The sequence below is a fragment of the Triticum urartu genome, chromosome 6, assembly GCF_003073215.2.
Source record: "Triticum urartu cultivar G1812 chromosome 6, Tu2.1, whole genome shotgun sequence".
Lineage (NCBI taxonomy): Eukaryota > Viridiplantae > Streptophyta > Magnoliopsida > Poales > Poaceae > Triticum > Triticum urartu.
In genome coordinates, this window is record NC_053027.1 from 230,054,614 (window position 1) to 230,126,702 (window position 72,089).

General features: G+C 45.9%; 1 protein-coding gene across 2 annotated transcripts; it reads left to right on the top strand.

Annotated features, from left to right (window-relative positions):
- Nucleotides 1-26,726: 26,726 nt before the first annotated feature.
- Nucleotides 26,727-31,892, top strand: LOC125512683. 2 transcript variants are annotated; one of them, XM_048677773.1, is made up of 3 exons: nucleotides 26,727-27,112; nucleotides 28,334-28,341; nucleotides 31,211-31,892. In XM_048677773.1, exons 1-3 carry the CDS (start codon nucleotides 26,926-26,928, stop codon nucleotides 31,421-31,423), a joined length of 408 nt encoding a protein of 135 aa, XP_048533730.1. In that variant the 5' UTR covers nucleotides 26,727-26,925; the 3' UTR covers nucleotides 31,424-31,892. The 2 variants fall into 2 exon arrangements, 1 of the variants encoding a protein (XP_048533730.1); XR_007285488.1 differs by lacking the exon at nucleotides 28,334-28,341.
- The last annotated feature ends 40,197 nt before the right edge of the window (nucleotides 31,893-72,089 follow it).

Genomic DNA, 72,089 nt, shown 5'->3' on the forward strand with positions numbered 1-72,089 from the left:
TTTTAAAATTGAAGGATCCAACCGAAACTCCAATGGCACAACAGGTATGTTCACGCATGTTTCTTTAAAAGGTTCGCTCTTATCAATAGCTCTGTTGATTTCAATTTCAATTGTCTATACAGTTGACTTCTCATATCACACACATTAGTAGCATCACAATAGAGCCAATAGTGTTGTTGTACATGTAGACCCATCGTACCCATCTGAAATCTTGTTGTGCCATGTAGTTTCCCACGCTTTGTATTCTTTCACCGCTGCTTTGTCTTGAACTGATATGACTTGAACCGTGTCTCTATTTTGATTTGGCAAGACAATGTAGTGACCATAGGACATAGATATATGTTTGTTTGATGCTTTTATTATGTACTAGTACTTGGCAATAGAAGACTTGGTAGTTTAATCCTGTCCACCTTACTAATGAACTGGTTCACCGAAATGAGTTTCATATACTAGTACATGCTAAACCTGTTATGTGTCTACTTGTTTCTTATTTTAGAATGCTGACAGAATATTGGGGAAGAGTGCCTTATTAAGCAATGGTAAAGGAAGTAATGCAGATAAGGTTTAGGATAGTGAGATATCCTTGTTGGTCTCCAACAAAGCTGATAAAATAGCGAAGGAAGACTTTCTTGAAGACAGTGAGACAACCCCAAAGTACTGTCTTGGTTTAGTGTTCGAGTTACTGGCCACTACCGCTTGCACAAGCTATTCAAACTCACTACCTGAATCAGTTCGATTTCTTGAGTCTCAACTACAAGCTGAAAGACATCAATCAGCTATGCGGCGACAAGAAGCGAAAGGACTGTGGAAGTCCCTCGAGCATTCAGATGCATACTTTCTGGTGCAACAACAAGCGTTGGAGGATTTTAGCACCAAACAGGACAAAGCTAATAAGCTTGCTAAACTTATAGCCAGCATGGTGGATACCCAGGATAATGTTTCTTGAGCTCTTCTGAAGTTGTTTCAGTTATGCTCTTGTTTTGCTGCCGCGTTTATTTGCACTGGTGGTTAATTTTGACGGCCAGTGTATGTAATATGCTGCTTTGTTCCCTATATTTGCACTGGTGGCGAACTTTGATGCCGAGTGGATGTAATATGTGTAATAGCTGTAATAGGCTCGTGTTAGTTGCTTGCTTATTTATTTCCTTATTGTCTTGTTTAGTTGTTTGGTTGTAGTCACTCCAGTTCTTTTTCCGTGTTTTTCTAGTGGCCACAATAACCTATTTTTGGTAACTAGGCCACAATAATCATGGCAACACACAGACAGTTGTAACCATGGGCCTCTTGTGGGCCGTAGGATCCATGGGCCCTCTACGGGCCGTATGATCCATGGACTGTCTACGGGCCTTATGATCCATGGGCCTTCTACAAGCCGTAGGGTCCATTGGTCTTCTATAGGCCGTAGGATCCATGGGCCTTCTATGGGGCGTATAATCATTTCGCCAAACATGGGCCATACTATTCATGGACCATAACGGGCTGTTAATAGGCCGTATTTGATAACGCTATGAAAACAGCCCAACGGGTTAACGGGCCATAAGTGGGCCCAATGTAACCACAGGCTGAATTTGGCCCACAAACGGAACAGGCCAGTAACGGACCGTAACTAACCGAATTCTAGAAATGAGCCCAAGAATAAATGTGCCCTTAGAAGGCGGAAAGTTAACACGGGCTGGAAACGGCCGACGGAATAATGGGGCGTTAATGGGTATAAAGTGATACATTGTTCATTATGGGCCAGTTTCATCTCATGCCTTTATTGGGCCCAGAGTTACGAAGGGCCTCATATGGGCCGAAAGACATCATGGGCCATACATGGGCCGGAAGTAACAACGGGCTCGAATCATGTGGGACGGCCTAGATGAAGCTACTAGGCTTAATTCCTACAGGCCGTAACGGGCCGGGAGTTAGCGGGCCGTAAATGGGCGATATACGAACAGGCTGTTAACAGGCTTTCCCTGGGCCGGCCCGTTACCTTTTGACCAAGTTAAATAGGCCAACCTTTTCACCGGAATGGGCCTCTGTTGGGCTGTGCCATGTGTCGACGTATCATAGGCGCCTCCTATCCAATGAGTGGATGACATCTGTCCCAGCGGTGTAACATCCCAAATTTTCAATTTGGAATGTTATACATAGATCATCCATGCATATCATGATTTATTGCATTTCCGTTCCGCAATCCTTGAAATCCTAAGCAACTCAAGGACCCACGGAGAGAGTTGGGGATTTTCCTGTTTTCATATTTGATTTTTATCAAATAATGAAACGAGGATTTTGATTTTAATAATTTTTCTCTCTGAAATATTTCATATTAATCAAATGAGTGGAGATAATATGACTTCTCCGAAATAATTGAAATATTGGAGGAAAAATATTAAAATCATTCATTGGATTTTATTTGGTTTTATTCGGATTTTATTTGCATTAGAAAAATTGCACGTTTTCAAAATTGCATTTTAGGGCCAAGAAAATGTTCAACTCGTCCTAAATATTTTATTTAGACGGCGAAAATTTGTTTTGGCATTTTCAGATTTTTATTTATTTTTCTAGGATTTTTCTTCTGTCGGCGAAATTATTAAAAAAAATCTCACGCCCGACTGGGCCGAAGGCCTAGCCGAGCCAGGCCGGCCCGAGCCGACACCGCCTCCCCCGTGCGCGCGCCGCCGCCGACCCGGACTCCAAGTCCGAGCCGAATTCCCCGTCGCCGCCGCTGCCTTGCCCCTTCCCCAAGCAGCCGCCGCCCCCTCCCCTTTAAATACCGCCGCCGCCCCCCCTTGGAGCCCAAGTCGCTTCCGCCCGCAGCCCCTCGCCCCGCCGCCTGCAGCCGCCGGGCCGCCGCCAGGAGCCGCCGCCGCCTCCCGCCGCCGCCGCAGCCCCGCCACCCCACGCCGCCCCACTGGAGCCCCGCCGGAGCCAAGCCAAGGTAGCCGCCGCACCGCCCGGTTTTCTAAACAAAAACCGTTCAGTTTTTTTAGAAACCCTAGTTTTTGTTTTTTTCTAAATAGATCGGTTTTTCTCCGGTTTATTTATTTAGCGAGCGTTCGCTCGTTCGTTCATTTTAACGAACGCGTTCTTCGTTTAGATCCAGATAACGAACGTTCGTTCGTAAATCTGTTCGTCGTTTTTCTTTTTCTCGGTTTTATTCCGCGATTTTTGTGATCGCGATTTCGGATCCGATTTTAATTTCTATTTTTCTTCTCGCTCGTTTATCGGAATCAGGTGATTCAAGCGCCTGGAGTTTCGTCTCGAAACCCTCTTTCCGTTTAATCAACTCGAACAAGTTTTTGTTACTGTAAAATTTGGCCTAGTTTCAGATTAGTAAACGAAGTTTCTTTCTTTCGACGTTTGACTTTCGTTGCTCTGTTTGATTTGATTCTTTTTGCGTACCAGAGTTCTTAAATTGAACTTTCTGGTCAACCTCTCTTATTTGAGTTTTGTTTGTGCATCGTTGCTTGTTACTTAGGTATGTTATTGCTTGCTTGCGATAGAATTCCCTGAGTGCGAAGCGTGTTACTATGAGTCTCTAGGATTCACGATTCGTCAGCAAGGCAAGTAACACTTTGATCATATCCCATTATTACCCAGTTTTTATGCATTAGTTCCAATCCTCAAACATTGCATGATTAGGATGTCATTAACTTGTGGGTTGGGAAGTAGTTGTTGAGGTAGAACCTATTGCCCTATTACATTCAAACCCTTGGGAGTTACTTCTACGTATTGCTTATATTGCTATGCTATGCTCGTAGACGTGGTTTGGGTTTGAGTGAAATTCATGACAGATGTGAGATTGTTAATTAATGGTTCAACTTAAGGTGGCAACTTAATCAAACAACTGGGTGGATTGAGGCACCTGGGGAACCCAGTGTTGTCTGTATTTTTTTTGGAAATCCCGGGGTACCCGTGTGATCTTCCTATGGACCGCCACCCAGGCTAAAAGGGAACTGAGATCATTCATGCTAGAAACTTCCGTGTGCATCCACAAGCTATTATGGGATCTAGCATAGTTGAGTAAGTTACGTGAAGCTCTTGAAGAGGTAGATCAGCAGGTAGTGGGTTTTTGGTAGGTTTGGTATGGTCTACCCGGAGTAGAGAGTTAACGTTTCTGAAAGACTGTGTCTCGGCCATCCATTTCTCAAACACCATGTAGTGCGAGAAATCCAATGGAGGCGATCGAGTCTTGTGGGGAAAAGTGCACAAACCTCTGCAGAGTGTACAATCTAATCATGGTTAGTCGTCTCCCCGGTTATGGACAATTCTTGAGTATCTAGTACTTGGGTTATCACATGTATCTCACCATGTTTAATTAATACTGTTGGGTTGTTAATCACTTTAATTGGGATTGAGTTGGGGTTACCTTCTCAATGATGTTTCAACCACCATGATAGTTAAATTAAAATCTATTCCTTTGTTGTAGGAAAAAATTGGCTTTTCGCAAAAAAACTATAACCATACAGCTTTCCACCAGCCATATATGCATGTAGTGATAGCATTATTCTGTTTCTACTCTACTGTGTTATATTGCCAGCATATTCCATGTGCTGACCCATTTTCGGGCTGCAACGTATTATGTTGCAGACTTTTCAGACGAGGAGTAAAGTTCGTTAGGTCGTTGCCGTGCAGCTCAGCTATGTCGTTGGAGTTGATGGACTCACTTTATCTTCCAAGCGTTCTGCTGTTATCGCATTAGATGACCTTAAGCCATATTCGTGTAATAAGTTCTCTTCGGAGACATTCGATGTAATAAGTGTGTGATTGCTACTCTGTTATAAATCCTTCGAGTACTGTGTGTGTCAGCATTACCGATCCAGGGATGACACTGAAGCATAGAGACTTGACCATCTGACGTCGGGTCGCTACAAGATGGTATCAGAGCACACGCCGAGTGTAGGACACGACCACTAAGATAAACCCTAGGTCACACTTCTCTTCTCATTTCTGACTCCTCTCCATTTTCTACTCTTTAGGATGGCAAAGATGAAGAACAAGTTTGCACAACCGGATGAAGACACACCTTTTGGACGCCACTTGAAGGAAGTCACTAGGTACCTGAACATTGGAATACCAAGCTTCACCGGGACGTACAACGCCACTTTACCACAAGAAGAGCGCTGGATGATTCAAGTACAAGTTCCAGGAAGGACGTTCTCGCCAACCTCTAAACCCATAGAATTTTCCTTTGATGCACCAACCTAGAGTTTAGGAAAGAGTATGGCAGCCCACATCACCATGGGACGCATTGGAGAAGTTTACAACAGGGATCTCCAGGACACTATCTACCAAATATGTGGGTGCCGAGACGAGCAATGGGAAGTAATCAGCACTAAGAAGGATAGATCCATTGCAACTTTCATCCAGGAGTTAAACCAGCACATCGGACGTCAGGAGAACCAGATGTGTGCGGACATGATGGATTTGAAGGAGGCGAAGACTAGGATCATCGAGCTGGAGGAAGAACTAGAGTTTACCCACGATGGATATGAGGAGGAAATCAAGATCCTACTGGAGAAGAATGACGACCTAGTCAAGAAGATCGGAGTATTCATGGGAGGACCAGCACCAATAGAAGAAGAAGAACCCAAGGAAATACGCCCCGAGGACTACATCATCATCGACGACACCGATTCCGATCCTAGTGATGAAGACTTTGAAGACAAAGATGGAGCAGACATCATGGAGTCTTCCACCGATCAAAATTTTTAGATGACCACCAACTATTAGTCGTACTTCCCCCATGTATATAGTAGTAGTGAGCACTTTTGTGATAGTTCTAGACCATTTGTATGCCCTTGCTTGATTGATTGAGTGAAATGATTGTGTTTGTCTCATGTGCATGGGTAGTGCCTTCTCATTAGACCCCTTTTCTATTCTAAATCTCTTCCATCTAAACTCATCAGATGCCTCCGAGACGTGACACCGGTTTTGCCTTCCCGCCGGAGCTCACCCAGTTGATCCAGCAGCAGAATGCCTTGATGCAATTGCTAGTTCAGAACCAGGGCAACAACAACAACAACCCACCGCCAGTGGACAACCTAGCCTGTTTCCTAAGGTTACAGCTGCCGGTATTTTCCAGTAGCACCGAGCCTATAGTTGCTGATGATTGGCTATGCCGTATTGGAAGGGAGTTGACCACCGCAGGTTGCACATATGCTGAGAGGGTGCGCTTTACCGCACATCAAATGGATGGACCAGCAGCCTCATTGTGGGAGAATTACACAGCCACTTTTCATGTAGCCAATCTCACTTGGGACCAGTTTCAGCAAGCTTTCTGCACCGCCCATGTCTCAACTGGAGCTATGCAGATGAAGAAGCGGGAGTTTCGCAACCTACGCCAGGGGAACCGTACTGTGGCTCAGTACATGGATGAGTTTAGCAAGTTATCATGCTATGCCCCTGATGATGTGGCCACAGATGCCGCGAAGCAGGAGAAGTTTATGGAAGGGCTGAATGATGAGATGAGCATGCAGTTGATGGTAGCAAGCTTCAATAACTACCAGGAGTTGATAGATAAGGCTCTTATGATTGAAGGGAAACAACAGCAGATTGAGAGCCGCAAGAGAAAGTATGGACAAGGGAAGTATAACTCAGGAGCTCAGCAGAAGCCTCGCCTAACCCCGAACTCGGGAGGACCTGTTCATAACCATGGAGGTCACAACAACACTGGAGGAGGATCACATAACCACAGTGGTGCTAAGAATGGGAATGGGAACGGAGCTAACAACAATAAGAACCGCTCCAACCCGTCCACTCCCGCCAAAAGAGACTTAAGTTAGGTTACCTGTTTTAAGTGCGGGAAGACAGGGCACTATGCCAATGATTGCTCCGAAGGAAGTAATGGAAACAGAAATGGAAGCGCTGGGAAGAATCCCAATCCATTCAACAAAGGACAAGTGAACCACGTTAAGGTGGAGGAGGTTGAAGAGCAGCCGGACGCGGTAATAGGTAAGTTTTTGGTTAAGTCATTTACCGCTCTTGTTCTTTTCGATACTGGTGCATCGCATTCATACATATCAAGGGGATTCGTTGATAAGTTCAAACTACCAACCCAAACCCTTAGGACCCCTCTTTTAGTGAGTTCACCCAGAGTAGAATATATGGCTAGCCAATGGTGTGACCAGATACCCTTAACCATTGGTACACATGTGTTTCCGTCCGACCTAATTATCTTGGAGTCGCAAGGATTGGATGTGATATTGGGTATGGACTGGATGTCAAAGTATGGAGGAAGCATTGACTGTGCAAGTAAGTCAATTTATCTCACCACCCCAGAGGGAAAAAGGATTAAGTATGTGTCTAGGCATGTGCCAAAAAGGAGCCAAGTGAATGCCCTTACGGGAGTTGTTCGGGAGGAAGTGTTGGTAGTAAAGGATTACCCGGATGTTTTCCCAGAGGAGTTACCAGGCATGCCGCCGGACAGAGACATTGAGATTTTGATAGAGCTGTTGCCAGGTACAGGACCAATATCCAAGAGACCCTATCGGATGCCCGCAAATGATCTGGAAGAAATTAAGAAACAGATCAAGGAGTTATTGGAGAAAGGATACATCCGAAGAAGTTCATCACCTTGGGGAGCCCCAGTACTTTTGGTTCAGAAGAAAGATAAATCCCTAAGGATGGTTGTTGATTATCGAGCCTTGAATGAAGTGACGATAAAGAACAAGTACCCACTGCCGATGATCAACGATATGTTTGATCAGTTGCAAGAAGCTAAAGTGTTCTCAAAGATCGATTTACGATCAGGGTATCATCAGTTGAAGATACGAGAGAAGGACATACCAAAGACGGCGTTCACAACGCGATATGGATTATACGAGTACACGGTCATGTCGTTTGGACTGATTAACGCCCCTGCCTATTTCATGAGCATGATGAACAAGGTGTTCATGGAGTATTTGGACAACTTTGTTGTGGTGTTTATTGATGATATCATGGTATACTCGAAGAACGAGGAGGAGCACAAAGAGCATTTGCGTTTAGTTCTCGAGAAGCTCAGGGAACACCAGTTGTATGCTAAGTTTAGCAAATGCGAGTTTTGGCTGAAGGAAGTCGGATTCCTTGGACATGTTATATCAGGAGAAGGTATAGCAGTAGACCCTAGCAAGGTTCAGTCAGTCACTGAATGGTTGGCACCCACCTCAGTTAGCGAGATCCGCAGTTTTCTTGGACTCGCAGGATACTACCGGAGATTCATTGAGAATTTTTCCAAGATTGCAAAACCAATGACTGAACTGCTGAAGAAGGATACCAAGTTTAAATGGACAGAAGATTGTGAAGCAAGTTTCCAGGAGTTGAAGAAATGTTTGACTACAGCCCCAGTGCTAGTACTGCCAGATATACATAAGGAGTTCCAAGTGTATTGCGACACCTCTCGCTTAGGACTTGGATGTGTGCTTATGCAGGACGGAAGATTTGTTTCGTATGCCTCACGACAACTAAAACCTCATGAGTTGAATTATGCCACGCATGATTTGGAGCTAGCAGCTGTAGTGCATGCGTTGAAGACTTGGAGACATTACCTTATTGGAAACCGTTGTGATGTGTACACGGATCACAAGAGTTTGAATTACATCTTCACCCAAAAGGAGTTGAACCTTAGGTAGAGGAGATGGTTGGAGCTTATAAAGGATTATGGCATGAAGCTACACTATCATCCAGGAAAGGCCAATGTCGTAGCAGACGCATTGAGTCGGAAGAGTTATGCTAATATCCTTGAAAGTAAAGGACTGCCGAAGGAATTAGCAAAGGACATCATGGAACTTCGATTAGAGATTGTACCTAGAAGGTTCATTGCCACAATGGAGGTTCAGTCGACATTGCTGGACAAGATTCGGGAAGCTCAGAAAGATGATAAAGAGATTGCCGAGATAAAGGAGAAGATGGGCAAAGGAAAGGCCAAAGGTTTTCGTGAGGACGAGCACGATACCCTATGGTTTGAGGATCGGATTTATGTGCCCAACAACCAGGAGATTAGGAAGTTAATACTTCAAGAGGCCCATGACTCACCATACTCGATACACCCCGGAAACACCAAGATGTATTTGGATCTGAAGGAACGTTTCTGGTGGACTGGTACGAAGAAGGATATTGCCGAGTATGTAGCCATATGTGATGTGTGTCAGAGAGTTAAGGCAGAACATCAGAAGCCAGCAGGACTGTTACAGCCTATGCCGATACCCGAATGGAAGTGGGATAAACTTGGCATGGACTTTATTACCGATTACCCAGGACTAAAGCAGGATATGATTCCGTATGGGTAGTAGTTGATCATTTGACCAAAGTAGCTCACTTCATCCCAGTGAAAACCGCCTATACAAGTGCAAAGTTGGCCAAGATCTATATGTCCAGGATCGTATGTCTGCATGGAGTTCCAAGGACCATCGTATCGGATCGAGGAACACAGTTTACTTCAAAGTTTTGGCATCAGTTACACCAGACTCTGGGAACGAGATTGGAGTTTAGTACTGCGTTTCACCCGCAGACAGACGGACAAACTGATAGAGTCAATCAAATTTTGGAGGACATGTTGAGAGCCCGTGCGCTAGATTATGGATCTAGTTGGGATGACAATTTGTCGTATGCAGAGTTCTCATACAACAATAGCTACCAAGCCAGTTTGAAGATGGCACCGTTTGAAGCCCTGCATGGACGTAGGTGCAGAACACCGTTGATGTGGGATGAGGTAGGAGACCGACAGTTGTTTGGACCAGACTTGATTAAAGAATCTGAGGAGAAGGTAAAACTGATCCGAGACCGACTGAAGATTGCTCAGTCCAGGAAGAAGAGTTATGCAGAATCAAAACGCAAGGAGGTAACCTACGAAATTGGAGATAGAGCATATCTGCTAGTATCGCCCTTGCGAGGAGTGAAACGTTTTGGAGTTAAAGGAAAGTTAGCCCCGAGATTTGTAGGACCGTATCGCATTTTGGAATGGATGGGAGAAGTTGCCTACAAGTTGGAGTTACCCGAGGGATTGTCAGGAGTCCATGATGTGTTCCACGTTTCACAGCTGAAGAAGTGTCATGCTGAGATGGTTGATATACCATTAAGAGATACAGTACCCCTGGAGGCGATTCAGTTGGACAGTGATTTGACTTACGAGGAGAAGCCAGTTAAGATTCTTGAGTTTGCCAGCAGAGTCACCCGCAGTAAGGTTATCAAGTTTTGCAAGGTTCAGTGGAGCCACCTGGGAACGAGAGGATGATCTCCACAAGGACCACCCATACCTATTTTCTACCCAACCTGAATCTCGAGGGCGAGATTCATCTTAAGGGGGGTAGGTTTGTAACATCCCAAATTTTCAATTTGGAATGTTATACATAGATCATCCATGCATATCATGATTTATTGCATTTCCGTTCCGCAATCCTCGAAATCCTAAGCAACTCAAGGACCCACGGAGAGAGTTGGGGATTTTCCTGTTTCCATATTTGATTTTTATCAAATAATGAAACGAGGATTTTGATTTTAATAATTTTTCTCTCTGAAATATTTCATATTAATCAAATGAGTGGAGATAATATGACTTCTCCGAAATAATTGAAATATTGGAGGAAAAATATTAAAATCATTTATTGGATTTTATTTGGTTTTATTCAGATTTTATTTGCATTAGAAAAATTGCACGTTTTCAAAATTGCTTTTTAGGGCCAAGAAAATGTTCAACTCGTCCTAAATATTTTATTTAGACGGTGAAAATTTGTTTTGGCATTTTTAGGTTTTTATTTATTTTTCTAGGATTTTTCTTCTGTCGATGGAATTATTAATATATATATATATATAATAGCCGAGCCAGGCCGGCCCGAGCCGACACCGCCTCCCGCGCGCACGCGCCGCCGCCAACCCGGACTCCAAGTCCGAGCCGGACTCCCCGCCGCCGCCGCTGCCTTGCCCCTTCCCCAAGCAGCCGCCGCCCCCCTCCCCTTTAAATACCCGCCCCCCCTGGAGCCCAAGTCGCCGCCGCCCGCAGCCCTCGCCCCGCCGCCTGCAGCCGCCGCGGCCGCCGCCGCCCCCGCCGCCGCCCCACCGCAGCCCCCGCCGCCTCCCGCCACCGCCGCCGCAGCCCCGCCACCCCACGCCGCCCTGCCGGAGCCCCGCCGGAGCCGAGCGAAGGTAGCCGCCGCACCGCCCCAGTTTTCTAAAGAAAAACCGTTCGGGTTTTTTTAGAAACCCTAGTTTTCATTTTTTTCTAAATAGATCGGTTTTTCTCCGGTTTATTTATTTAGCGAGCGTTCGCTCGTTCGTTCGTTCGTTTTAACGAATGCGTTCTTCGTTTAGATCCAATTAACGAACGTTCATTCGTTAATCTGTTCGTCATTTTTCTTTTTTCTCAGTTTTATTCCGTGCTTTTTCTGATCGTGATTTCAGATCCGATCTTAATTTCTGTTTTTCTTCTCGCTCATTTATCGGAATCAGGCGATTCAAGCGCCTGGAGTTTCATCTCGAAACCCTCTTTCCGTTTAATCAACTCAAACAAGTTTTTGTTACTGTAAAATTTGGCCTAGTTTCAGATTAGTAAACGAAGCTTCTTTCTTTCGCCGTTTGACTTTCGTTGCTCCGTTTGATTTGATTCTTTTTGCGTACCGGAGTTCTTAAATTGAACTTTCTGGTCAACCTCTCTTATTTGAGTTTTCTTTGTGCATTGTTGCTTGTTACTTATGTATGTTATTGTTTGCTTGCGATAGAATTCCCAGAGTGCGAAGCGTGTTACTACGAGTCTCTAGGATTCGCGATTCGTCAGCAAGGCAAGTAACACTTTGATCATATCCCATTATTACCCAGTTTTTATGCATTAGTTCCAATCCTCAAACATTGCATGATTAGGATGTCATTAACTTGTGGGTTGGGAAGTAGTTGTTGAGGTAGAACCTATTGCCTTGTTACATTCAAACTCTTGGGAGTTACTTCTACGTATTGCTTATATTGCTATGCTATGCTATGCTTGTAGACGTGGTTTGGGTTTGAGTGAAATTCATGACAGATGTGAGATTGTTAATTAATGGTTCAACTTAAGGTGGCAACTTAATCAAACAACTGGGTGGATTGAGGCACCTGGGGAACCCAGTGTTGTCTGTATTTTTTTGGAAATCCCAGGGTACCTGTGTGATCTTCCTATGGACCGCCACCCAGGCTAAAAGGGAACTGAGATCATTCATGCTAGAAACTTCCGTGTGCAGCCACAAGCTATTATGGGATCTAGCATAGTTGAGTAAGTTACGTGAAGCTCTTGAAGAGGTAGTTCGGCAGGTAGTGGGTTTTTGGTAGGTTTGGTATGGTCTACCCGGAGTAGAGAGTTAACGTTTATGAAAGACTGTGTCTCGGTCATCCGTTTCTCAAACACCATGTAGTGCGAGAAATCCAAAGGAGGTGATCGAGTCTTGTGGGGAAAAGTGCACAAACCTCTGCGGAGTGTACAATCTAATCATGGTTAGCCGTGTCCCCGGTTATGGACAATTCTTGAGTATCTAGTACTTGGGTTATCACATGTATCTCACCATGTTTAATTAATACTGTTGGGTTGTTAATCACTTTAATTGGGATTGAGTTGGGGTTACCTTCTCAATGATGTTTCAACCACCATGATAGTTAAATTAAAATCTATTCCTTTGTTGTAGGGAAAAATTGGCTTTTCGCAAAAAAACTATAACCATACAGCTTTCCACCAGCCATATATGCATGTAGTGATAGCATTATTCTATTTCTGCTCTACTGTGTTATATTGACAGCATATTCCATGTGCTGACCTGTTTTCGGGCTGCAACGTATTATGTTGCAGACTTTTCAGACGAGGAGTAAGGTTCGTTAGGTCGTTGCCGTGCAGCTCAGCAATGTCGTTGGAGTTGATGGACTCACTTTATCTTCCAAGTCTTCCGCTGTTATCGCATTAGATGGCCTTAAGCCATATTCGTGTAATAAGTTCTCTTCGGAGACATTCAATGTAATAAGTGTGTGATTGCTACTCTGTTATAAATCCTTCGAGTACTGTGTGTGTCAGCATTACCGATCCAGGGATGACACTGAAGCACAGAAACTTGACCATCTGAGGTTGGGTCACTACAAGCGGTGAGCCAACATGTGTTTTCTCTGGCCAATGAGAATTTTACATGTGGAAAATCCCCATTGGTCCGGGCTGTTAATGGGTTATCGGATCCAAAACCAGTCCCAATAGCTTAATGGTGACCTGTTACGGTGGATGCCACGTGTCAGTCACCCTTGACGAAAACACTTCTATGACACGCGATTTATCGTCAGGGAAGTGGACACTTCTGTGATGATAATTTTGGTAATGTCATGGAACACTTCTACGACAGCACAGGTATGACTGTCCTGATTTTGTCATAAAATTGTCATGGATGTACATGCATCACAGAAAACGTGACCTACTATGACAAACCCATATCATCACGGAAGTGTCTTTTTTTGTAGTGTAGGGTTAGGCTTATGGCTCTTTCTCATGTATCTCAGTGAGTTCGAATAGGCGTGTTTTGGTGGGACCAAGATTGGACTTAGGGTTTTGGGCAGATTGGATAATGAGAAAGTGGTTGAGAGTTTTGGAGCAATATCTTCAAGCACTTGAGCAAATGACTCATGATCAAAACCTCATCCCCTTTTAATAGTATTGACTTTCCTATGGAGTCAATATGATCTTTGTCCACATAACCAACAATGTAGAGTCTTGAAGCTTTTGCACATGCTTGTCCTTTGTAGCTTAAGGGTTCCACATCTCCATCCATCTACAAGCCTTTGTTGAACTCTTCCTGAAATATACTTGATGAAAGTGTTGTCCAACAACATGTATGTTGACATGAATTACCAAAACCACCAAGGGAGCAAATGTGCTTTCAATATCCCCCGTTTTGGTAATTGATGACAACATATATCAAAGCTTCAAATTAAAATATACCAAATAATATATGAAAGCTTTGAGAGACATGTAACATACATAAGTCCCCTCTACAAGTGTTAGTCTTTTAAAAGAATAATTGCTTTTGGAATGCAAATGCACAATAGGGTAGGAAACTTAATGTGTTACATGTATCTTGGCTACATGCATCAGAGCAGAAATGAGACAAAATCAGAACAAACGAACTTAGAGCTCAAAAGGATCATGCATACGTTTCTCCCCACTTAGATACATATCGGATTCTGTCCTCTTACAAGGTGCATTGTCTTTCTCTCTCTCTCTCTCTCCCTTTGATAGATGAGAGCTTGGAAGCCTTTGATGTGCACATCTCTCTCCCCCTTTGACATCAATTTCCATGAAGGGTTTAGTTTCAAGGTTATTGGTCAAACAGGTTAGGTCATTGAGTGTCACATCTAGCTATTATGATACTGAATGCATTAGAGGGGAAAGAGTCATTGAGTGGAGCTGGAAATAAAATCTGAAGCAATTTTGGAAAAAGCTTATTTGTGTTGTGAAATCGGTGTCTCTGAGTAGTATTAATCGGTTGGTAAAAGAAATGGTATGTCACAGGTTGATCACATCGATGTGTCTGAGTCATTTCACGTCAGTTGGGACGATGAACATATAAGCAATGCTAGTTGTAGCTCGGTGGCATCGGTGCGTTTCGGATCGGAGGGACCAAGTTCAAGATAGAAAGAAAGATTTGTCAAACTCAACTCACTTGCCAACAAAATCTCATAAGTATTTACAAGGAATTAACTTGAAGAAATAAACTAGCTAACACAAGAAAGAAGCAACTTGACGAAGTTCTTTTTTGAGAAAGGGGGACAAAGCAACTAAACTCAAAGAGAAATTGCAAGACAAGGATACACTAGAGGACTTCATCAAGGAAAGGGTCAGCGACTAGGCCAACTATGTCACAATATATTGACTTAGGAGTCAAGTGAGAACACTTGATCATAGGTCATACTCATCAATAAGCTCAAAATGGGGTTGCCATTTTTCGTTTAAGCATTTCAGTGTATTCACACTTGTGCAGGCGAGTCCTATACAAACGGTTTTTACCCCCTTTTTGTGACATAGTTTTAAACCATCGCCTTGCTTGTGTGTGTGATAGGGGGGGGGTCCATCCCACATGATTCAAAAATCATCAGTGATAGCTCCTCCGGTCACGCACACAGGGAAAAAAGAGCTCGTGTGCGATTGGGCGAGCCATTGCAAACAATTATACGGGACCAAAAGTGTGAGATATTCTTAGCATTCCACATGATGAATCCCAAACAAACATTTCTGCTCATATGTACATCGCACAGAATTTTCCACTTCACATCGTGTGTGATAGTGTTGCCATCACATATGATATTTATAATTTTATCGTTTGCATTATTGAATGCATCACACACTGTGCCAAGGAGAAACTATATGACATAGGCTGTCCATCACACACACTTTTTATGTGGAGACGTTTGTGCAAGGTGGCCTAACACAAATAGTTGTCTAGATTAAGTCGTGTGTGATTGTTCATTGATCCAACGCGTCTACTTTCTATAGACTGTGTGGGTTGTGTGAGGTGATCGCCCACGGTGTTGTCTCATTAACCGTGCAATAGAAAAACCCAATAAGTAGGCCAACTGACCTATTGTTTTTAATCCATTTTAGTAATCAAATTGATATTTCATATTAAACACATAATATATTTCATTTTTGTATTACAGCAACCTGGATTTCATAATTGAAATACATCAAAGTACAACAACATATAGCTTCAACACTTAGTTACACCATATAGGCATATAGCTAGCTGCCCCATTATACAACAACACCGAGTTTAACATGCAACATATAAAACCTTTGGAAATTAGCATCATAGTCGATAGATAGAAAAATGAATCTCATCTAGAAAACTGCTGAAGCGAAAGGCGAATATTGAGCCTTCAATGATGTTGAAGCTCCTTGCAACTTTAGGCAAATACCTGTGGATGGTTGACCACCCATCTTTCGTCCTCTTGAGGAAGACTTCAATATTGTACTATCGGATCACGGGTTCCGGCAAAACCCTTAAGGTTCGAACACTTGGGTGCGCACGAAGATCTCCCCCCCCCCTATCGATCTGCGTCCTAACTTAGCCTAGATCTCACGAACTAACCCGACGAACTCGCAACACAAAGGACGCAAGATTTATACTGGTTCGGGCCACCGTTGTGGTGTAATACCCTAGTGGATTGCCTCTTGGGCTGAGGACGAACAATACAAGGGGAAGAATAACCTCCTGAGGTTGAGGTATTCTTGTGCTTGGTGCACTTGTGTGGCTGGGGATGACCTAGATGATCTGTATCCTATGGTGGTGGCTAGTCCTATTTATAGAGGCCCTGGTCCTCTCCCCAAATATTGAGCGGGAAGGGAGCCAACAACGGTCAATTTGAAAGGGGACAGCCAGTACAAGCTATACTGACAAAAGGTGGTCTTCGCCTGCCAAAGGTTCTGGTGATGCCGTCTTGGGCTCCATGGTGACCTCCGTCTTGCCCTCCTTCTGGTCTTAGTATCATTGCACCAATGTGGAAACCTTTACTTGATGTCTCGATACTCCGCGCCTGCGCTTGCCCCCTTAGCACCAAAGAGGAAACAAGGATGCTGCGCGCACTGGCGCCCGCCTGGTCTCGATTGTCGTGGCTCACATCACGAGAACCTCGCGAGGTTTGCCCGACCTTGAACTCTCCGCCCCTCACGAGCCATCCTGGGGAGGCCACTCCTGAGGAGGTCTTGTGTCGTCCGCCTCGCGAGGCTTGGCCCCTCGCGAGGGTCCTGATTCCTTGTTGATGAAGATGGGTCGTATAGGCCTGCTAGCAAAGATACGCCGTGGGCCGCAGGCAGGCAAGTCTGGGGACCCCCATTCCCAGAACGCCGACAGTAGCCCCCGGGCCCAAGGCGTTCTCGGGCTTGGCTTCGAGGCGAAGCCAAGGGTCAAGCACGGAGCGCCGCGGGCCCCAATAGCCTGCACCCTCGGTCGACGCGTGGCGGTTGATTGGACGTGGGCGTCTCCGCTTCCCCATGCTGCCTCGGCAACTGCCCGACGTGACAAGTCCCTGTGACATGCAAGGAAGACCATCATTACCTCTGACCGTGGGGTGTGCCTGTTGGCCTTCTCGTGGTAAAAATGGGAGGGGGCGGAGCCCCCGTCACCCATCTTTCCTCTGCCTCTCCTGCTTCTTCTTCTTCCTAGATCCACTTCTTGCTTGTGTAGACATGGCACCGATCTGGGGGTTCTCGGCAGCAGAGAAGGGCAAGGCTCCCCTCAACATGCCCGAGCTGCTCCCGCCAAAGAAAAGGAGGTCTCATCGCCGCGAGGTGGTCGTGAGGCCGGTGGTGTCGAGGCCTTGGTATGAGAGGCCACCTCCTGGGTACCCGCTGCCCTTGTATGCTCACGCTGACGATTCCGGAGGGAGGAGCGGTGAGTGGCGCCACCTGCGCCAGGGCCATGGTTGCTGTGCCGCGGAGGCGCACGCCATCGCCCCAGGGGTCCATGCTGCGGACTCTTCGCGCGAGTTCGTGTTGTGGGCGGCGATACCCCCGAGCACCTAGATATGCCTCCCACCGTTCTTTGTCGTCGAGATGCCGCCGAAGGGCCTTCGCGAACTTTGGATGCAGCATGCCGACTGCGACGCCCCAACGACTGGAGCGGGGATTGGAACCGTTGCCTCCGGGAAGATCTTCATGACCCGAGGCTGGGGTGAGATTGCCCGAGTCTGCCATGCGGAGGGTGCCCTCGCGATCCATTTCGAGTATGACAGCACCTCTGTGCTGTTCTTCAAGGTCTTCCCCGAGGAAGGCCGCCGCCTGGAGTGCTGCCTGGATAGAGGTCGCCAGGACGATGCTGGGGCGGGCATGGGGCCCGCCACCGGTCTTGGCACCAGCTCCTCTAGCGACAGTGGCGACTCCTGGTGGTCCAGCGACTCTCCTGAGCACTTGGAGTCTCCGGAGACGAGCGACGACAGCTACGTGCCCCCGAGCTGGATGGGGTTGGCGCCGGCCTCATGTGGCCACAGTAACACCCACAATGCGGCTATATCTCCCACGTGTCCAGGCACGACTTAGAGGCATAGCCGCATGGTAGGCTTGTCGCAAGAGGGGTAATCTTTACACATCCCATGTACTGAATAAGAAAGGGATAAAGAGTCGACTTACAATCACCACTTCACACAATACATAAATAATCCGTACATCATCGAAAATACAATCAAAGGTCCGACAACGGAACCAAAATAAAGAAAGACAACCCCACATGCTAGATCCCCGATCGCCCCAACTGGGCTCCTCTACTGATCATCCGGAAAATAAACATAGTAACGGCCCGAATCCTCATCAAACTCCCACTTGAGTTCGGTAGCGTCCCCTGCACTGGCATCATCAGCACCTTCATCTGTTTGGAAGTATCTGTGAGTCACGGGGACTCAGCAATCTCACACCCACGAGATCAAGACTATTTAAGCTCAAGGGTATGAAAGGTTAGCGAGGTGGAGCTATAGCAAGCACTAAGAATATATGGTGGCTAACTTACGCAAACGAGAGCGAGAAGAGAAGCAACACACGGTTGAGAAGCTATAAGTGATCAAGAAGTGATCCTGAAGCTACTTACGCTCAAGCATAACACAAGGCCATGTTCACTTCCCGGACTCCTCCAAAAAGAGACCATCACGACTACACACGCGATTGATTCATTTTAATTAAGTTACGTGTCAAGTTCTCTACAACCGGATATTAACAAATTCCCATCTTCCCATAACCGCGGTCACGGCTTTCGAAAGTTCAAAACACCGTAGGGGTGTCCCAACTTAGCCCATCACAAGCTCTCACGGTCAAAGAAGGATATTACTTCTCCCGGGAAGACCCGATCAGTCTCGGAATCCGGGTTACAAGACATTTCGACAATGGTAAAACAAGACCAGCAAAGCCACCCGATGTGCCGACAAATCTTGATAGGAGTCGCACATATCTCGTTCTCAGGGCAACACCGGATGAGACAGGCTACGAGTAAAACCTACCCTCGAGATTCCCCGAGGTGGCCTCACAGGCAGCTCGGTTCGGACCAACACTCAGAGGAGCACTGGCCCGGGGGGGGTTAAAATAAAGATGACCCTTGAGTCTGCAGAACCCAAGGGAAAGGTATATGGTGGTAGGTAGGCAAATGGTAAAACCAAGGTTGGGCCTTGCTGGAGGAGTTTTATTCAAAGTGAACTATCAAGGGGTTCCCATAACACCCAACCGTGTAAGGAACGCAAAATCAAGGAACATAACACCGGTATGACAGAAACTAGGGCGGCAAGAGCAGAACAAAACACCAGGAATAAGGCCGAGCCTTCCACCCTTTACCAAGTATATAGATGCATTAAAGTAAATAAGATATAATAATGATATCCCAACAATATCCATGTTCCAACATGGAACAAACTTTATCTTCACCTGCAACTAGCAACGCTATAAGAGGGGCTGAGCAAAGCGGTAACATAGCCAAACAACGGTTTGCTAGGAAAGGTGGGTTAGAGGCTTGACATGGCAACATGGGAGGCATAATATAGCAAGTGGTAGGTAGCACGACCTAGCAAAAGAGCGAACAACTTAGCAAGCAAAGATAGAAGTGATTTCGAGGGTATGGTCATCTTGCCTGCAAAGTTCTCAGAGTTGTCAAAAGCTTGATCCTCGCTAGCATACTCAACAGGTTCCTCGATCACGTACTCGTCTCTGGGCTCTACCCAAAGCAAGAACACAAGCAAAGGACCAACAATCAATCACGGTGCAATGCACAAGCAACATGATGCAAAACATGGCATGATATGCAAGACATGATATGCAATGCATATGCGTGCTTCGGAAGGGAAAGAATGATCAAGGCATCAACTTGCACTACAAGAGATCGGGCCTACCATGACGAGCTAAAAAATGTCATCGAATAGCTAATAACGTCACAAATTACCCCTCGATGACATTTTATGGGCGTCACAAGCATCGTCACGGATTCCCCGTCATAGATTACTCCTAGTGACGGCGCACGCGCAAAAATGTCATCGAAATTGGGACCTTCGGTGACGTTGTATAGAATGTCATCGACTTGCTATTTCCATGACAGTCAGTTAATGTCACGTGCTAGGAGGAAATATGCCATATTGTACCATATTCGGTGACGAGGCGACGTCACTAACTTTATGCCACATCAACACCCAAGCGGCTATCCCACTACTAGTGCCACTACTTCTATTATGGATGAAGATGACGTCATCAAAATATATTTACTCTCTTTTGAATCTAAATTACGATGAAAATAAGTATTTAATTCACATCACATCACATCAGATTATATAAAAAAGTTAAAGAGAACAATCACATCATAAGTTGATATGAAAATCAAATCATATTATATATGAAATTGTCTCAGCCAAATCATTCTGTAAACAAAAATGACAGTAAAAAACTGACTCAAGTTTGACACAGACAATAGACAACATGAAAACTAATATTAACTAAAGACCACATATGGTCTCCTGATGATTCCAATGTAAGGATGGCATTCATGAACCATCTGGTTTAGACTGGGACTGCTGAGTTGCTTGCTAAGTTGCTTGAGCCCTCAAGAGAAAATCAAGCAGATTATCTGTCTCCTTTTGCTTCTTTGCCCAGGCTTCATTCTTCTCTTGCTGGCTCTTCTTTAGAGCTTCCAATTATTCTTGCTGATTCTTCTGTATCTCTTGAAATGCTCTCTCTTGTGCTTGAAGTCTTGTGGCTAACTCCTCCCGATGCCTATAAATGAAAAAACACAACAACATTGCATCGTAATGAGATTAAAACAGACAAGAAAATAAGGTACAATGGTACCAATTTGAAATAGAGAAGCACATTATTAAATGTCAAGGCAAGCATGCCCATGGGCCAATGAAACAGTAAACCCAAGAATAACTTACAATGTTTTAAAATATGCAAAACCAACAACTTGATTACAGGAAGCATCACCAAAAGGTTATCAAGTCGATAACACAGGTTAAAAGAAGCACTCCTTAGTTGAACTTTTGTTCACTACAGTGAGTGCAATGTGCACACAGAAGCAAACAAAAATAACCAACAAGAACAGAAAGGGAAATAAGATAATTACCTGTCATTTGCATCTTTTGCCTCTCTATCCTTCTGTTCAATTCTTTCTTCTAAAACTCGGATCTGGGCTGATGAAGTAGAGCTCCCAGACCTCCTGGATCTTGATGCATACCCCATGCTGGAAAGGAAGCTGCTATGGGCGCTTTCTTCCTTTAGAACTTCAGCCACAATCGCTGTATCGGATACTGGCTGCTCACCTTCTGATTGTGCTTCTCTTTTATTTTCCGTCGCATTCTGTAGTATAAAGAAAAACATTGATGCTAAGGCAAAGTTTATATGGTAGATTACACTTGATCAATATGGGAGTCTATTTCAAGTCAGAAACAATAGAGGAATCTTACATGAGCTAGAAGTGCCGGCTCGCTCATGCTACCAGTCTTGCTGTTTGTATGGGTGTCTTTGAAAAACTCAATAGGACTTGGGTCCTGATTATTGTACTTGTCTTTTTCTACAAGATATATGAAATTGTAACATTTCTACTACATATATATTGGCCAGATGCAATAGGCATAGGACTACAAGTAAGATATTTGGATTTCTTACAAGTTTGCTGAAATAGGCAACATAAGACATAGATCCGGTCTTTTGGTGATGCTTGACAGCTTCTCGGTTTTCCTTGTTCATTTGACATATTTTCTATATAAAGAAAATGAATATAAGTATTACATATGATACAGTAGATGTGAGTGCAAAAACTATTGTTGGTCGCATATCTTGTTACAAACCTTGTTTCTCTCATCGGACCATTTATTGACAAGGCTGGTCCAATTCTCATGAGTAATGTTCGCTGGCTTATTTGATAATGCTTCCTGAGCAGTATAACCATTGAAGTATTTCTTCTTTATCCTGTAGCGTTGTTGTTGAACACCCTTCTGGATTACTTTTGTGCATACATCATTCCCAACCTTGTCATCCTTTTCCATCTCAAAGTTAAGATGAAATACCAATCATATATACGATTTATCACTAAATTTACTATGCAACATGTGAACACATGTATGAAAATTGAAGGAAACTATCCCACCACGATATCTTTAATAGCATGGGGAATAACATGTTTGAGTGGGCTTTTGGCATAGTCATTCCAGTGCCTAGCAACATGCATTCTGCTCCTGATGTGGATACCACACTCAAAAGAAAGCTTTGCTGCTTGGACTGGGTCTATAGGTCTCACTTTCCCCGCTGAAAAATGAATACACATTTTCCTCCCTCCATTTCTGCTTGCATACTCCTGAAGCCCATGCCCCATCGTTGGTCTACGTCCACGACCTCTCCTTGACGGTCGTGGATCAGTTGGACCAGTGGAGCATGCTAATGCATCTACATTACAAGCTAGCAAATAAATTAGAAGGTTATAATTTCAAGTGGAAAATAGAAGGGGTAAAGCGATGATGTCGCATATACCTTGGCCTTGTAATGTAATCATGTTATCTGATTGTCCAGATGTGCCTATCATGTCTTGAGAACCTTGTACCCCTGAATCAGCGTCAAGTGAGTTGCTATCCTTAGAAGTTAGGTGAGGTGATGTGTTTGTTGGATTTGGTGCAGACTGTTCTTGATGGTTTGTAGCTTCAATTGACTCAGTTGTTGCGGTAGCTCTAGATCTTGTTATTCTTGAGGTAGCAGCTGCACTATTTTTGGATCTGACACGCTTTTTTGTTTTTGGCATGGTAGAACCTTCAGGTGCCTGGGTCAAACAGGTGAGTCAAACAAGGCAGTTAATCAACACTAACCTGTGCAATGTCAGCATAGGTTCAAATAAGAATGCAGTGAACAGAGATATCATCGTCTATATTAATTAGGAAAAGTGGAGGGACGGAAAATGTGAATAAATCTTTTGAGTCAACTATTTGTGATACTTATAGTGCATAGTGACATACACATGATACAACCAAGGCAAAATTAAAGCCAGTGAATCCACATTGCACATATTATTTAAGATGTAAGTCTGCATGATATATTACCATTGCTTTGGACTTAGCAACAACGACCTCCTCTTCATCTCTCAAATCCTCTTCCTCTGCATGGGCCTCCTCTTCAGCATCTGGTTCATACTCTGAGTCACTGCGATCATCAGCACCTCGTGTATTTTGTGTCGGTTGCGCATTAGAGGCACTAGGGTATACAAGGCTACGAGCTAAGCTTTGTATGTCTTTAAGAGACTGCCGCTCCGCAGCCTTGCGTTCTGCAATCCTTACATCCCTTTCCTTCAAATACACCTCACCCTTGCGTTTCTGTTCCGCAAGATATTCCCTGCTATGCATATCACTCTCCAGAACTGGTGGCATGATGTTAGTAACTGAAGCTGGAAAAGATGAGAGAGAGTGAACTTAATGAATTGCCAAAACACCTACCAGCCTACATTATGAAATCTGCTTAAACATGTTTGGAAATGGACCTTAAAAGTAAATTACTATATGATGCTTTTGAGGGTTGTAGAACAGATCGAAATAAATAACATACATGGATATATGGAGCATCCAGAATTTAGTTAAACAAGAACAAGTGCAGACTCTGTATTTATTCATTCTGAATAAGTGCAGACTCTGTCTTCATTCAGTTTTGAACAAGTGCACACTCTATCTTTATTCAGTTTGGAACAAGTGCAGATCCTATCTTTATTCAGTTTTGAACAAGGAAAAGTGGAGACTCAGTCTTTATACAGAATTCGAATCCCTTACATCACAAAGCTCCCTGGGGCAAAATTGCCTAGGAGCGTCTGTGTGAGGTGGCTGTTTGTGGGCATTTTCCGTCAGTGGCACGGTGGCATGGGCCTCGGCTTGTTCGGGTAGCTGGAGCGGCCCAAAAAAAGCTTCTGAATACTCAGGATGCAGTACAATATTTCTGAACTACTTGAAATGGCTAGCAGCCTTGCACTAAGGCAAAGGGCTTTCAATAAGCATTCTATTCTGTTGTCTAGATGTTCAGCAAGAGCAGCACGGCATGAATGCCCTCAAGTTTAAAGTATCAGAATCATAAGAAAGAGAAAATGCTTAGGAAGTCAAGTTTTTCCGCGAGCAGCTATCATTTTGGGACTTGGATTTGAAAACCAAAGCCCTTGATGGGTCGAAGTTTTACTTAGTGTCGCAAACCACTTCTAGTAAAGAACTATTTATGGGGTAGCAGAACCACAAGCATGGAAGCCACATGATCGTTGTATGATAATAAATCTCATGACAACTGAATAAAGACTGATTAAATCTTACAGGGTTACTAGATTTGCCACACTGTCGTTCTATTCAGAGATGTAAAGAAATCTCACGGGCGTGTGTGCTTTGTCCCCCCAAATCCCTTCCCTAGTGATCCCTTACGTCTAGAGCTTGCGGGATGAGGAGGGTGGGATGAGGAAATTACGGTGAGCCATCGCCGGTCGCTCCAATCGGTGGAGAAAGAGAGCCGGGTGGGCGGCCTCCTCCAATCAGATGTCGCCGGTTGATGCAGCGGATCCAAGCTCGGCCGGTCGGGCAGCCTCTTCCAATCCGCCGTCACCGGTCGCCGCAATCAGGGGGGAGTAGAGCGGAGTGCTCGCGGGGATGGTCGATGTGGTGGATCCGTGCTCTGCCGGCGGGGTGGCGACCCCCAATTTGCCGGCCCTGATCGCCGCAGTTGTGGGATTGGAGAGTCGATTGAATCTAAGGAAAAAATGCCCGGGTGGGCGGTGGCTTTTAGCGGTGCCTCTTCGCGGGCAAGATAAAATGATAAACTTTGGCTGGGTCTTTGACGGGTGGGGACACAGGGTGGATGCGGGAAAAAAATAGAGAAGTGGAGGGAAAATACTGCGTGGGTGGAGGGAAAAGAGTTTTTTTGTGAGAAGATGGTTTATTTTCAGAATTTTATTTCCACTTAATATTATGTAATTCATTTAATTCAAAATAAGTAGCAAATGATTATTAAAAAAAGCAAATCTTACATGAACATTATGATGTGGTGTTTTCCATTTTTAGGAGAATTCTAAATAAATATGTCAAAAGCTGTACAAAGGGGTCTTAGTATTTGATATGGCAAAAACAAAATGCAATGAGTGATTATTGTAACTATTGGTGTAAATAAAATTGGTAACTTCCAGCATAAGTGATCTAGGGTTCATCCTCTGTCATCACCCGTCCTACTCTTACACCGACTAAATCGATGACGGTGTATGTGATTTTTCTTTCATTGATTTTGTTTCGGTCAAGGCGGGGAAGACATAATCCAACAACACAGGTGGTTTTGATTTGACACTAGTGCAGGGACCGACCAAATTTTTGGGCAGGTCAAGAGGCGCCTAGTGTCGACCTCTTAGATCATCTACAAACACAACTCGCAAAATCCACCTCCAAACGCCCGCAACGCATCTGAGTGTTTGGGCCTGATTTGCGTTGCTCAGTTAGGTGGTAAAAATGCGTCCCTGTAGTGACCGGGAAGGCCGCTCGAAAGTTTGGGGCAGATTTGGGTCGGGCTATAGATGCTCTAAGAGCATATACATCTGGATATATAAAATATGGCCCCTCAAACGCCCGCGGACACGCCCAGACGCGTCCGCCGGCTGTGACCGAGCACGTCTTAAATTTCACTTGTTGTATCTGGACATCTCATACTTGATTCTTAAATCCATACAAAGACATATAAACAAAATAAACCTACATACTACGTAGACCACCTAGTTACTCATCCTCGAAGATGTCAACGATCTCCGTGCCCGGCTCCAGCAGCATTGGTGGCAGCCGGCTCTGCCTCCTCCGGCTGCTCCGCTCCGGCCTCCTCCTTCTCTATCTCTGCCTCGAGTTCGGCGAAGAGCGCGTCGGACGCCGCCTGCTCCTGCCGGAGGAACACCTGGTTGGCCTTCACATAGCCCTCATCCTGGATGGACTTCAGGATGGCCTGCTGCTCCGCCATCTCGTTGTACTGGGCGACGGCAAACTCTGCCTCCGCCTGCACCATGTTGAAGCCCGACAGCTGTAGCTCCGGCTGCTCCGCCTCCTCCACCTCCATCGGAGCTAGCTTCTCATCCTCCTCATCTTCTTCCCCCGGCTGCAACTCCTCCTACTCCAGCTCTGGCGAGTCTGGGGGCAGCCCGTCAGCGATGTGGGCTACGCGTGGCTTGTCTCGCACGGATCTCGTGTTGAATCTCGACACGGCGCTCCGGCGGGAGCATTGCATAGCAGGTGATCTTCCTCCGGACCATGGCGGAGCGCCGGAGCATGGGCAGAGCGCCAGGGCGGGAGAGGGAGGAGGTGAATGGGCTAGGACTGGCGGCGCGGAGAGGGGGGAGGTCGATGGGCTCGGACTGGCGGCCCAAAGAGAGGGGGTTGGATGGGCTAGGGTTTCGGTACTCCGATCGGGTCAAATAGGTGGATTTGCTCTCGGCCGGTGAGCTAGAGCGGCGTCATGCGACTTTCACACCACGACGACGGAGGAGGCGTCCGTCGGACCGCCAGATTTTCGGGCGAGTCCGTGTGGGATCTCTTCATCAGTCGTACGTGGCGGACGTGCCCGGGCGCGCCCGGACGCCCCATATTTGGACTGGACATGCGGGGTGCTGGTCAGTCCGGTCGTTTGAGGCTCATTTAAGGAGGTCGTCTGAGTTAGAAAATCACGACCGGTCAGTGACCGGGCAGCCCACCCGAACGTATGAGGCGGATTTGAGGTGCCCAGCTGTAGATGCTCTTATTAATACAGATATAATGCTTATGTCATTGTGGTGTATGCTTTAAAAAACGCTCACACTCATCTCGCTGCTTCTGCTCTTGTGCTAGGCTGCTAGCTATCACCTCGTCTCCTCCGTGCCGTTGACCACAAAAAGAATCCCCAAATCAGCGCCAAACGACCTGCTGCCGCACCTTGCCGCCGGTGGCTCGAGCACCTCTTGGGCCGAGCGCCCTAGCCCCGCTGCACAGGCGCTTGCTTTGCCGATGGCGGCTCCGCAACAGTGTGCTGTCCGAAGCACTTCGGCGGCCCCTTCCCCCTCTGCTGTTGAGGATGCACGCGGCGGAGGGGAGGAGTCGGAATGGGTCGCGCGAGAGGAGAAAGGTCGCGTCCCGGTGGTTCTGCAAGAGGCGCGTGCAAAGGGGAACCCGCGATATTGCTGCAGCCTGCAGGGTGAGTGCTTGATCGATCGCCTCCTAGTCTTCTACAGTATATATTTCAGTAGGGTGGAACAGAGTAGATTTATTGGCCACGTATATGTGTCAAATCCGAACCATGGTCTGTACTGTATTGCGTGAACATGAACATAAAACAGTTTTAAACTTTGGTAAAATACAAATAGGCATTATATGATCTACTCATCATCACTTGAATGCTCGTTCTCACTCAATGCACCATCTTCCTGTCCATCATCGTCAGTAGCACTATCTTCATCGTAGTTGTTGTCGTCGTTCAGAAGATCATGAACAATACTAGCATGAACAGGCGTGCCTTCTTCATCATCACGGCTATAAGTGTCCAACAACTGATCAATATCCTTCACAGTGGAAGTTGTCGAGGGCATTTCTTCCTGGTATGCATCTGTAGCATTGAGCTCACCTGTCTCCAGTTTAGGTACATCGTACAAATGTCTATGACTGAAAGTCTGCACCACATTCCAGTCCTTTCCATATTTTGTGTCCTCCATGTAAAACACTTGTTCTGCTTGAGAAGCCAAGATGAAAGGATCCTTCTTGTATCGAAGCGCCTTAACATTAAGACTTTTGAAGTAACCATCATCTTTCATGCCAGTCGCCTTGCCATGGAGATCAAACCAATCACCACGAAACAAAAAGACCGACCGTTCTCCATGCTTGTTTTTGGGGTACCGCAACTCAAGAACTTCTTTTAGAACACCATAGTACTCAGTTTCTTCAAGATTGACAATTTCTTTCACCATGATTCCTGAATTTTGAGTTTTTCTATTCTTTTCACGATTCAGGGTGTGATACCGAACACCATTGACATTGCAGGCAGAGTATACCACTAAACGCTTGTTTGGCCCACATGCTAGTGAGTACAAATCCTTCGGAACATTTTGTTCCCCTAAAGTATATATCTGTTACAAGATGCGCAGACAGTAGTTACATGGTCAGGTTATTGACATTAAAATGCAAGATCGACATAACAAAAACATAAACATATAACTTACATGCTTTTCGAACCATGTAGGGAATTCTTTCTTAAGTGTCTGATCAATGTTGATGACACCTTTCCTTTGTATTTCTTCCCGACAAACCCTACAACATTAAAGCACAAAATATCATTATAATTCATTTTCACTAGAGCCAATCACATACTTTACTATTGGTGATGATGACAAGTGAACTTACTCCATGTACTCCTCTACTTCAGGACAGTTGGTGAGCACATACCAAACCATTTGGTCGTACTCAGTTGGATAACAATGGAGTTTGGAGGACCCAAAACCTTTTGCAACAACTGAAAAAACTTCCAACTCATCAACAGAAACACTCCGCTTCCCATCCCTATTCCTATCTTCCTTGTTAAACCTTGTATCAATATTAATCAAATATCTGGAGCAAAAGGTTAAGCACTCATCCACGACATAACCCTCTGCAATCGACCCTTCTGGCTTTGCTCTATTACGAATAGTTCCCTTTAGGTACCCAAGCCTTCTTTCTACTGGATACATCCAGCCATAATGCACGGGCCCCCTGAGAATTGCCTCTTCAGGTAGGTGAACAGCTAAATGGACCATTACATCAAAGAAGGCAGGTGGAAAAATCTTCTCAAGTTTGCATAGAATTACAGGAATATCTTCCTTCATCTGATGAAGCACATCAAGTCTAAGAGTTTTTGAGCACAGCTGCCTGAAAAAGTTACCCAATTCAGCAATTGCTTCATATATATCATTTCTCACAAGTCCTCTTAGTGCAGCTGGCATTACTTGTTGCAAAAGTATGTGGCAGTCATGGGTCTTCAACCCATGCACTTTACATGATTCAAGATCCACGCATCTTGCTAAATTACTAGCATATCCATCTGGGAATTTCACATTAGCTAGATACTCGCAGAATCTTTTCTTATTTTCCCTCTTAAGATTATACTCTGCTTTTGGCTTCGTAAATCCACCCTTCCCATCAGGTCTCATATGCAGGTCTATCCTTATTCCAAGTTTTTGCAGATCCACTCTTGCACTTACTGTATCCTTATTCTTTCCATCACTCTCTAGTAGAACCCCAAGTATATTCTCACATATGTTCTTCTCAATGTGCATCACATCAAGGTTGTATGCTAATTTCAGTTTCGACCAGTATGGCAGATCATACAGGCTCACCTTTTGACTCCAGTTTAGTTCACCTTTTTCAGGGCGCTTCCTCTTATTTCCTGGATACTTGCCTGGTTTGAAAACAAGTTTTTCTAACCTGTCCACCACTTCTTTGTTTGTGAACTTCCGAGGTTTCCCTCTATTCTCAGTCTTCCCATTGAAAAGTTTGCGTCTTCTGTAAGGATGATTAGTAGGCAGAAATCTCCGGTGCCCAACAAACCCAATTTTGTTTTTCAAAGGCTCGGAGCAAGGGTCCACATCACAATGCACACATGCATGATAACCTCTTGTGCTACGCCCCGATAAAGTGGCCAGTCCAGGGTAATCATGAATCGACCACAAAAATGCTGCATGCAAATTAAATGGTTCCCCCGTCAATGCATCATATGTTTCCACACCAGTTCCCCAAAGCTTCATCATATCTACAATCAGCGGTTGCATAAAAACATGGAACTCCTTTCCAGGTGCTTTTCTACCAGGAATAAGCAAAGACATCATGAAATTAGATTGGTCCATGCACATCCAGGGTGGGAAGTTGTAGGGGATGATAAAAACAGGCCACATACTATATGAACTAGTCATGTTTCCAAAGGGGTTGAATCCATCTGTGGCAATACCAAGCTTCATGTTACGGGCATCCTTAGCAAACCAACCGAACTCACTATCAAAGTGCTTCCATGCTTCACCATCAGCAGGGTGTCTCATAACATTTGCCTCAGCAACCCTCTTCTCCTCATGCCACCTTGCATCTGCTGATTGTTCCTTTGACACAAAAAATCTTTGAAGCCTTGGGATGATAGGAAAGTACCTAAGTACCTTGTGAGGTATCTTTTTCCTTCCCTTCTCATCTTTCCATCTTGAAGTCTCGCATTCAGGACAATGGCTCTTGTTGGCATGTTCGCCCCAAAACAATGCACAATCAAACTTGCAAACATGAATTGTCTCGTAACCCAGCCCGACTTCACTAAGAACATTCTTAGCTTCAGTGTATGATTTAGGTATATCAGCATGTGGAAACGCCGCACTAATCAACTCAACAAACTGATTAAATGCTCTATTTGTAATTCGGTTGTATGATTTGATATGGAGGAGCTTAATAATGAACGATAGCCGTGTGAAATCACTACATCCTTCATAAAGATCTTTCTTCACCTCCTCCATTAGCTTGGAAAAGAGGTTAGGCTTACCCTTGCCTTGCCTTCCAGACATGAACATATCATCTACCATATACGCAACATCACCTCCGTTGCCTACATCACAGTCATCATCATCATCTGATTGATATGCAGCACCCTCTATATTATCACCTTCATCATGACTGACCGCTTCACCATGAAAGACCCACCTTGTATATGTAACAGACATACCATTGCATTGTATGTGCTCCTCTTCTTCAGCCTGGCTGCGGTGTTCCACATTCAGACAGTCTTTGCATGGGCACAGTATGTCCTGGTTTTCCCTAAAATTTTGGCGAACAAAACCCATAAACTCATCAACACCTTTCATGTATGGTGGTGCGAAACACGTTCCTTGTATCCAGCTTCGATCCATTGCACTACAACAAAATAGTTTACCGTTAACAAAATTATGCTTACACCGCATTGAAGCAAAATCTACTACTAACACAACTAGTGAACCCACTACTAAACTGAAACAACAAAACGGGCACAAATTTAACCCTTTCAAGATTGATGAGAACATCTACGCAGGCAATGAATTTAGTAAAACAAAACCTCCTTCACATTGTCTTTCCTAAGTACAGCATATATGCTTGGTTTCCAAACGCCACGGACTTGTGCATGTCTTGTACACAAAAATATATATGCTCACTGCCATTGCAAAACCATGCATCTATCTATGCTACATCTAAGATTCGTACACACAATACAACAGCAGAAGTAACAGTTCAATCGTTCACACAATTTACCTTTACCTTGCAGGGGTCGGCTGGACTGATGCTTTGGGAGTTGGGGCCAAGCCGGGAGCACTGGCAAGTCCAAACTCTGCTCCTTCGTCAGGTGATGGATAGACTGCAAACTCTGCGCACAGTTGGTGACGGGACGGTGGCCAGTTGGGGACAGGTTGAGGACGAGCGACGTTGTCCCCGTCGTCGACGAGCAAATGTGATGCCTGTGGTGGAAGAATGGAGGTAAGAGGGAGAGGCGGTAGCCGGTGCGATGCGGCGGTGCTGTAACGCCTCGTATGATATGTCGATATGGTGGCCGGATGGATCCGCGTGAGGTGGTACAGGGGAGTGGATGCACTTACTTCAATTGGCAACAACTAGCCGGAAGCGATCTGTGCCGTGCTTCGGCTATCGCCGTGCTGCTTCTCCCCGCCGTGAAACGCTGCCAGCCAGAACCGAGAAGACGATCAGATCGAGTCACATATGCCCCGGGAAGAAATAACTAACCTACAAATATAGTCTCCCTAAAAAAACTACAGATATAGTCACACACGCCCAGGCGTGTAGTCCAAGAAGATGATATCACATTTGTATAGCATCCAAATTCTTTCCTAATGGCAACGTATAGTCCAAGGATATGATAGCACGATTTGTATAGCGTCCGTACTCTTTCCTAATGTTGGTTCTAACTCCTGTAATAATCCTTTTGGCATCGACTCTCCTGTCTTATTTTTAGATTTTATAGACAGAACGAAACAATATGACCTCACGAGCGCCTCATTCAAGTTTTTTGCCCAGACTGTTTATAGATAAGAATAAAAAAAGTAAGATGTCATCGACTCTCCTATTTCCATTTTAACTTTTGAGATAGAAGGAAACAAAATTAGCTCACGAGCGCGCAATTGAAGTTTTCAGCATATACACTGCCAAACAAAAACAATTGTTTTAAAATTTATATTTTTAATGCCTGATTAAATTTTTGCTTGAGCCACTACCTATTTATATTAGAAAGAAAAAAAACCATCTAAAAAAGAACAAAACAAGGTCTTCCCTTTTTAAGAATATAATACTCATAAGTATTTCCATGGCCACTACCTACTTATATTAGATAAAATAAAATAATTACAACGCTAAATAGGCTTACAAAAAATGGTGGCAGGTCCCACTGCCAAAACCGACGCATGGCTCCTACCTCTCGATAACCCCTAAACTAGCTATGATGGGTCCCACTGCTAGACGCTACATGACAAAAAAGGATCATCACACATTTGTAGTATTCGATGACTCCAGCTAGTTCGTCATACAAAATATCAAATCGTCACAGAAATTGGCAACCAGGTGTGCTGAAAGGCCGAGGCATCCTAGTGACGTCTAATGTCACCGATTTGCGGCAATTGGTGACGCCGCCTATGAGAACATCACACATTAGGCATTTATGTGACGTTGTCCACCATCGTCACGAGGATTTTCATCACAGTATGTCAATTTTGTTGTAGTGTTGGCAAACCAAGTGTGCCGCTGGAAATATGAGATTATTTCGGTCGAAATCGATATAAAGATCACCGGAAACGGAGGCACGGTTTGTAAATGGGAAGCAAAACAAGGATGGCACAATTCTGTGATTAACAGCACGATGCCACGTAGAATGCAACAACAAACTAAGCTACTTCACCCCAACATAACCACAAAATATATGGCAGTGATGTACACAAGATACCTGGCAAAACATGAACACTGAGCTACGACTAAATCACACAAGAGCAGGTTCAAACAAGCATGGCAAAAGTGCAAAAGATATCAGCTTCACAGACTTCGTGAAAATACTAACATGCCAGAAATAACATCAGGAAGCAATGTTTAGAGCTAGCAAACAACATACTACAAGAACATATCATAGCAAACCAAGGCATGCAATGATTCCACTAAATGCATAGATCAAAAGTCCCTTACTGATCATGAGCCAAAAAGGCACAGAAGATATGATGGCACCCATGTAAACATAGCAAGTTTTATTAACAGAGCATGGCATAAACAGAATTATGAAGGCAACTTGGCGAGCTCAAATCACTCACCACAAAGCATTGCATGACAAAAAAAGCATAGTAACATCATGATTACATGTTCATGAAGATAACCATGGCAAGAGCACGCTCATAGGATGCATGGATCATTAGCAACAATCATGGCAAAATTGATTAGCAAGTTAACATTCTGCGAGGAACATTTTATAGCAAAAGTAGAGAAAGAACAAGAAATGCTAGAGCATTCCATAATTGCAAACAGGTGCATGGACGGATAGAGCATAAACACATGTTCAAAACATCCTTACCGATGTATCCCAAAATAAGCATGGATCTCACTGTAGCATTATGTTTACATGGCATAAAAAAACAGCAGGAGAAGGACTTAGCAAAAATCCTAAGTCCTTGAAAATAGCAATATCACGAAGCCTAGTTTGCATGCTTGTGCTAGTCACCACGTTGATAAAAAAATACAAGGCAAGCACCTCTGTAAAGATGGCATCTCATAGTTCAAAACACATGTAGAGCTCATGCCCATATGAAGCACACATCAAATGTGACAAAAATGACAAATCACCATAAACTGTTAAGTAGCAGCAGTAAACATTTTATAGCACTCTTGCATCAATGATTTAGGCATCAAGATGAACTCAAACAAGCATGCCACAATGGAACGAAATGAAGAGCATCTCAGAATGAATATTTTGATATATAATATGCATGTTGCATGAAATGGAGGTACAGTCATGGAGATATGGGGCAATGAACAGGGCATAAAATCATCACAGAAAAAGGACTTAGACGAAAACGAGGGGTCAACCTGCTCAAATCTAGGGTTCGCATACATTCCGAGGTGCGACTAGATCTCGCCAGAGAACTGGGCAGGGAGGGAGAGGACGGCGGCCGGAGCGGAGGAGGGAGTCGCCGGAGCTCATCGGAGAAGGACGGGGCACCGGATCCCGAGCGTGGGGTCGCCGGAGTAGGGCGGCGCGGTGGAGCGGCGGGGCCGGCGCGGAGGCGGCAGCGCTTGGCAAGGGGAGGTGCGCTAGCAGGGTCGGGCGGCGAACGGCGGCCGGAGCGAGGCGAGGAGGTGGCGCGGCGACGGAGAGGCTCGCGGCGGGGGCGTGTGACGCCCCAAGACCGGATCTTCAGATGCCTTCCATGGGTTCCGAGTTTTGTCATGTATTTTGTTTGGTTTGTTGCATTCATCTTTACATCATGTGCATTGCATCATGTCATCATGCAACCCATTTTAAAACTCAACCAAATAAACCGTATGGATCTTCGGTCCATTTAAATCGAGGGAGTTCACAAGGTGAAATTCTCTTTATAACATATAAAAGTCCCGTACTATTTTAGGGAGCTATATTGAAATTGTGGCGACCCGACCTCAGATGGTCAAGCCTCTGTGTATCTGTGCCATCCCTGGATCGGTATGCTTGCACAGATAGTACATCAATGTATATATCAAAGTGCAATCACATGTATAAATAACGTAAAACTGATATATACCTCATAAGTCTCAGCGGAAACAAACAATCGGGTGTGGAGTCCCATCAACGCCATCGGCAGGTTGAGTGTAGACCGTAACCCTATGACGTAACTCTTACCCGTCGGAAGAAACATATCTGCAACATGAGACACTGCAGCCGTGTAGGTCAGTACATTGAATGTACCGGCAAGATCACCATAAGAGAAAACAGATGATAAACTATACTATATGTAGTATGGCTTTGTGGCTCTGTATCTGAGTTTTGTTTGCGTAAAAGATGGTTTTATTTCCCCTACATCAAAGGAATTAACCGGAGTCTGTACTACGGAGTTTTCTATCCTGACATGGTTCCGCCAACCGATGTCTCATAGCCCAAATCATCATAAGTTGCCCACAATTAACTTATCAGTCCGGTGTTCAGAGTTCCGAGATAGATCCAAGTCCAGAGGCTCAAATTGTTCGTAACCGGGGACACGGCTAATCGATTAGGTTTTAACCCTCTGCAGAGGTTTGTACACTTCACCCGCAAGATTCGATCCCTCTCTTTACATTCTCACACTTCAGGGTGTTTGAGAACAAGATGACCGAAACATGGTCTTCCTAAGAGTTCCTCTGACCACTGTCCGGTGCTCATCCAATCCTACCGTAGTTCTACATCTGCTAGCACCGTCCCAGCCAGAGTCACAACTAAGGTCAACCAAACCAGAGCCCATAGTAACTTGCGGTTGCACAGGTAAGCTTCCGGGCATGAAGTATTCTTCCGTCTCTTTGTGTCTGGGTGAAGCTTTCCGCAAGATGTCATGGCGCTTCTCCATGCATCTCGGCCAACCACTGGTTTCTCCAGGGTGCCCGTCAACCATCCTTCACCCAGTAGTGTGTATTGAATTCTTGTCTCGAGTCTCGAAATCTTGAGGAGTCCTGAAGATGCAGTCCTTGCAGATGCCATCATGAAGTTGTCGTCTTTGACGTAAAGTCCTTCATTCTCACCCCACTCCTGAGCACTCATACCAAACCCCGTCTACTACAACGTAGCATTAAAACTATATACGTCCCGGGCTTGGTAACAGGGAGGTGGGTTCCTACCTCATGCATTCGACTCAACTACAAGAATCAATATCACTACTGGAGAAGTTGTTGCAAGGATGACACTAAATGCAATAAAAATATAGGTATGAAAAACATGGTCAAAGTGAACTTGCCTGGTAGGTTGATGAAGATAACAACGCTCTTGAAACTAACTTGATAGGACTATTCGCAACTCTCCGATGAAATCTATAATAACAAACATGACATTCACATAAGCAAGCATTCTAGCAAGCAAATCTAACAATCAAAATAAAACCCAATAAGAAAACCCAACACAAAACAAATAGCACATCGAAAGAACTAATAGGGGAAGACTATAAAGAACCTACTAGGAAAACCTTTTGCCTTAACTACAAAAATAGTTTTGTCCTAAGCAAAACTTAACAAAGAAAATACTAAACTAATAAATTAACTAAAAATAAAAAGTAAAACAACTAAGTTAACAGAAAGTATTTTTCATAAAACTTTATTTGCAAAAAGAAACAAATAAAAAGCTTTTATAAAACTCTAACTATGACCTATACAAGTTTCCATACAAAACTAACAAAATAAAAATTTTAAAATAAGAATAAAATTGTCTACAGTTAAATAACAGAACAAAACTAAATTTGTCAAAAGTGACAAAAAGAAATAATTTAAAAACAATTCAAACTATAAATAATAGGTTAAAACAAAAGTAGAACTAAAATAATATTGTTTTGCTAAAAAACTTAATTTAAAATAAACTAAAATAAATCACTATATGACTCTGGATAGACAAAACAATAACAAAACAGTAGCAAAAGGAATCAAACAAAAAATATTTAACAAAACTCAAGATACGGCCAAAATAGTGATTTGAACAAATTTCATCAAAACTCAAATTTACACTACTCAATTTGGAATCCAAAGGTACAAACAGAAACTTCAACAAATTTTGAATCTAATGCAAAAAGAATCACTCAATTTGGATCTAAAACATAAAAGTTATAAGCAATATAAAATCAGAACTATTCTGATTTTAAAACAGAAACGGAAATAACAAAAAAAACTAACGGGCGCTACCGGGCCGAATTGGGTGCGATCTGGAACTAAACAGTGCGCATGCGTTTAATAGGCTAATATAGGTCTACGGCTAAACAGAGTAAACCGATCGGCTAAACCGACTAAATCTGAATCGATCTAAACCGAATAAAAACCGAAACAAACCGGAACTAAAACAATCTAACAAAATAAACCAAATTGTTCGATCTAATCTAATCTAATGCGTTGACTATAGATCCAACGGCTGAGGGTGTTCCTGGTGCTTACAGTGAGGGCAGGGGAGCTCCGGCGTGGTCGGCAGCTTCCGGCGTCGACGGTGTGGCGGCTCTGGTGATCTTCGGCATCAGTGGGGTGGCCAGGGAGATGAAGCAGACAACGACGAGTCCAACGGTGGTCGTGGCGCCGGTGGAGGTGGTCGGAGACGGTCGGCGGCGAGGTCGGGGTGGCGGTGGCGTTCGGGTGGTCGACGTTGGTGGTGTTCCGGTGGGTTTTGTGCGAGGGCGAGGGCACGGGGAGGTGCGGGCGAGCGAGGGAGTTTCGGTGGTGGGTTCGAACGGCGATGAGGTCGTCGTAGTGGAGAGCTAGGGTGATAATGGTGCGCGGCGGCGCTCGGGTTCCGGCGAGGGATTGCAGGCGATGGAGAGGGGTTCGGGGCGGCTTCAGGGCGGAAACGGACAAGGAGTAGGGGTATATATAGGGGGAGGGGTTCCTTGGTGGAGGGGGCGAATCGGGGGAGGATCCCGCGATCTCCGGGATACGGCGGCGGCGCGATTTTGCTGCGGCGGTTGCGTGCGGAGGAGGAAGAAGACGGCGGGGTCCACCGGTCAGCGAGAGAGAGAGGGAAGAGTTCGATCGGGCGACCGGTCGCGAGGGGATTCGGGTGAAAGCACGGCTGGGCTGCGGCTGTGGCTCGCTGTTGGGCCGCGCAGGGTGGCTGGCTGGGCCGGTTGGTTGGGCCGGTTGGCCTGGCCAGCTCCACGGTTCTTTTCCTTTTTTTTTGAAATAAGGCAGACGAAAAAAACTAAAATACGATAAATCTATAATATTTTTGTATAGTACATATATATATCAAAAACATCAGAAAAATAAACCCTACAACGTGAACATTTTTCCAGAGGCAAAATCCAAACTAGAAGAAAACATTTTTTTATAAATTCCAAATAAACTCCAATTTGAATTCAAAAACTTTTGGCATTAATTTCTCCTGACTTTTTTTGGAGTGTCATGTTAGCTCCTCTCATACTTTTAAACAAGTATTTGTCAGGGGTATAAGAAATAAATTTCGAATGCCAAGTTGAATCCCAATTCAAATAAAATTCAAATGCCTATGAAATTTCAAAATGCCACTCAATTTCACACAATCAGTCACACAATAATCGAACAAACAATCATAAATATTTATTTAATATAACATTCCAAAATTTAGAATTTTGGGATGTTACAAACCTACCACACTTAAAATGAATCTCGTCCTCGAGATCCGAAGAGGCTAGCAAGAAAAGGTTAGGGGTTGGGGTTCTTTTAGCAAATATTTTGGTCGGAAAGGTCAGGGGTGCTACCACACTTAAAAGCATGGGTTTGGTTCAGACAAAACTTATGTACTCCATCCTTTTGGGTTGCTCGTGTTGGTGTTCTCATATACTCCGGAATAGCTCTTTCACGGGTGCTCCTCCGGTCGGGGCATAACCTTTTCCTCAAACACATGTTCTTTCATCCTGGTGACGTTCTTCTGAGACTGGGTCTTCTTAGCTGACCGGTCTGTCGCCAATACGAAATAACTATCGAAATTCTCATGGTGGTCTACCATGTATGGTTTCTCCTACATAAAAATGGGTTTGGTTGAATCTCACCGTATATCCTATGATTGGCAACAGTTGCCTGGTACATGGATCAATCATCCTACCATTCTATGGTCTTGGCTTATCATGTCGACACTCTTCTAGTGTTTTCAAGGCTCTCTGATTTTCCATCAACATATGATAGTTCATGATAGAAGTCTCCGGTATGGGGGCCAATCCATCCCGTACTTGAACCATTACTACATATGCAGACATCGAATCACGTATTCTAACACTTGGGCATACTCACAAGCATTGCAGAATTTCTCTTGTCGATGAACTGAGTTCGAATAAATCCATGGTTTCTGCAAGCTGAACAAGACATCTAACGGTTCTTCACATCTCTCGGGTTTTCGTATCCTCCTAAAAATGTCGGTTGATTAACTCAGAGTTTTCTTCCAAAATACCTTCCTTCAGCAAGAGTGTGCTTGCTTCTTATTAACTCCTGGGCCTGTGGGTTATGGCCCACTTCAACTCTTGTACAATTTTAACTCATCTATTCGAGGATTATCATTCCATACTCAACATTACATCTCCTTTAAATCCAATAGCACTTCTTCCCTCATACCCTTGTGGTGACGATCCTACAGTACTCCAACTTATTTGGTCCAGCTCCGTTCTATGGACCGTCATGAATAACACATTTCTTTCTTCCTTGATCCTATGTCTTTACGGAGTACTACCGCACACAAAATGCAGTAGTTTATCCATAAATCATATTATTTTCATATCAAATCTTTTATTACATCCTTAACCATTTTTCGTAAATCCAAATTCCAAAAAGCACTTTATTACAAATGCTGCCACCCACATGGTTTGGTATGGTCAGGCATTAGTTCCTACTTTATTCATTTTTCCTCCTTGAGGATTCTTCAGTCCCACTGGAATTGTGCTACATGCGCCTTGAAATCTTCAATCTTCTGTCTCATCATGGTGGCCTTGAGCTTCATTTCCATCATCTCTGCATGCACTTCTCTTAGGTATTCCTGAGTATAACGGAGTCTTGCTTCAAGTATTTCTCCGATCTAGCGTATGGCTTCCATGGCTGCTTCACGAACAGCGTCGAAGAAAGTTGCTTGTGGTACACGTGAGATGAAAAAGTATTGCCCCATCATCTTTGGGCAAACTCCTTTCATACGGTGAAGGTGTACCTCCACATACCAAAGTTCCACTCCCTTTTGCATGAAGGGGTAGCCTTTGTAGACTGCATCTCCTTCAAGGCGAATATGTTTCATCATGTCCTTCAGGATCTTCGGGTAATCATGATCACTTGTCAGGGTCATGATCGTTTCTGGACCTTTAAGGAAAGACCCATAAAGGGTCGTCATCTACAGTTGTAAAACAAAAATGGTGCTCAGAATAAGGTACATATCTCCTTGGGTACACATTCATATCATCCAAAAAGAACTTCAAACTCAATATCCAACATCCAGTTTATGTATCACAACTCATTTTCTTCCATGTTCACCCAGAATATTAATTTCCAAGATAAAACATAACACTCCTTAAAGCCTTTCAGCATATGACATATCAACTTTATTGAGTCATGAATTATTACAATCTTTGAGTAATCTATTACATAATTCAACCCCGCATTCTCATGAAAAGTGTTTTCCATACTACCCTTATTACTGATATTCAACATCTCCACTACTCAGCTCCAGCTTTCTCATGACTTGTACAATCCTTAGCAAAATGTCCTGCTTCCTTGCAGCAAAAACAAATAACTTCCGGCATATCTCGAGGCTTCTTGGTGATGGTGCCTGCTCCTTGAGTTCCTTGCTTCCTTTCGAGACAATCATTGGCATAATGCCCGACGTCCTTGCATTCAAAACAGGTAATATGACTCTTGTCCCTCTTTGCAGAAATTGGGTTGTTCTGAGGGTGTCTTTGTTTTCTCTTCCTGGTTTTCTTCATTCTGATCAAACGTTCTATTCCCTGTGGATCAAACTCCACTGCTTCTGTCGGGAAGTATCCCAGATGCTCTTTTCTTTCCTTGGTGCAATACTGTGAAAAATGTCCTTCTTCTCCACATGAATAATAGGCATTGGAGTAAAATATGTTGAGGCTTTCTCCAATAGAGTCTTCAACACTTTCCTTAATCACAGGTTCTTTCGTAACTTCTCAGAGGGCTTCTTTCATTCCTTCTTCCTACTTCTGAATAGTTTGTTGCACCGTGAGGTAAATGTGACACTGAGCTGGGTAGTGGGTGGTTCCTTCACACAAGAAACAAGTCACCTGACTAGTTGGGCATTCCTCACCTGGGTGTTTCTCCTCACAATGAGGGCATCCATCCTTGTGTTTCTCCTGGGTGTGTCCTATTTCTCCGCAAATTTTGCCGGCACAAGGTTTATTTCTTTGGGTATCATGGTGCTTCCGGATGAGACGAGATCTTGTCAGAGTCTTGTTGAATTCTTCCCAAGTCCTTGCTCCATTCCATCCCTTTATAGCTTGATGCATCTGCCACCATGTTGCAGCACTTCCTTCAAAGTACTGAAGAGCATACGATACTTCATTCTTCCTTGAAACCAAATTGCTCCTGAAGTGATTCTCCATGTTCTGAATCCATAGCTCCGCCTCTGACTGGGTTTTCGGTCCAGAGAATACCAGTCCAACTTCATTCATCATCTACTGGGTCCAAGGGTTTTAGGGTGAGATAAGAGAGAGGTGGGGAGGGATACACACAATACAAGCAATAGTTTTGAAAATGGGTTTTATTTGTGGCTGTCGGAAAAACATCAAACAGATGACAGCTCACAAATCGTCGCATCTAACGTAAGTATATAACAGAGGTTTGGTCTTCTAAAAGTCAATTAAATCTTTAGATTCTTCAGATTCTTCAAGTCTTCGGAGTCTTCAACCGTTGTAGCTTCAACTCTTCTAATGCATGGTGAAATCCTCTTTACTCTGAAATGGTCATCGGTTGTCCGATATCTTGCCCTTCTTGGAGTGGCTTTAGTTGATCCTCCGTGTGGTCAAAAGGGAAAGAGGTATATTCTAACAATTTGAGGTAAGAGGGATATTTGATAAAATCAGAAAAGATGAGAAGTAATAGATTCTTTTGGAAATAAAGTTTTAGAGACTTCCTGTCCTAGGGCTTTCCGATTTCTAGGGTCACGTCCTACAGTCAAAATGTGCTCTGATACCATATCTGTGGCGACCCGACCTCAGACGGTCAAGCCTCTGTATATCTGTGCCATCCCTGGATCAGTATGCTCGCACACACAGTACATCAATGTATATATCAAAGTGCAATCACATGTATAAATAACGTAAAACTGATATATACCTCATAAGTCTCAGCGGAAACAAACAATCGGGTGTGGAGTCCCATCAACGCCATCGGCAGGTTGAGTGTAGACCGTAACCCTATGACGTAACTCTTACCCGTCGGAAGAAACATATCTGCAACATGAGACGTTGCAGCCATGTAGGTCAGTACATTGAATGTACCGACAAGATCACCATAAGAGAAAACAGATGATAAACTATACTATATGCAGTATGGCTTTGTGGCTCTGTATCTGAGTTTTGTTTGCATAAAAGCTGGTTTTATTTCCCCTACATCAAAGGAATTAACCAGAGTCTGTGCTACGGAGTTTTCTATCCTGACATGGTTCCGCCAACCGATGTCTCATAGCCCAAATCATCATAAGTTGCCCACAATTAAGTTATCAGTCAGGTGTTGAGAGTTCCGAGATAGATCCAAGTCCAGAGGCTCAAATTGTTCGTAACCGGGGACACGGCTAATCGATTAGGTTTTAACCCTCTGCAGAGGTTTGTACACTTTACCCGCAAGATTCGATCCCTCTCTTTACATTCTCGCACTTCAGGGTGTTTGAGAACAAGATGACCGAAACATGGTCTTCCGAAGAGTTCCTCTGACCACTGTCCGGTGCTCATCCAATCCTACCATAGTTCTACATCTGCTAGCACCGTCCCAGCCAGAGTCACAACTAAGGTCAACCAAGCCAGAGCCCGTAGTGACTTGCGATTGCACAGGTAAGCTTCCGGGCATGAAGTATTCTTCCGTCTCTTTGAGTCTGGGTCAAGCTTTCCGCAAGATGTCATGGCGCTTCTCCATGCATCCCGGCCAACCACTGGTTTCTCCAGGGTGCCCGTCAACCATCCTTCACCCAGTAGTGTGTATTGAATTCTTGTCTCGAGTCTCGAAATCTTGAGGAGTCCTGAAGATGCAGTCCTTGCAGATGCTATCATGAAGTTGTCGTCTTTGACGTAAAGTCCTTCATTCTCACCCCACTCCCGAGCACTCATACCAAACCCCGTCTACTACAGCTTAGCATTAAAACTATATACGTCCCGGGCTTGGTAACATGGAGCTGGGTTCCTACCTCATGCATTCTACTCAACTACAAGAATCAATATCACTACTGGAGAAGTTGTTGCAAGGATGACACTAAATGTAATAAAAATATAGGTATGAAAAACATGGTCAAAGTGAACTTGCCTGGTAGGTTGATGAAGATAACAACGCTCTTGAAACTAACTTGATAGGACTATTCGCAACTCTCCGATGAAATCTATAATAACAAACATGACATTCACATAAGCAAGCATTCTAGCAAGCAAATCTAACAATCAAAATAAAACCCAATAAGAAAACCCAACACAAAACAAATAGCACATCGAAAGAACTAATAGGGGAAAACTATAAAGAACCTACTAGGAAAACCTTTTGCCTTAACTACAAAAATAGTTTTGTCCTAAGCAAAACTTAACAAAGAAAATACTAACTAATAAATTAACTGAAAATAAAAAGTAAAACAACTAAGTTAACAGAAAGTATTTTTCATAAAACTTTATTTGAAAAAAGAAACAAATAAAAAGCTTTTATAAAACTCTAACTATGACCTATACAAGTTTCCATACAAAACTAAAAAAATAAATTTTTTAAAATAAGAATAAAATTGTCTACAGTTAAATAACAGAAACAAAACTAAATTTGTCAAAAGAGACAAAAAGAAATAATTTAAAAACAATTAAAACTATAAAGAAAAGGTTAAAACAAAAGTAAAACTAAAACAGTATTGTTTTGCTAAAAAACTTAATTTAAAATAAACTAAAATAAATCACTATATGACTCTGGATAGACAAAACAATAACAAAACAGTAGCAAAAAGAATCAATCAAAAAATATTTAACAAAACTCAAGATATGGCCAAAATAGTGATTTGAAAAAATTTCATCAAAACTCAAATTTACACTACTCAATTTGGAATCCAAAGGTACAAACAGAACCTTCAACAAATTTTGAATCTAATGCAAGAAGAATCACTCAATTTGGATCTAAAACATAAAACTTATAAGCAATATAAAATAAGAACTATTCTGATTTTAAAACAGAAACAGAAATAACAAAAAAAAACTAACGGGCGCTACCGGGCAGAATTGGGTGCGATCTGGAACTAAACAGCGTGCATGCGTTTAATAGGCTAATATAGGTCTACGGCTAAACAGAGTAAACCGATCGGCTAAACCAACTAAACCTGAATCGATCTAAACCGAATAAAAACCGAAACAAACCGGAACTAAAACGATCTAACAAAATAAACAAAACTGTTCGATCTAATCTAATCTAATGCGTTGACTACAGATCCGACGGCTGAGGGTGTTCCCGGTGCTTGCAGTGAGGGCAGGGGAGCTCCGGCGTGGTCGGCAGCTTCCGACGTCGACGGTGTGGCGGCTCCGGTGATCTTCGGCGTCAGTGGGGTGGCCAGGGAGATGAAGCAGACGACGACGAGTCCAACGGTGGTCGTGGCGCCGGTGGAGGTGGTCAGAGACGGTCGGCGGCGAGGTCGGGGCGGCGGTGGCGTTCGGGTGGTCGACGTTGGTGGTGTTCCGTGGGTTTTGGGCGAGGGAGAGGGCACAGGGGGGTGCGGGCGAGCGAGGGAGTTTCGGTGGTGGGTTCGAACGGTGATGAGGTTGTCGTAGTGAAGAGCTAGGGCGATAATGGTGCGTGGTGGCGCTCGGGTTCCGGCGAGGGATTGCAGGCGATGCAGAGGGGTTCGGGGCGGCTTCAGGGCGGAACCGGACAAGGAGTAGGGGTATATATAGGGGGAGGGGTTCCTTGGTGGAGGGGGCGAATCGGGGGAGGATCCCACGATCTCCGGGATACGGCGGCGGCGCGATCTTGCTGCGGCGGTTGCGTGTGGAGGAGGAGGAAGACGGCGGGGTCCACCGATCAGCGAGAGAGAGAGGGAAGAGTTCGATCAGGCGACCGGTCGCGAGGGGATTTGGGTGAGAGCGCGGCTGGGCTGCGGCTCTGGCTCGCTGTTGGCCCACGCCGGGTGGCTGGCTGGGCCGGTTGGCCTGGCCAGCTCCGGGGTTCTTTTCCTTTTTTTTTGAAATAAGGCAGAGGAAAAAAACTAAAATAAGATAAATCTATAATATTTTTATATAGTACATATATATATATATATCAAACAATCAGAAAAAAACACTACAACGTGAACAATTTTCCAGAGGCAAAATCCAAACTAGAAGAAAACATTTTTTTATATAAATTCCAAATAAACTCCAATTTGAATTCAAAAACTTTTGGCATTAATTTCTTCCGACTTTTTTTGGAGTGTCATGTTAGCTCCTCTCATACTTTTAAACAAGTATTTGTCAGGGGTATAAGAAATAAATTTCAAATGCCAAGTTGAATCCAAATTCAAATAAAATTCAAATGCCTCTGAAATTTCAAAATGCCACTCAATTTCACACAATCAGTCACACAATAATCGAACAAACAATCATAATTATTTATTTAATATAACATTCCAAAATTTAGAATTTTGGGATGTTACAGAAATATTCCATTAGTGTGGAAACACCCTCAAACACACTTGCAGTTTAAATTATATGCCTTTCATAATTTCCTTTCCAACCTTCTCCAAACCCTATGCCCAATTCTTTCCCTAACCGTTGCTCTTCTCTCTTTTTCTCCTTTCTTTTTTTTCTATAAGAGTAGAGAAGTAAGGAGAGAGGGAGCCCAGTTACCAACCCTTTTGGCCAAGGCCTCTCGCAGCCCAGCAGCCACCTCCCACTAGTGGCCTATAGGCCCATCCAGCCGCCGGCCTTCCTAGGCCAACTCCAGCGCTGGCCCAAGGCCCAACCACACCCTCCAACCCTAGCGGTCTACCAGGCCCGACCGAATCCCCTCTCAACTCCCTCGAGCACCTTCCCTCGTTCCCTCACCGCCGCCAGAGCCATCTCCTCGATCCCCCTCGCTCTCTCCTCTCACCTTCTCTCTCGTACTCATAGAGAGCAGCCCGATCCCCATCGCCATCAGCTCGAGCCTCCTTCCTCCTCGATCTGTCCCGCTGCCGGCGCCCTGCAGTCATCGCCGTCTTGCCGCTATGCTGCACCCCACCTCCATGGCCGCTGCGCCCCGCCTCGATGCCCGGATGCCACTTTGCCCCGCCGCCCGACCCTGCTGGTCGAGCTCGTCGACTCGCGGCCGAGTCCTCCTCCTGCGCCGCACCTGCAGTCAGAAAAGGGAGGGAGAGCTCCACGCGCCATTCACTTCTCTCCCTCGACACCCATCTCTCCCTCTCGGCCATGGCATCACCACCCTCGAACCGTCCCCTTCAGCCTCGACTCCGGCGAGCGCCGCGCCCTGCCAACTCTTCTCCGCACGAAGCCTCCCCTCTTCTTCCTTATTCCTTTGCCTGCGCACCGTGCATTTTTGGTTCAGCCATGGATGGCCGGCTATGCCAAGTTCTCCGCTGCCACATCGTGGCCTTGCCCTCCTCCCGTGCTCGACGCCGCGGCCACACACGAGGGCGCCTCCTAACGCCTGCACCTCTCTCTCCAGCATAGCCGCCCTAGGCTCCTCAGGAAGCCGCGCCGCCCGCCTCTGGCCATGGCTCCGGCGAGAACCGGGCAGCCCCACACCAGAGCTGTTGTTCCTGTTGCTGCCGTGTTTTCCCGTGACAAACAAAACGGGCACACCGCCTCCCCGCCATGGTGACACGCCCTTGCTCATCGTCGTGGTCACCGTGACCCCTTTGTTGACCGCCAAGACCGCCATGGTGCTGCCTTGTTTTGGTTCGCTAAGGTCCGCACCGAAACATCATCACGGTCGACTACGTTTTGCTGTCCCGACCGGAACCATCAAGTACTCGAGACACAATGGCGCCAAGTACCAATACGATCGTGAACGACTACCATCGAAGTGTACGACTACGCGACGCCCGCCAAGTTCGACGACGCTGGCCACCCGAACGACTACCGCTGATGCGTACCTCTCTGTTGCCGTGGGTTTCGTCAAGTCCAACGGTAAACCCCGAAGTCATCGGATCCGTCAAGTCCAACAACGACTATGTACAACTATCGGCGACCACGAACGTCTACGAAACATGTACCACGACCATCACGGAAGACCCCGTGGACATCAAGTTCCGTGTCATGACCCCGAACATCTACGAAGAGAGAACGACTACTTCCACTACCACCGTCGCGAGAACGCCTACTTCCCTCTACGAACTTGATCCATCCCGTTTGCACGCTTCGAAGGTATAACCTCAAGACAACGTCCGTGAATGAATGCTTGCGATGTATGAGTTGCACCCTATGTTTGCACCGTGTCCGAGTTGTCACTTGCTTAGTCCTCCTCGTTGCCATGCCATCCATCCGTGGGACACCCGGTATCCTAGAGTGCCCCACCATCTTTTGCACGCATCCGCACACTTCTCCTTTGCATCGGTATCTCAATTGAGTTACCGGAACCGAAACGCTGCCATGGCACCGTTTTTTTATCGTTGCCGTGGCACCCCTTTCCTTTCCACCACGGTGAAAAATGCTTCTTAATGCTCTTGTCAACTTTTAATAAAAATTTCATAAACTTGTTCATGTCATCCGCATCATGATAACAACAATTAAAATGTTTAAATTGTTGTTGCAATAAATTGCTAATGCATATGGGGATTTACCGGATTTGTTGTTTGTTATATCTGGCCCCATTTAAATTGCTTAGTTAGATAGTTTCTTTTATGCTTCACCTCTTGCCATGCTTAATAACATTTAATATTGTTGGGTACATAACCGAGAGAGAATTAAATAAGTCATGTGGTGTTCCGTCAATATGCAACTCGTTGCATATTGAGCTCCACTTAACTTGTAGTTTTGTTTGTGCTCTTTGCCATGTCATGCTTCATTAAACCGGACATGCATCATACTTGGTTTTGCATCATGCCATGCTTATGTCGTGGTTGTTTACTATGTTGTTTGCTTCTTTCCGGTGTTGCTTCTTCGGATTGGTTCCAATAACATCGTGTCATGAGGATTCGTTCGACTTCGTCCGTTTATCTTCTTCATGGACTCGTTCTTCTTCCTTGAGGGATTTCAGCCAAGATGACCATACCCTCAAAATCACTTCTATCTTTTCTTGCTAGTTGCTCGCTCTTTTGCTATGCCTATGCTACGATACCCACCACTTGCTTATCATGCCTCCCATATTGATAAGCCAAGCCTCTAACCCACCCTGTCCTAGCAAACCGTTGTTTGGCTATGTTACCGCTTTGCTCAGCCCCTCTTATAGCGTTGTTAGTTGCAGATGAAGATTGAAGTTTGTTCCTTGTTGGAACATGGAGATGTTGTTCCTTGTTGGAACATGTTTACTTATTGGGATATCACAATATCTCTTATTTAATTAATGCATCTATATACTTGGTAAAGGGTGGAAGGCTCGGCCTTATGTCTGGTGTTTTGTTCCACTCTTGCCGCCCTAGTTTCCGTCATATCGGTGTTATGTTCCCGGATTTTGCGTTCATTACGCGGTTGGGTTATAATGGGAACCCCTTGACAGTTCGCCTTGAATAAAACTCCTCCAGCAAGGCCCAACATTGGTTTTACCATTTGCCACCTAGCCTTTTTCTTTCCCTTGGGTCGGCCAGCCCAAGGGTCATCTTTATTTTAAACCCCCGGGCCAGTGCTTCTCTAAGTGTTGGTCCAACCCAGAGCACCGTGCGGGGCCGTCCCTTGGCAACTTGGGTTACGTTGGCTCCCGTACGCTTAGCTTATCCGGTGTGCCCTGAGAACAAGATATGTGCAGCTCCTATCGGGATTTGTCGGCACAGCGGGTGGTCTTGCTGGACTTGTTTTACCATTGTCGAGGATGTCTTGTAACCGTGATTCCGAGCCTGATCGGGTCTTCTCGCTAGAAGGAATATCCTTCGTTGACCGTGAGAGCTTGTGATGGGCTAAGTTGGGACACCCCTGCAGGGATTTGAACTTTCGAAAGCCGTGCCCGCGGTTATGGGCAGATGGGAATTTGTTAATGTCCGTTGTAGAAAACCTGAAGTTGATCCTAATTAAAATACATCAACCGCGTGTGTAACTATGATGGTCTCTTCTCGGCGGGGTCCGAGAAGTGAACACGGTGTTGGAGTTATGCTTGACGTAGGTTGTTCTAGGATCACTTCTTGATCATAGCTGTTCGACCGTGCTTTTGCCTTCTCTTCTCGCTCTCTTTTGCGTATATGTTGGCCACCAAATGTGCTAGTCGCTTGCTGCAGCTCCACTTCATACCTTTACCTTACCCATAAGCTTAAATAGTCTTGATCGCGAGGGTGTGAGATTGCTGAGTCCCCGTGACTCACAGATACTTCCAAAACCAGCTTGCAGGTGCTGTTGAACCGTGCAGGTGATGCAACCAAGCTCAAGGAGGAGCTCGATGAAGATCTTGTCCTTTGTGTTGTTTCGTTCTAGTTGATCAGTAGCGGAGCCCAGTTGCGGTCGATTCGGGATCTGTGTAGCATTTGGGGTAGTCTTCTTTTAATTTGGTTCCGTAGTCGGACCTTGATTGTATCTAGATGATGTAATGCTTTATTCATGTATTTGTGTGAAGTGGCGATTGTAAGCCAACTATGTATCTCTTTCCCTTATGTATTACATGGGTTGTGTGAAGATTACCTCACTTGCGACATTGCTTTCAATGCGGTTATGCCTCTAAGTCGTGCTTCGACACGTGGGAGATATAGCCGCATCGAGGGCATTACAAGTTGGTATCAGAGCCTTCCCCGACCTTAGGAGCCCCCTGCTTGATCGAATCACTGGCGTTATTGAGTCTAGAAATGTTTTGAGTCATTTAGGAATTATATATATCGGAGAGTTAGGACTTCTTTTTACTCCTCAGTCCCTTCGTCGCTCTGGTGAGGCATCCTGACGTAGAGTTTTGACTCTTCTCTTCTCAAATTTCACAAAAAAAAATTTAGGATCACGCGGGTATCTTGGAATCGTTCCGATGGTTTTGTGACAAGAACATTGTTCTTGGTGCCTCCTGACATTTAGGGGTTGTGGCAGTGTCCCGGGGAGTTGAGCTCCGAGGTGTTGTCATCACAATTTTATCGTTGCAGTTCTGGAATACCTGAGTTTAGTTTCGCCGACATCGAAAATCTCTTTTATGCAGTTGTTGGTGAGATAACCTCGACGCCACCCAGTACTGGGGCGGGAGTTCGGGAGTATTGCCATAACTCGTATAACGGATGCTTTTCGAAGGTTGAGGTAGACGATTTCCGAAGGTTTCTTGGTTATGTGTTGAAGGATGGATACAGCTGGATGTAGGATTTGCTAGTTTTGGGTGAGATATTATGCTTCCCCTGTATCCCCAACACCTGATTGCATAACCGAAAAGTTTTAGGAGTTTATAAGTGGGAATTCAAGTAGCTCTTAGGATTTCTTTCCGACAGATGTATGATATGAAATTGGGGTTCGACGTCTAGTGGTCCGCCTATCCACGGTTGGTTTTACAGTGGTCTCGTTGTGTCTTAGAGAGTCCTTGGCTATGCCGACTCGGGGACGCTTCGTATGTCATGTGCACTGCCTTGTACATGATGGTGCTGTACGATCGAGCCCGTGTAGGCCCCACCACGAAAACTTCAGACAAAATTTCTATCATATGTTTGTTCCGACTTATTCTGCAAGCCAATCCTTTTTTTTGTTTTTGAGTTGCGGTATTCGAGTTGCTTCGAAGTCAAGTGTGAGTCCATACCTTTTCGAACCGGTGTTCTCATACTCCTATGTGAATACCAATCCTTCTTGATAATCGAGGTTGTCATGCCAATCCTTTTCACCGGTGTATTTCACTTCAAGTGGATCCGATCATTTCAACATCCGCAAGATCTAGTATCAGTTCTTCTCAACGGTGTTTGTTTCATCCGTCTCCTAGTTGCCTTTGTTTTTCCTGCCCACCCACCCTTTTTCTTCAAGGACTAAGATTTCTTTATCAAATATCTATCTTAGGATCATGAAGTCTCTCCATTCTTTTTCTTCAATGTTCTTATCTGGTGATTCTCAGGAAGATACTAACAGAGTTTCAAGTTATCATTATTCGTTCTTTTTTCTTCTCCGGTGGTTTCAATTCAAGCTTTGTTGAGTATATCCTTTCCTCATTTCAATGCTTTTTCCTTACCAGTTCACCTCTTTATCATTCACCTCTCGCTATTCAATTGTTCTGGAATGCTCAAGATATCTCGAAGATTCATGTTTCCACTCTACATTCGTTCAAGCTCTTTCGAGGATGTTATCTCATACAAGTCTTTTAATTCAACCGGTGCATTCTCTCTTTAAATCTTTTCAACGGTGTTTCTTTTGAGTGGGCCCTAACCCATAGGTCTTTTCCCAGGACCTTACCTGACTCTTCAAATTTTTCCCGGAGTTACTCCCAAATTCTTTTCAAAGTTTGACGTAAGAATGATTCATCATCAGTCATATGTATTTCTCCAAGATCTTTCAAATTCTTTTCATCATTGGCTCTACCTTTCCAATTTTCATCCCGGAGTATCTCAACAATTCATGGTGGTGTTTCTCATCATCATTCTCTGCTTTTGAAGACCGAGGAAGAGTTTTCCCTTGAATCTTGTTTCGTTCTATCAAAGATTCGTGGTTCTAGCGTTATGCCATCCTCTCATAATTGTTTTCGATTGTCAGAATTCTTTTCATCCTTCCAGAGCAATTCAAGAGTGTTCTCAGTTTGTTATCCAGAGTCGATCAGTTCAGGATTATTCATTCCCAGCTTTCAGTTATCGTTCTCCTAATCTTACCGGTGCATCGATCAATTATCCTCTAATCAGTTCTTGATCTCTTTGTTCTCATGTAACTAAATCCCCTCAAGCTTCTTCATTCATTTGCTAATTCTTCCCGATGTTTCTTTATCTTTTCTTCGTTCATTTTCAATTCTTACGGTGGTTCGTGCAAGATTCCTCTTCTTTCGTTATCATATTAATTCATTCGTTGTTTCAATCCTACCGGTGTTTCGTTGAAGACCTTCCCAAGTCTGATGTTATATCTCTCTTAATCTTTTCTACGAGAATAATTAGCGTGCCAAATCCGTTGATTGTCATCAATTTAATTGGTGAAGGATAAGCATAATGTAATTCTTATTCTTGTTTCATCCAAATGATTCAATTCCTTATTCCGGAGTGGTTCATCATACATATTCTTGGTTTCAAGTGCTCATCTTTCTTTCCCGGAGTTCCAAGCTCTCACAATTATGTAATCACGGAGATCTATCTAAATCTTTACAAGGTTCCACCTTATGTTTTCAACTACCCTTTCTTTCTGTTTGATCATTCTTTTGTTTAACAGAGTTCTTCATGGAGGTTCTACATGATGGTTCATCAAAGATTTAATTCCTTCTAGAAGTGTTCATCAAGATTCTTTTCAGAGGAGTTCAAGCATTCTTCATTTTGCTATCTGGAGTGCAATTCTTTCTTCTGTATCATTGGAGGTGGTATTATCTCATTCTTGGTAATCTGAGTTCATGTTCCATGATTCACATGTTTTTAAGAATGAGATACTTTAGATCCATCAATCTCGTCATAGGAGTTATCTTGGGTTATATTTCACCTAAAGCCTTCCCTAAGGATTGTTGCTATCTATGGTGCTCATAAGTGACCCAAGTTCTTCTTTTACCCTCCCGATGAAATACTTTCTCGTCTCCTTGTTCATATCAATCCAATTCTTTTCCTGTGAGTGGCAGGTTGTCATCTCTTAATTTGAGATGTACTCCACAAGACCATATCAAGCTTATCCTTTCGTTGTTGGTTTTCCAACAACTCCGCTTGACCCGTCTCCTAAGGATGCCTTCTCAAGCTCTTTTGTGGCATAAGATGGCATTTTATTCTCCATTCTTTTATTTCAACTATCTATCTTCTATTCTTTCTTCCGGAGGCCTTATGATGTTGCTCTTTTCAATCATCATCTCGAATTGTGAAGATCATGTTTTTCTTTTCGTGCTTATCTGCTAAACCGGAGTGTCGTTCCCTCTTATCAAATTCTTCCCATTCTGTCAAGTTTTTCCTCCCTTCTCAGACGGAGTGCTACCCAAATTATATCATCTTTATTTCCTCTCTACCTTGTTTGATCGGAGTGCTGCCCGAAGTTGTTCTTCCTTGTCCCTCTTTTCTAACGGAGTGCTTTCAACTTCGTTCATTTCCATTGTATTCTTTCTTTCACGAATTTGTTCAACCTCTCAAGGTGCGTGGTTTCACTCGTTTGTCCAAGAAGCAACTTTGTTTTACCTTTTCTCTTCCTCTTCCGTTTCCCTCCGGTGCAATCCTAGATCTCGGGACGAGATCCTCTCGTAGTGGTGGAGTGTCGCGACGCCCCAAGACCAGAGCTTCAGATGCCTTCCATGGGTTCCGAGTTTCGTCGTGTATTTTGTTTGGTTCGTTGCATTCATCTTTGCATCATGTGCATTGCATCATGTCATCATGCAACCCGTTTTAAAACTCAACCAAATAAACCGTATGGATCTTCGGTCCATTTAAATCAAGGGAGTTCACAAGGTGAAATTCTCTTTATAACATATAAAAGTCCCCTACTATTTTAGGGAGCTATATTGAAATGTTCCATTAGTGTGGAACCACCCTCAAACACACTTGCAGTTTAAATTATATGCCTTTCATAATTTGCTTTCCAACCCTCTCCAAACCCTATGCCCAATTCTTTCCCTAACCGTTGCTCTTCTCTCTTTTTCTCCTTTTTTTTCTATAAGAGTAGAGAAGTAAGGAGAGAGGGAGCCCAGCTACCAACCCTTTTGGCCAAGGCCTCTCGCAGCCCAGCAGCCACCTCCCACCAGTGGCCTATAGGCCCATCCAGTCGCCGGCCTTCCTAGGCCAACTCCAGCACTGGCCCAAGGCCCAGCCACACCCTCCAACACTAGCGGTCTACCAGGCCCGACCGAATCCCCTCTCAACTCCCTCGAACTTCTTCCCTCGTTCCCTCACCGGCGCCATAGCCATCTCCTCGATCCCCCTCGCTCTCTCCTCTCACCTTCTCTCTCGCACTCACAAAGAGCAGCCCGATCCCCATCGCCATCAGCTCGATCCTCCTTCCTCCTCGATCCGGCCCGTCGCCGGCGGCCTGCAGTCGTCGCCGTCTTGCCGCTATGCTGCACCCCACCTCCATGGCCGCCGCGCCCTGCCTCGATGCCCAGATGCCACTTCGCCCTGCTGCCCGACCCTGCTGGTCGAGCTCGTCGACTCGCGCCCGAGTCCTCCTCCTGCGCCGCACCTGCAGTCAGAAAAGGGAGGGAGAGCTCCACGCGCCGTTCACTTCTCTCCCTCGACACCCATCTCTCCCTCTCGGCCATGGCATCACCACCCTCTAACCGTCCCCTTCGGCCTCGACTCCGGCGAGCGCCGCGCCCTTCCAACTCTTCTCCGCACGAAGCCTCCCCTCTGCTTCCTTGTTCCTTTGCCTGCGCATCGTGCATTTTTGGTTCAGCCATGGATGGCCGGCTATGCCAAGTTCTTCGCTGCCACATCGTGGCCTTGCCCTCCTCCGTGCTCGACGCCGCGGCCACAGATGAGGGCACCTCCTCCCGCCTGCGCCTCTCTCTCTAGCATGGCCTCCCCAGGCTCCTCAGGAAGTCGCGCCGCCCGCCTCTGGCCATGGCTCCGGCGAGAACCGGGCAGCCCCACACCAGAGCTGTCGTTCCTGCTGCTGCCGTGTTTTCCCGTGACAAACGAAACAGGCATGCCGCCTCCCCGCCATGGTGACGCGCCCCTGTTCATCGTCGTGGTCACCGTGACCCCTTTGTTAACCGCCAAGACCGCCATGGTGCTGCTTTGTTTTGGTTCGCTAAGGTCCGCACCAAAACATCGTCACGGTCGACTATGTTTTGCTGTCCCGACCGGAACCATCAAGTACTCGAGACACAATGGTGCCAAGTACCAATACGAACGTGAACGACTACCATCGAAGTGTACGACTACGCGACGCCTGCCAAGTTCGACGACGCTGGCCGCCCGAACGACTACCACCGACGCGTACCTCTCCGTTGCCGTGGGTTTCGTCAAGTCCAACGGTGAACCCTGAAGTCATCGGATCCGTCAAGTCCAACAATGACTATGTACAATTATCGGCGACCACGAACGTCTACGAAACATGTACCACGACCATCGTGGAAGACTCCGTGGACATCAAGTTCTGTGTCGTGACCCCGAACACCTATGAAGCGAGAACGACTACTTCCACTCCCGCCATCGCGAGAACGCCTACTTCCCTGTACGAACTTGATCCATCCCGCTTGCACGCTTCGAAGGTATAACCTCAAGATAACGTCCGTGAATGAATTCTTGCGATGTATGAGTTGCACCCTATGTTTGCACCGTGTCCGAGTTGTCACTTGCTCGGTCCTCCTCGTTGCCATGCCGTCCATCCGTTGGACACCCGGTATCCGGGAGTGCCCCACCATCTTTTGCACGCATCCGCACACTTCTCCTTTGCATCGGTATCTCAATCGAGTTACCAGAACCGGAACGCTGCCGTGGCACCGTCTTTTTATCGTTGCCGTGGCACCCCTTTCCTTTCCACCACGGTGACAAATGCTTCTTAATGCTCTTGTCAACTTTTAATAAAAATTGCATAAACTTGTTCATGTCATCCGCATCATGATAACAACAATTAAAATGTTTAAATTGTTGTTGCAATAAATTGCTAATGCATATGGGGATTTACCAGATTTGTTGTTTGTTATATCCGGCCCCATTTAAATTGCTTAGTTAGATAATTTCTTTTATGCTTCACCTCTTTCCATGCTTAATAACATTTAATATTGTTGGGTACATAACCGAGAGAGAACTAAATAAGTCATTTGGTGTTCCGTCAGTATGCAACTCGTTGCATATTGAGCTCCACTTAACTTGTAGTTTTGTTTGTGCTCTTTGCCATGTCATGCTTCATTAAACCGGACATGCATCATACTTGGTTGTGCATCATGCCATGCTTATGTCGTGGTTGTTTACTATGTTGTTTGCTTCTTTCCGGTGTTGCTTCTTCGGGTTGGTTCCAATAACATCGTGTCGTGAGGATTCGTTCGACTTCGTCCGTTTATCTTCTTCATGGACTCGTTCTTCTTCCTTGCGGGATTTCAGGCAAGATGACTGTCGGTGTCAAAACCGGTGGATCTCGGGTAGGGGGTCCCGAACTATGCGTCTAGGCCGGATGGTAACAGGAGGCAAGGGACACGAAGTTTTACCCAGGTTCGGGCCCTCTCGATGGAGGTAAAACCCTATGTCCTGCTTGATTAATATTGATGATATGGGTAGTACAAGAGTAGATCTACCACGAGATCAGAGAGGCTAAACCCTAGAAGCTAGCCTATGGTATGATTGTTGATGTGTATGTTGTCCTACGGACTAAAACCCTCCGGTTTATATAGACACCGGATAGGGTTAGGGTTACATAGAGTCGGTTACAATGCTAGGAGATCTTCATATCCGTATCGCCAAGCTTGCCTTCCACGCCAAGGAAAGTCCCTTCCGGACGCGGGACAGAGTCTTCAATCTTGTATCTTCATAGTCCAGGAGTCCGACTGAAGGTATAGTTCGGCTATCCGAACACCCCCTAATCCAGGACTCCCTCAGTAGCCCCTGAACCAGGCTTCAATGACGACGAGTCCGGCGCGCAGATTGTCTTCGATATTGCAAGCCGGTTCCTCCTCCAAGTACTTCATAGAAGATTTTGAACACAAAGATAGTGTCCGGCTCTGCAAAATAAGTTTCCACATATTGCCATAGAGAGAATAATATTTACACAAATCTAATCTGCTGACGTACTCCGTAGTGTGACATCACACCATGGCCAAGCTTTTATTCGAACCGTTTTACTGTCCCATCTTAGCGCGTTATGCGAGGCGGTTTCCTTGGCACGTCTTGTTAAAGCAGAGATCGTGTCCCCTTATTCCGGGATTCTCATCAATACGGGCGTGGGTAACCCAACCGCTTCTAGGACTCCTAGATCATAGGCAAGTCCAAACGGACACGGGGAGGACGCTCGATATCCACCCTCTTTATAAAGGGACGAGGCCTTTTATTTTTTCCTCTCATGCTCAATCGAATCCTTCCCCCACCTCAAGCTCAAACGCCCAAGGTTCAGGTCAGGTGCTCCGAACCTTCAGTCATGTCCGGATCTAGCCTTCAAGGCCGATGGGTGCCTTCTTCCGTCACAAAAGAAGACGTCAAAAAGTTGAGGGAGGCCAGATATCTGAGCGCCGAGATTCTGCATCGGCTACCTCCCTGGGGGCAGGCCGTCCCCTCCCCCGAACCCAACGAGAGCGTCGTGTTCGTCTCCCACTTCCTCCGAGGTCTAGGCCTTGCATTGGATCCTTTTGTCAGGGGCTTGATGTTTTACTACGGGCTAGATTTCCATGATCTAGCTCCGGACTCCTTTCTTCATATCACGACATTTATTGTTGTGTGCGAGGCCTTCCTCCGGGTTACCCCTCACTTTGGCCTATGGCTCAAGACCTTTGAAGTAAAACTGAAGATGATCGAGGGGAAACATGCGGAGTGTGGAGGTGCCTCAATACGCAAGATGACGGGAGCTGCATGGCCCAAAGGTTCCATTCCAGAGGTGTCTGAATTGTAGCAACAGGAATGGTTCTACATCACGGCTCCTAGAAGTGCCAAGTGGGCGGCCGACCCTGTCTTCCACCCGGGCCCTCCACCACAACTGATGTCATGGATTAGCAGAAGATTGAGCTGGGGTCCAGCCAAGGATGTGCCTATAATGCAAAACCGCATTCAAGATATCTTTAATGGAGATTTCAGTTTGGTTGCGGTAGCACAAGTTATGTTGCTTCGCCAAGTCCAGCCTTGCAAACGCCGGCCTCTTCGCTTGTGGGAGTTTAATCCCGAGGGGCCGCGCACCATTCAAAATTTCCTCGGCCTGACGCACGAGGAGATGTACAAGTCGTTCTTCGGACCTCAAGTGGAGTGTCCGGAAATCACCGAGGACGCGGGCCTGAGTAGCAACTGCGCCGCCGAACAGGTAAGGCATCTTCCGACCGAGCGTACTACCTCTCCTTTGATGTGAAGTTATTTCTGAGAGTCCACTTTTTGACCAGGACTGGCTAACAAAGGCGAAGTTGATTCGGTGTTCGGCCCCCCTCCCTGAGGGTTTGGAAAATCCGGTCCTGGAAAAGATGCTCCAGATAGCACCTTACCTGGAGCCCTTGAAGGAATATACTGCGGAGGACAGTAAGGGCGGACGCGGGCCCCCAACGCTGCCCATTGTAACCAAGGGAGCGGGTGTCTGCATGAAGGAAGACGACCGGAAGAGGAAAAGGACCGCGCCCGGGGATTCGGAAGCCGAAGCTTCCAAACGGGAGAAGAAGTCTACCACCAAGGGTCCTACCTTGGGGGGTGCTGTTGCCGCACAAAGTCCGCGGGGGGATCAATTCTCCCGCGAGTCGTAAGTGACCTGGAATACTTTAACAGTACAGATATGCCATCTTTTTCTTCTGAGAAAATAACCACTGCATATATCTTAGCAGTTCGGGCCTTAGCCCCTCTCAAATGAGCTCGTCTTCGGGGGATCTTCTTCCAGAGATGATGGAGAGCGAAACGCCTCCTCCGGACTCCTTCGCTGCGGAAGCGGGCGACCCTGAAGTGTCGTCGCTGAGGGCCTCTCCGAGTCTGGCGAGGCCAAAAGATAATCCCGCTGACCCCCGAAGCTCCCAGTGCCCGGCTCCCGAAGAGAGCATACAAAAGAGTTCGGCACCTTCTAGTGTGCGATCGGATGTTCTGAGGGAGTTGGTGGGGCGAGCGGCCATCTTAGATGAACACAGTGTGCTGATGAATACGGTGATGGAGAGAATCTCGTCCGCTGAAAGCGGATTGCATAAAGCTTTTATGAGTCTACTGACAGGCTTTGAGGTACGTAAAATAATGTATGATAGTCCTGCACATACTAGGTGTGCCCTATGTAAATAGTAGCCCCTGAGACTCTGGTCGTCGTCGGAAACGATGACGAACAGAGGATCATATTCCCAGGTAATAACCATACTGCCTTTATGTGCAGGTAATGGAAGCTCCAGTGGCTAGCCGGGCTCGCGAGTTTGCCCATTTAGAACGGCAGTTGGATGCGGCAGACGCCGACATCGAGCTTGTTAACAAAAGGCTTGACGAGGCCCAAGGTAAGTGTCATTATCTGGTAAAACGCCACATAGGAAGAGCAGCATGATGCCAGTATCTTTAATGTGTTGTGACTGCAGATGGAGCTGCCACCGTTGAAGCCTTGCGGGCAGAACTTGCCCGAGCCAAGGAACAAGCGAGGGTGGGTAATGCGGCTGCTTTGAAGGCGGCCGAAGAGTTGCAAACCGAGAAGGCCGCGCATGGCGAGAGCGGAGATAAGATGGCCAAGATGGCCATAGAATTAAAAGCCGCCACCGACCATTGCCGGGTTCTTGAAAAGGAAAACCAGGCGAAGGTATCAGACCTTGAGTAGGCTGTTGCAACGGGAAAAGACCTCCGCTCTGCACTGAGGGCAAAGAAGGAGGAGCTGCGGGAAGCTGGGGATATTGTAGCCGGGAAATCCTTTATGCTGCAGAGGAAGTTCGGAGATCCATGGTATGCTCCTCTGGATCGGCTGTGGAGTTCGGAAGATGTGTATATGGATTTGGCGGCGAGCGCTGCCGATGCGGCCAAGTACTTCCAGAGTCAGACGGACCATGAAGTAGACCAGCTGTTTTGGAAACAATTCCTTTCTCCCGAGCGTCCGCTTTCGTTGACGGACCAATTAGCCGAATGGGCCGAACTAAATAGGTTGTCCGGACTCTCCATGAGGTTTGTTGTGGATCAGCTATGGCCGGAAAGGTCAAAACCGAGCAGCTATTTCAGCTTGGTGCAGCAGTTCCTTGACGTGGTGCCGCGCATAAATGCGATGAAGAGGTCGGCGTGCATAGAAGGCGCACGAATGGCCTTTGCCCGTGCTAAAGCATATTGGGCAGAGATGGATGCTACCACTGTTGCAGCGCAGGATTCGGCCATAGGTCGAAGGGCTGCTGAGCACTACTTTGAGGAAGTTCTTGAGGGTGCTCGTTTGATAGAGACCCAGTGCTCAAAAGATATTATGTTTGAGTGGTATGTAATCTCATTGTAAGCGAAATGCTTTTATAAATTTTCATAAGGCTACTTTTATACTTTTGCCTGAAAGTATTGTGATGCCTCCTGGGCGGCCGTTTATGTATACATGTGTATAACCTGAAAGATTGCAGTCGTCGGCTTCAACCCCCACGCATATAATGCGGAGGTGTTCGCTGAAACACGCGTTCACACTTAACCCAACGTCTTGGTCCTATTAAGGAGGTGATAGTGGAGCGAGCGAGGCAACCGGACTATAATGCTTTAACACTTTCACTTAGCCATAGGAGTTTGATAGTGGGGCTACTAGATAGCCCCTGGTAGCTCCGCACTCTCCCAATCCCGGGGTGCGTATATGCCTGGCCGGAAAGCGGCCCTTCGTTAAGGCGGGGGAATTCTAAGATTCCCATGGGTCATCAAGTGGTTGACCAGTCTCACGCTATATCATGACAGTCAGTTTTCGGCTTTCTCTACTGAGGTGCTCGTCTGGATGAACCAGGGCACAATCGCAGTAGTTCTCCTGGTGCTACCTTAGCCGGTAAAGCGGAACGTAAGGCACCAAAACATAGGAGCCGGGCAAACCCAACATTTGACCAAAGACAATGATTCGGAGCTGATGCATATAGGTCCAAACTCGCGACGCCGAACACTCCCTAAGGTATTCGGTCTTTGTGGTATAAACCGGGCCTAAGTAATGGCCTTTGTGAGAAACCCCTTGTGTCCAGGTACGTGCATTGTTCTGGCGTGGCCACATGCCAAGACATCAGCATCCTTCTCAATGGTGGATGTGTATCAACAAGAGACAGTAAAAAGGTTTACGCAGGGTCTTAATCTAAAAAGAATCCTTGGAGCGGGTCCCTGCTGCACGTCTGCGCCTGTGTCTCTGTTGTGCCGTATCCTGGACGGGTGTAGCACGATGATCGTCTGTAAAAGAGAGGAATTTAGGTGAAAAAGGTTGTCGTGCAAAAAGATAATTGAAGAAACTATGCATAATTCAAGATGAGGAGGAATGGCCACATGTCTGCGTGCGTTGAGCCCCTTGTAAATAGGGGTGTGACCATTTACTCGGTATAAGTAGTGGCGCCGGACTCAATTAGTTGTGTCTGAGGTCTTGACGACCTATGGGGCGCTTTGGCTAGTCCAGGCGCCTTTAGTGTGTGGCTGCCAAGGCAGCCTCACTCTCTTCGGCGTGCAGAGATCGCTTGATATTTCCGTGCACCGAAATGATGCCGCGTGGACCGGGCATCTTGAGTGTGAGGGAGGCGTAGTGTGGTATTGCATTAAACCGAGTGAAAGCTTTGCGCCCGAGCAGTGCTTGATAGACACTTTGAAACGGAGCGATGTAGAAGGTTAAATGCTCGCTACGAAAGTTATCGGGGGAGACGAATATAACTTGTAGTAGGAGGGAGCCCGTACAACGAGCCCCTGGGCCTGGCGTTACTCCTTTAAAGGTAGTATTGCTATGTCGAATTTGTGTTGGGTCTAACCCCATCCTGCGGATTGTATCCTGGTATATTAGGTTTAGGCTGCTGCCGCCGTCCATCAAGACTCGTGTGAAGTGATATCCGCCAATTACTGGGTCTAATACCAAGGCAGCCCATCCTGCGTGTCGGATACTTGCTGAGTAATCACGATGGTCGAAAGTGATCGGTTGAGACGACCATTGGCAGGACTTCGAGGTGACAGACACTTGGGTATATTTTCCTGGGGGTGCCACATTGTTTTTTCCCTTGATCATGTGTAGTACATTTACTGTTTTGACTTCTGGTGGGAATTTCTTTTGTTCCCCCGTGTCTTGCTTGGGGGGCCCGTCCTCGTCTTCACTTGGTGTGTCCTCCCCCTTGTGTACGACGTTGAGCTTGCCGGACTGCTTGAAGACCCAACATTCTCTGCGGGTATGATTAGCAGGTTTACCCGGGGTACTATGGATCTGACATACTTGGTCCAGAATTTTGTTGAGGCTGGATAGTTCATCCGTGGTGCCTTTAGTGGGCGGCTTTTGACCTGGCCGAGAGCTTTTGAATCTGGCATTTACTGTCGTGCCCTTCGTGCTGTCTTCTTTATTCCGGCGTTTGTTATTGCTGTTGCACCGTGATTTCCCATTTCCATCTCTAACTTCCGATGTACTGGGGTCGCTGGTGCTGCATCTGGCTAGCCAGCTGTCCTCACCCGCGCAAAAGCAGGTCATGAGGTTTGTTAATGCGGCCCTCGTTCTCGGCTTGTTTTGGCCGAGGTGTCTGGCGAGCCATTCGTCACGGACGCTATGCTTGAAAGCCGCTAAGGCTTCGGCGTCCGGACAATCGACAATCTGGTTCTTTTTAGTAAGAAACCTATTCCAAAGCTTTTGGGCTGACTCTCCGGGCTGCTGAGTTATATTACTCAGATCATCCGCATCCGAAGGTCGGACGTAAGTCCCTTGAAAATTTCCCCGAAAAGCGTCTTCGAGCTCTTCCCAACTTCCAATGGAGCTTTCGGGGAGGCCTTTGAGCCAGTGACGAGCTGGCCCTTTGAGCTTGAGGGGTAAGTATTTGATGGCGTGGAGATCATCTCCTCGAGCCATATGGATATGAAGGATATAGTTCTCAATCCAAACCCCGGGGTCTGTTGTTCCATCGTATGCCTCTATGTTTACGGGTTTGAATCCCTTTGGAAATTCATGGTCCAGCACCTCGTCGGTGAAACATAGAGGGTGTGTGGCACCCCTGTAGCTAGGTGTACCGCGTTGTTCGGATATTTGTTGTGTTGCATTGTATGCTAGGGGGCGCTTGCGTGGTCCATAGATGGATCTTGTTGCGCCGTCCTTTGGGTGCGAACCCTCGCCTGGGTCGCGTGTTGTATTGTGAGCGGCATTGAATGCCGCTCTGTGTTGGTAGAGGGGTTGTCTATCCGACCAGGTGGCTGCTTTGATATTTGGTTGTGGGGGGTCTGCGGCCTCCTCATCGAATTCAGGAAGCAGCTTCCGCTTTGGGTAGCTCTTGGAGGGGCGATTATCGCCATACCTTGCTGCAGTGTTGAGTATTTTGCTCCATTTGAATTGAAGTGTGTCTTGCGCGGCCTTGAGCCTTCGCTTCTGCTTTTTAAGACTCCTCACGGTGGCAACAAGCCTTTTACGGGCGTTCTGCTGCTCCGGGTGCCTGTCCGGCGTTATGTTGTCCGGACCATTATCCTTGATAGGGTTTGTTTGTTCAGTTTGATTATCCGGATTGCCGTTGTCCGGCAGCGGTTCACCCTGCTCCAGCGCTGGGTCTGTGTGATCGCTATTTCTGTCGAGGCGGGATTTGGGGCGGCGCTTGTGTCACCGCTCTGACTGCTTTTCGAGGGAACAATCCTTCGGTGCGTCCTTCCGCTCTTCGTCGTTATCTTTTGGTGCGTCCACCATGTATACGTCGTATGACGAGGTGGCGTTCCAAGGCTCAATAGGTGCTGGTTCTTCATCGTCTCCTTCATCGGTGTCCATACCGTCAATGTCGTCGGAGTCGAAGTCGAGCATGTCGGTTAAGTCGTCGACAGTGGCTACGAAGTGGGTGGTGGGTGGGTTTTGAATTTCTTCATCGTTCGCACCCCAACCTTGCTGACCGTAGTCCGGCAAGGGCTCTCCTGATAAAGAGAGAGACTTCAGTGACTTCAGGATATCGCTGAAAGACGAGTGCTGAAAGACGTCCGCGGCTGTGAACTCCATGATCGGCGCCCAATCGGATTCGATCGGCAGGGGCGCGGAGGGTTCGGAGTCCGGAGAAGAATCCAGCTCCATGGAGTCACGAGTCTTGCAGAGTACGGGGCTGGTGTTCGGCTCAACCGCCGTTGGGATTACAGGCCCCGAGGTGGCGTCCAACCGCCCATCCTCGATCGGCGCGGTTGGCTCCGAACTAAGGGTCGGAGCCGATGCGGGTGCAGCCTCCAGGGCACTGTTCGGCGGCAGAGCTAGATCGTGCTCGTCGTGATAGTGTGGCGCGCTCGGCAGTGGTTCGAATCCGTTGAAGATCAAGTCCCCGCGGATGTCAGCCGTGTAGTTTAAACTTCCGAATCTGACCTGACGGCCAGGGGCGTAGCTTTCGATCTGCTCTAGATGGCCAACTGAGTCGGCCCGCAGTGCGAAGCCGCCAAAGACAAAGATCTGTCCGGGGAGAAAGGTCTCACCCTAGGCTGCATCGCCATTGATGATCGTAGGAGCCATCGGGCCTGACGGCGACGACACAAAGGAACTCTCAATGAAAGCACCAATGTAGATGTCAAAACCGGCGGATCTCGGGTAGGGGGTCCCGAACTATGCGTCTAGGCCGGATGGTAACCGGAGGCAAGGGACACGAAGTTTTACCCAGGTTCGGGCCCTCTCGATGGAGGTAAAACCCTACGTCCTGCTTGATTAATATTGATGATATGGGTAGTACAAGAGTAGATCTACCATGAGATCAGAGAGGCTAAACCCTAGATGCTAGCCTATGGTATGATTGTTGATGTGTATGTTTTCCTACGGACTAAAACCCTCCGGTTTATATAGACACCGGATAGGGTTAGGGTTACATAGAGTCGGTTACAATGGTAGGAGATCTTCATATCCGTATCGCCAAGCTTGCCTTCCATGCCAAGGAAAGTCCCTTCCGGACACGGGATGGAGTCTTCAATCTTGTATCTTCATAGTCCAGGAGTCCGGCTGAAGGTATAATTCGGCTATCCAAACACCCCCTAATCCAGGACTCCCTCAATGACCATACCCTCGAAATCACTTCTATCTTTGCTTGCTACTTGCTCGCTCTTTTGCTATGCCTATGCTATGATACCTAGCACTTGCTTATCATGCCTCCCATATTGATAAGCCAAGCCTCTAACCCACCTTGTCCTAGCAAACTGTTGTTTGGCTATGTTACCGCTTTGCTCAGCCCCTCTTATAGCGTTGTTAGTTGCGGGTGAAGATTGAAGTTTGTTCCTTGTTGGAACATGGAGATGTTGTTCTTTGTTGGAACATGTTTACTTGTTGGGATATCACAATATCTCTTATTTAATTAATGCATCTATATACTTGGTAAAGGGTGGAAGGCTCGGCCTTATGTCTGGTGTTTTGTTCCACTCTTGCCGCCCTAGTTTCCGTCATATCGGTGTTATGTTCCCGGATTTTGCGTTCGTTACGCGGTTGGGTTATAATGGGAACCCCTTGACAGTTCGCCTTGAATAAAACTCCTCCAGCAAGGCCCAACATTGGTTTTACCATTTTCCACCTAGCCTTTTTCTTTCCCTTGGGTCGGCCAGCCCAAGGGTCATCTTTATTTTAAACCCCCGGGCCAGTGCTTCTCTAAGTGTTGGTCCAACCCAGAGCACCGTGCGGGGCCGTCCCTTGGCAACTTGGGTTACGTTGGCTCCCGTACGCTTAGCTTATCCGGTGTGCCCTGAGAACGAGATATGTGCAGCTCCTATCGGGATTTGTCGGCACAGCGGGTGGTCTTGCTGGACTTGTTTTACCATTGTCGAGGATGTCTTGTAACCGGGATTCCGAGCCTGATTGGATCTTCCCGCTAGAAGGAATATCCTTCGTTGACCGTGAGAGCTTGTGATGGGCTAAGTTGGGACACCCCTGCAGGGATTTGAACTTTTGAAAGCCGTGCCCGCGGTTATGGGCAGATGGGAATTTGTTAATGTCCGGTTGTAGAAAACCTGAAGTTGATCCTAATTAAAATACATCAACCGCGTGTGTAACCGTGATGGTCTCTTCTCGGCGGGGTCCGGGAAGTAAACACGATGTTGGAGTTATGCTTGACGTAGGTTGTTCTAGGATCACTTCTTGATCATAGCTGTTCGATCGTGCTTTTGCCTTCTCTTCTCGCTCTCTTTTGCGTATATGTTGGCCACCAAATGTGCTAGTCGCTTGCTGCAGCTCCACTTCATACCTTTACCTTACCCATAAGCTTAAATAGTCTTGATCGCAAGGGTGTGAGATTGCTGAGTCCCCGTGACTCACAAATACTTCCAAAACCAGCTTGCAGGTGCCGTTGAACCGTGCAGGTGACGCAACCAAGCTCAAGGAGGAGCTCGATGAAGATCTTGTCCTTTGTTTTGTTTCATTCTAGTTGATCAGTAGCGGAGCCTAGTTGGGGTCGATCGGGGATCTGTGTAGCATTTGGGGTAGTCTTCTTTTATTTTGGTTCCGTAGTCGGACCTTGATTGTATCTGGATGATGTAATGCTTTATTCATGTATTTGTGTGAAGTGGCGATTGTAAGCCAACTATGTATCTCTTTCCCTTATGTATTACATGGGTTGTGTGAAGATTACCTCACTTGCGACATTGCTTTCAATGCGGTTATGCCTCTAAGTCGTGCTTCGACACGTGGGAGATATAGCCGCATCGAGGGTGTTACAGGGCGTGCAGGCCCGCCTCGGGCCCTGTGGGCGGCCGTGGTGGCGTGACTGGGGTGCCATGTGGCGATGTCTGAGTGGATGGGGTGCGGCGGCGGACGCGTCCGGCGCCGTCCGGACGTGTCCGGCGCGGAGGGAGAAGGCGGATCTATGGTTTCGCCCGAAATTTCGGAGGAGGAGGTAGGAGTGTCCAAATGGAGTGTAGTCTTCGCCCACACGATCATGATCCAACGACGGAGGACATGGAAGTGGTTTGGATGGGTTATTGGGCTGTTTTAGAGGGGTGTTGGGCTGCAACACACAAGAGGCTTTTGCAATTACCCGGTTAACCGTTGGAGCATCAAATGGACTCCAAATGGAACGAAATTTGACAGGAGGTCTACCGGTGGTGTACCAAGGCCGCTTGGCAAATCTCGGTCCATTTCAAGAATGTTTAACACCCGCTCACGGAAAGAGACAAGAGCGGTGCGCTGGTGCATGTGGGAGTGTCAGATTGCGAAGCGGATAACGGGGAAAATGCTCAAATGCATGAGACGAATACGTATGCAAAAGCGATGCACATGATGACATGATATGAAATGCATGACATGAACAAAATGCAAAACAAGATAAAACCCAAAATGCAAAACAAGATAAAACCCAACCACGAAGGGAATCTCTTAACTTAAAGCCGAAAATGGCAAGAGTCGGAGTTACAATTATGGCAAGTTACATCCGGGGTTTTACAACACTCCACCACTACGAAAGGATCTCGTCCCGAGATCTAGGACTGAAAGAACTCTGGATATTCGGAATGGAGGTGATCCTCGCGCTCCCAGGTGGCTTCTTGGTCGGAATGGTGTGACCACTTAACTTTCAGGAATTTGATAGACTTGTTGCGAGTCTTGCGCTTGGTTTCTTCAAGAATAGGAACGGGATGCTCATGGTAAGAGAGATCTTCTTGGAGATCAATCTCTTCGAAGTTGATGGTGCGCTCAAGAGTCTTGAAGCACTTGCGAAGCTGTGACACGTGAAACACGTCGTGCACGTTTGCGAAGTTGGACTGAAGCTCAAGTTGATAGGTGAGGTCGCCTCTTTTGCCAATGATCTTGAAAGGACCCACGTATCTAGGGGCAAGCTTCCCTTTGATACCGAGGCGACGAGTGCCTTTCATTGGAGAGACGCATAGGTAGACAAGGTCTCAGATCTCGAAAGCCAAATCACGGTGCTTGCTATCATAGTAACTCTTCTGGCGCGATTGCGTGGCTTTGAGATTTTCACGGATGACTTTGCACATTTCTTCAGCTTCTGTGATTAAGTCATTGCCAAGAAGCTGGCGTTCACCAGTCTCTGACCAATTGAGAGGAGTACGTCACTTTCCGCCATAGAGAATTTCGAATGGGGCCTTGCCCGAACTCTCTTGGAAACTGTTGTTGTAGGAGAACTCGGCATATGGAAGACAATATTCCCACTTCATACCGAAGGAAATGACACAAGCCATGATCATATCTTCAAGGATTTGATTGACTCGCTCGACTTGCCCACTAGTTTGAGGATGGAAGGCTGTGCTGAAGCGAATGTTGGTGCCCATGGCCTTCTGTAAGGAGTCGCAGAACTTAGAAGTGAAGATGCTTCCATGATTTGAAGATATCAACTGCAGAATGCCGTGCAAAGAGACAATCCAAGATGTGTATAGCTCTGCCAACTGAGCTGTTGTGATAGATTCTTTGATTGGAAGGAAATGAGCCAATTTTGTAAGCTTGTCGATGACAACGAAGATAACATCATTTCCACGCTTGGACTTGGGAAATCCAGTCACCAAGTCCATATCAATATGGTCAAACTTCCATTCTGGAATGGCAAGAGGTTGGAGGAGACCAGTTGGCCGTTGGTGTTCTGCTTTCACTCTTCTGCAGACATCACAGTCATTCACGAATTGAGCAATTTCTTGCTTCATTCGAGTCCACCAATACGACTACTTGAGGTCATGGTACATCTTCATACTTCCAGGATGAATGGATAGAAGGGAATTGTCGCCTCCTTCATAATGACTTTCCTTAGATCACCTTTAGGAACCACAATCCGGTCCTCGAAGAAGAGAGTGTCTTTGTCATCAATGTGATAGCACTTGTATTTGGGTTGGCTCTTGGCAATCCCATTTTTCACCTTCTTCACCATGGAATCCAGGAGTTGTGCCTCAAGAATTTGATCTTCCAAAGTAGGGGAGACTTGGAGGTTGGAAAGAAAGCCTTGAGGAACAGCTTGGAGATTCAGTTTGCGGAAAGCTTCACAAAGGTCCGGTTGGAAGGGCTTGAGAATTAAGCTGTTGCAGTAAGCCTTCCTGCTCAAAGCATCTGCCATGACATTAGCCTTGCCTGGAGTATATTCAATACTTAGATTGTATTCTTGAATCATTTCGACCCAACGAGTCTGCCTGAGGTTGAGGTTGGGTTGAGTGAAGATGTACTTGAGGCTCTTATGATCTGTGAAGATGTCCACTTTCCTTCCCAACAAGAGATGTCTCCACGTTAATAATGCATGGACAACTGCCACCAACTCGAGGTCGTGAGTGGGGTAGTTCCTTTCGTTGGGATTCAACTGGCGAGAGGTATAAGCCACAACTTTCTTCTCTTGCATTAACATAGCATCGAGACCTTGCAGGGAAGCATCACAGAAAACTTCAAATGGCTTGGATTCATCAGGAGGAGTCAAGACAGGAGCTGTGACCAGCTTCTCTTTGAGGGTGTTGAAAGCAATGTCACATTCAAGCGTCCAGACATACTTGACTTGCTTCTGGAGGAGGTTGGAAGGAGGCTTTGCAAGCTTAGAGAAATTCTCAACGAATCTTCGACAATAGCTTACAAGCCCAAGAAAACTACGGAGCTGCTTGACATTCTGAGGAGGTTCCCAATTCACAATTGCAGACACCTTCTCAGGATTAACAACGATGCCCTTGGGGGAGATGATATGACCAAGGTAAAGAACTTCGTCAAGCCAAAACTCACACTTGAAAAACTTCGCATAGAATTGAGGCTCTCTGAGTTTGTTGAGTACCAATCTCAAATGCTTGGCATGATCCTCCTTATTCTTGGAAAAGACCAAAATATCATTGAGATACACCAAGACGAAATCATTTGTGTAAGGGTTGAAGATGAAGTTCATCATGCGAGAGAACGTTGGAGGAGCATTGACAAGGCCGAAAGACATGGCAGTATATTCATAAGATCCATAGCTTGTTCTGAATGTTGTCTTGGGGATATCTTGCTCATGAATGCGAATCTGATGATAACCCATGCAGAGGTCAAGCTTGGAGAATACTTGAGCACCCTTAAGTTGCTCGAAAAGCACATTGATGTTGGGAAGTGGATACTTGTTCTTTATTGTCTTCTTGTTCAATGGATGGTAGTCAACGCAGAGTCGTTCCGTCCAATCCTTCTTCTCGACAAAAAGAACACCACAACCCCATGGAGATGAACTCGGTCTGATCAGACCCATATGCTCTTGTTCATCGAGTTGTTTCTTCAACTCCTCTGGTCCAAGCTTGTAAGGATGTTTGCAAACAGGTTCTGTGCCAGGCTCAAGATCGATAATGAATTCAACTGGCCGGTGAGGAGGCATTCATGGAAGCTCTTCTGGAAAGACGTCTTGATATTCACAAACGACTGGAATCTAAGAGATGGCATTCAACTCGCCCTTCTCATTGAGAGAAAATAGTCGAATGGTTTCGTCACGAGTGGCATAGATGATCACTTCCCCAGAAGAGTGTGTCAATTGAATTTCTCTGGCAGCACAATCAAGCAGAGCCTTGTGCTTAGAAAGCCAGTCCATTCCAAGAATTAGATCAATATCTGAGTCACCAAGAACAATTGGAGAAGCCAGAAATTTATAGTTTCCCATCTCGATACCGACATTCAGAACCATCATGCTAGATCTCAAACGCTTAGCCGGAGAAACAACTTGCAGAGCTCTAGGTAGGACCCTTGTGACAAAATTGTGCTTCGATGCAAATGGATATGACATGAAAGAATGCGATGCACCAGTATCAAATAAGACATTAGCAGGAATGGAGTTAACTGGAAGGTTACCCATGATCACTTCTGAAGAATCCTCTGCCTGAGCTGCGTTCATCATGTTGACCTTAGCATGCTTGGGATTATGCTTGACCACTGCATTGCTGGCAGATCTCACAGGAGGAGGAGGCGGAAGGCGCCTTTGGTTGAAGCACTTATTTGCATAGTGCCCTTTCTGCTGACACTTGTTGCAAGTAACCTCTGAAAGAGGACGGTGATAAGGAGCACTTAACCTTGGAGTTTGACACTGAGCTTTGTACTGATAGCCGGGGTTGGGGGGGGGGGAAGATCCATTGCCACCTTTGCTCTTTTGCTGGTAAGGCTGACGAAACGGAGGAGGAGGAGGCAACCATAACTTCTGTTGCTTAGCTGCCACTTGTGATGAGAAGAAGATTGAACTGCATCCCCGACTCTCGTCTTAGATGCCTCACACTTGAGCTGAGCAGCTTCTTGCTTTAGTGCCATGTTGTAGAATTCATCAAACTTAGTCGGCTCAAGAAGCACAAGAGCTAATTGCAGATCTTCTCTGAGGCCACCTCTGAATTGATAAATCATACTCTTTTCATCAGGGACGTCTTGTTTAGCGAAGCGAGCAAGTTTTCGAAACTAGATATTGTATTGATACATGGACATGATGCCTTGCTTGAGATTGCGGAACTCCTCACGCTTGCTCTCAGCAACACTTGGTGGGATGTGATAAGCTTTGAAGTCTCGGCGGAAATCATTCAAGGTAATCACATGACCTCCTTTGGAATCTCTGTGTTGTTTGATTCCACCCGGCAGCTTGGTCTTTGAGTTGGAATGAAGAAAACTTGACAAAGTCCTCATGCCTGACATTTCTACATTCAAAATGTTTGCAGATATCCACGAGCCAGTCATCGGCGTCTGTGGCCTCGACACAGTTGCTGAAGGACTTCGGCTGGTTTGCGAGGAACTAGTTGAGGGTAGCAAACTGAGGCCGATTGTTGCCTTGGCCTTGATTTCCTTGGTTGCCTTGCCCTTGGTTGCGCTCTTGCAAGAGTTGCAAAAGCATCTGAGTGTTGGCGTTGGTGGCTGCCATGACAGCTTGCCATGCCTCTGGAGGTGGAGGTGGTGGCGGACGGTTCGACTGATCCCCATCATTGCTGTCCGGATTCTGATGCGTTGGAGGAGCCATCCCGAAGAGGTTGACATCCGTTAGCATCTTGAAAGACATATATTCAAGTTGAATCAATGGATCGAAATTGCAACATATAGTCTTAACATTCGAACAAGGATGAACGAATGAATTCCAAAGTAAATCATCACACTTCCATTAAGGTTGAGAAGCCACTTAGATAAAGGTAGATGAATAAAGCAACAAGGTACGGATATGAACAAATAAGTGGTAAGGATTACCCAATCACAAACCAAATATCTGTGGGAAGAAATACTAGAGCTACTTGAATTCCCACCTATAAAACTCCCAAAACTTTCTGGTTATGAAATTAGGTGTTGGGGATATAGGGGAAGCATAATATCTCACCCAAACTAGCAATTCCTACATCCAGCGGTATTCATCCTTCAACACATAACCAAGAAACCTTCGGAAATCATGTACCTCAACCTTCGAAAAGCATCCGTTATACGAGTTATGGCAATACTCCCAAACTACCGCCCCCGTACTGGGTGGCGGCGAGGTTATCTCACCAACAACTGCAT

Bases quoted from the DNA above. Each gene is read 5' to 3' on its own strand.
- LOC125512683 (XM_048677773.1), top strand. From the start codon at position 26,926: ATGGCGGCTCCGCAACAGTGTGCTGTCCGAAGCACTTCGGCGGCCCCT.